This window comes from Dipodomys merriami, unplaced genomic scaffold (assembly GCF_024711535.1).
Source record: "Dipodomys merriami isolate MVZ:Mamm:240054 unplaced genomic scaffold, mDipMer1.0.p SCAF_74, whole genome shotgun sequence".
NCBI lineage: Eukaryota > Metazoa > Chordata > Mammalia > Rodentia > Heteromyidae > Dipodomys > Dipodomys merriami.
In genome coordinates, this window is record NW_027206335.1 from 6602896 (window position 1) to 6674984 (window position 72089).

The following is a 72089-nucleotide window of genomic DNA, read 5'->3' on the forward strand; positions in this document are numbered from 1 at the left end:
ACTCACTCTAACCCTTACCCTAATCCTAACCCTAACCAGAACCCTAAGCACCACCCTCATCCTCAGCTTAACCCTAATTCTAACCCTATAAATAACACTCACACTAACCCTCACCCTAACCATAAACCTCAACCTCTTCCTAGCCCTCACTCTAACCCTAATCCTAACCCTAACCCTCACCCTAACCCTCCCCATAACCCTAACCCTAACCCTCACCCTAACCCTAACACTCACCCTCAACCTCAGTCTAACCCTAAGCCTATCCCTAACCCTAACACTAACCCTCAAACTCACCCTAACCCTAAACCTAATCCTAATCCTAACCCTAACTCTAACCCTCACCCTAAACCTCAACCTAACCATAACCCTCACACTCACCCTAAATATCACCCAAACCCTAAACCTCAGCCTAACCCTAACATTAATCCTAAACCTAATTCTCACCCTCAGCCTCATCCTAACCCTAACTCTAACACTAAACCTCACCCTGACACTTATCCTAACCCTAACCCTATAACTACACCTCATCCTAGCCCTAAAGCAAAGGCTAACCCTCACCCTCACCATAACCTTAACGATAACCCTAATGCTTACTATAATCCTAACCTAAACACTAACCCTCACCCTAACCATAACCCTCACCCTAACCCTAACCCTCACCCTAACCATAACTCTCACCTTAAACCTAACCCTCAACCTAACACTTACCTTCACCCTAACACTAACTCTAACCCTAACACTAACCCTCACACTAAACCTAACCATCACACTAACCCTAAACTTCACCCTAACACTAACCCTGAACCTCACCCTCTTCCTAGCCAGCACCCTAATCCTAACCCTCATCCTCACCCTAAACCTCACACTAACCCTAACACTAATCCTCAATCTACCCCTCACCTTCACCCTAAAGCGAACACTAACCCTCACCCTAAACCTAAACCTAACCCTTACCATAACCCTCACCCTCAGCCTAACCCTCAACTTTACCCTTACCGTCACCCCCAAGCTAACCCGCACCCTCACCCTAACCCTAACTCTAACCCTAACCCCAACACAAACCTCACCCTAACCCTAACCCTAAACTTAAACCTCACCCTCAGCCTAACTGTAAGCCTAATCCTATACCTAAACCTAACACACACACTCACCCTCACTCTAACCCAAATCCTATCCCTAACACTAACCCTAACCCTAACCCTCCCCCTAACTCTAACTGTAACCCTAAACCTAAATATAACCCTTATCCTAACCCTCAACCTAAACCTCACCCTAACCCTAACTTTAACCCTAAAGCTCAATCTCACCCTAAGTCTAACTCTAACCTTAACCCAAACCCTAAACCTCACCCTAACACTAATCCTAACCCTAACCCACACCCTCACCCTCAGCCTAATCCTAAGCCTATCCCTAACCCTAACCCTCACACTCACCCTAACCCTAACTGTAATCCTAAACCTCACCCTCACCCTAAACCTCACCCTAACACTAACCCTAACCCTCAACCTCACCCGCACCATAACCGTCACCCTGACCCAAAACCTCACCCTAAGATTTACCCTCACCATAACACTAACCCGAACGCTAACACTAACCTCACACTAACACTAACCCTCACCCTAATCCTAACACTCACCCTCAAACTCAGCCTAACCCTAAGCCTATCCCTAAACCTAACCCTAACCCTCACACTCACCCTAACACTAACACTAATCCTACTCCTAAACCTGATCCTAACCCTCACCCTCAACCTAACCCTCAACTTAAGCCTAACCCTAACATTAATCCTAACCCTAACCCTCACCCTCAGCCTCACCCTAACCCTAACTCTACCACTACACCTCACCCAAACACTAACCCTAAATCTAACCCTAAAACTCACCCTCAACCTAACCCTAATCCTAACACTACCCCTCATCCAAACACGAACCCTAACACTCACCCTCATGCTCGGCCTAAGCCTAAGCCTAAGCCTAATCCTAACCCTAACCCCAATCCTCACCCTAACCCTAACTGTAACCCTAAAACTCACCCTCACCCTAAACCTCACCCTAACACTAACCCTAACCCTCACCCGCACCATAACCGTAACCTTAAACCGAACCCTAAAAATAACCCTAACCCTAATCCTAACGCTCACCCTAACCATAAACTTCACCCTGACCCAAACCCTCACCCTAAGATTTACCCTCACCATAACACTAACCCTAACGCTAACACTAACCTCACACTAACACTAACCATAAATCTAACCCTAAACCTCAACCTCACCCTAACCCTAACCCTAACCCTAACCCTAACCCTAAACCTCAACCTAACCATAACCCTCACACTCACCCTAAACATCACCCAAACCCTAAACCTCAGCCTAACACTAACCCCAACCCTTACCCTCAACCTAGACTTCACCATAACCCTAACTTTAACCATCACCCTAACCCTAATCGTCACCCCCACCATCACCCTCAGCCTAACTGTAACCCTAACCCTAACCCTCACCCTTATCGTACCGCTCACCCTCACCCTAACCCTAACCTTTACCCTTACCATTACCCTCACGCTAACCCCCACACTAACCCTAACCCTAATACTCACCCTCACTGTAACCGTAACCCTAATCCTAAACCTAACAATAACCCTAACCGTAACCCTCACACTAACCATAACATGCACCTTAACCCTAACCCTCACCCTAACACATACCCTCACCCTAACACTAAACCTAACCGTAGCATTAATCCTCACACTAACCTTAACCCTCACCCTAATGCTAAACCGCACCCTCACCCTAACCATAACCCTAATCCTCTCTCTCACCCTAGCCCTCACCCTAACCTTAATCCTAACACTAACCCACATCCTAACACTCCCATCTAACACTTACCCTAAACCTCACCCAAAATCTAATCCTCACCCTCAGTCTAACCCGAAGCCTAACCCTAAACCTAACTCTAACACACACACTCAACCTCACCTTAACACTAATCCTATCCCTAATCCTCACCCTCACCCTCAGTGTAACCCTAAGCCTAACCCTAACCTTAACCCTAACCCGCACACTCACCCTAACCCTTACCCTAATCCTAATCCTAAACCTAAACCTCACCCTAAACCTAACCCTAAACCTCACCCTCATCCTAGCCCTCACCCTAACCCTAATCCTTGTCCTAACCCTCATCCTAACCCTCCCCAAAACCTTAACCCTAACCCTCACCCTAACCCTAACACTCACCCTTACCCTCACTCTAACCCTGACCCTTACACTCACCCGAAACCTAACACTAACTGGAACCCTAACACTCACCCTCAGCTTCACCCTAACCCTAACTCTAACCGTAAACCTCACCCTCACCCTAACCATAACCCTAACCATAACCCTCACCCTAACCCTAACCCTAACCCTCACCCTCACCGTAACCCAAACCCTCGTCCTAACCCTCATCCTAAAGCTATGCTTAACCCTAAACCTTAACCTAACACTAACCCTAGTTCTCACCCTCACCCTATCCCTCACCCTAACACAAATCTTAACCCTAATCCTCATCCTAACCCTCACCCTAACCCTAAAACTAACCCTCATCCTTAACCTAACCCAAACCTTCAACCTAACAACAACCCTAATGATCACCATAACCCTAACCCTAAACCTGACCCTAACCCTGAACTTAATCGAACCCTAACTCTTACCCTAACCCAAAACCTAAACCTAACCCTAACCCTAACAATCACCATAACCCTAACCCTAATCCTAACACTCACCTTAACCATCACCCTAACACTAAACCAAACCCTAACCCTAACCCTAACCTTCACCCTCAACCTCACCCTTAGCCTAACTATTAGCCTAAACATAAACCTAACCCTAACACACACACGCACCCTCACCCTAACCCAAATCCTAAACCTAACCCTCACCATCACCCTAACTCTAACCGCAAACCTCACCTTCATCCTAACCCACATTCTAACCCTAACCCAAACCCTAAACCTCACCCTAACCCTAACCCTATACCTCACCCTCACCGTAACCCAAACCCTAAACCTAAACCTAACAATCACCCTAACCGTAATCCTAACACTCACCCTAACCATAACACTCACCCTAACCCAAAGCCTCACCCTAAAACTTACCATCACACTAATACTAACCCTAACCCTAACACTAACCCTCAAACTAACCATAACCATAAACCTAGCCCTAAACCTCAACCTCGCCCTATCTCTAACACTAACCCTAACCATAACCCTAACCCTAGCCCTCCCCCTAAACCTATATCTAACCCTAAACCTCAACCTCACACTAACCCTAAACCTAACCCTAAACCCCACCCTAACTCTAACCCTAACCCTCACCCGCACCCTCACCCTCACCGTAACTCTAACCGTAACCCTAACAATAACACTAACCCTAACCCAAACCATCACCCTAACCCTAATACTCATCCCCACCCTCACCCACAGCCTAACCCTAAGCCTAAGACTAGCCCTCACCCTAACCATCACACTCACCCACACCCTAACCCTAATACTAAACCTAACCCAATCCCTAAACCTCAACCTAACCCTCACCATCCCATAACCCTAACACTAACAATAACCATAAACCTCCCCCTAACCCTCCCCCTAAACCTAACTCTATCCCTAAACCTCACCCTCACCCTAACCCTAACCCTAAACCAACCCCTAAACCTCAAACTCACCCTACCCCTCACCCTAACCCTAATCCTAAAACTAAACCTCATCCGAACCCTCACCCTCACCCTAACCCTAACCCTCATCCTCACTCTAAACCTCACACTAACCCTAACCCTAATCCTCAACCTAATCCTCACCCTAACCCTAACCCTAACCCTAACCCTAACACTAAATCAAACCCTAACCCTCACCCTTATCTTAACCCTCACCATTAGCCTAAACCTCACCTTTACCCTTACCATCATCCTCACCCTAACCCTCACCCTAACCCTAAAGCTCATCCTAACCTTCACACTAACCGTAAACCTAACCATCACTCTAAACCTAACCCTCACCCTCAAACTCACGCTCAGCCTAACCCTAAGCCGAAGCTTAACCCTTACCCTAACCCTCACCCTCACCCTAGCCCTCACCTTAACCCTAATCCTAATCCTAACCCTCAGCCTACCCCCAACCCTAACCATCACGATAAACCTAATCTTCACCCCCACCCTCACACTCAGCCTAAACCTGAGCCTACACCTAATACTAACCCTAACCCTCACCCTCACCCTCACACTCACCCTACTCCTAACACTAACCCTAACCATAACCCTAAACCTCAACCTAACCCTCACCGTAACCTTAACCCTAAAATTAACCCTAACCCTAACCCTCGACCTAACCCTCCAACTAACCCTAAATCTAACCTAAACCTCACCCTCACCCTAACCCTAATCCTAACCTTAACCCTAAACCTCAACCTAACACTAACCCTAACCCTCACCCTCACCGTAACTCTAACCCTAACACTAACAGTAACACTAACCCTAACGCAAACAATCACACTAACCCTAATCCTCACCCCCACCCTCACCCTCAGCCTAACCCTAAGCCTAAGCCTAGCCGTCACCCTAATGGTCACTCTCACCCTCACCCTAACCCTAATACTAAACCTAACCCTATCCCTAAACCTCAACCGATCACTCATCATCCCCTAACCCTAACACTAACAATAACCGTAAACCTCCCGCTAACCCTCCCCCTAACACTAACTCTAAACCTAAACCTCATTCTCACCCTAACCCTAACCCTAAACCTCACGCTAAACCTCACCCTAACCCTAACCCTAACCCTCACCCTCAATCTCACCGTAACTGTAAACCTATCCCTAAAAATAACACTAACCCTAACCCTAACCCTAACATTAACCATAACCCTTACCTTCAGCCTCAATTTAAGTGCAAACTTAACCCTAATCATAACACTAACAATAACCCTAATCCTAATCCTAACCTTAATGCTAAACCCCACCCTCACGCTCAGCCTAACACTAAGCCTAAACCTAACCCGAACCCTAACTGTAAACCTAACCCTAAACCTAACCCTAACCCTAAACCCAACCCTAAACCTAACCCTAATCATTTGCCTCACCCTCACCCTAACCAAAACCCTAACCCTCACCCTCACCCTAACCCTAACACTGACCCTCAGACTCACACTCAAACTAACCCTAACCCTAATCTTAACCCTCATCCTAACCCTCACCCTAGTCCTCACCCTAACACTAATCCTAACCCTAACACTAATCCTAACCCTAAACCTCATCCTAAACCTCACCCTAACCTTAACCCTAACCTGCACCCTAACCCTAACTCTAAACCTCACCCTCATGCTTGGCCTAAGCCTAAGCCTAAGCCTAAGCATAACGCTAACCCAAACCCTCACACTAACACTAACCCTAACACTAACCCTAACTCTAACCGTAAAACTCACTCTCACCCTAACCCTAACTCTAACACTTACCCTAAACCTAAACCTCATACTAACCCTAACCCTAACCCTCACCCTCACCATAACCGTAACCCTAAACCTAACAATAACCCTAACCCTAACCCTAACACTCAACCTAACCATAACCCTCACCCTGACCCTAACCCTCACCCTAACACTTACCCTCAGCCTAACACTAAACCGAAACCTAACACTAACCCTCACACTAACCCTAATCATGACCCTAACCCTAAACCTCACCCTAAACCTAAACCTAACCCTCACCCTCACCCTAGCCCTCACCCTACCCCTAACCCTCATCCTCACCCTAAACCTCACACTAACCCTAACACTAATCCTCAATCTATCACCCACACCCTTCCCATAACCCTAACCCTCACCCTCACCCTGAACCTCACCCCACTGTAACCCTCAACCTCAGCCTAACCCTCACGTTTACACTTACCAGCACCCCCACGCTAATCCTTACCCTAAACTTAACCCTTACCCTAAATCTCACCCTAACCCTAATGACAACACAAAAACTCATCCTCACCCTAACCCTAACCTTAACCCTAACCCTCATCCTCAAACTAAACCTGAAACTAACCCTAACCCTAAACCTCAATTTAACCCTCATCCTAACCCTAATCGTAACCCTTACCCTAACACTAAACCTAACCCTAACACTCACCCTTATCTTAACCCTAACCCTCAGCCTAAACCTCACCTTTACCCTTACCATCATGCTCACCCTAAACCTTCTCCTAACCCTAAACCTCATCCAAACCCTCACCCTAACCATAAACCTAACCGTCACCCTAACACTAACCATCACCCTCACACTAGCACTCACCCTAACACTAATCCTAACCCTAACCATCATCCTAACCCTAAACGTAAACCTCACCGTCTCCCTCACCCTAACCCCAATCCTAACCCCACCCTCAACCTAATCCTAACCCTCACACTCACCGAAACCCTAACCCTAAAGCTAAACCTAACCCTCACCCTCAACCTCACCCTCAGCCTAACGCTAAGCCTAACCCTAAACCAAACCCTAAAACACACACTCACCCTCACCCTAACCGTAATCCTAACCCTAACCCTAACCCTAAACCTCCCATTAACTCTCACCGTAAGCCTATACCTAACATTAACCCTAACCCTAACCCTCAACCTAACCCTCACCCTAACCCTAACTCTAACCCTAAACCTCACCCTCACTCTAAACCTCACCCTAACCCTAACCCTAAACCTCACCCTCACTCGCACTATAACCATAACCTTAAACCGAACCCTAACAATAATCCTATCACCAATCCTAACCCTCACACTAACCATAACCCTCACCCTGACCCAAACCCTCACCCTTAGATGTATCCTCACTGTAACACTAACCCTAATGCTAACACTAACCCTCACACTAACACTAACCCTAAATCTAACCCTAAACCTCAACCTCACCCTAATCCTAACCCTAACCCTAACCCTAAACCTCACCCTAACCCTAACCCTCACCCTCACCCTCACCGAAACCGTAACACTATCCCAAACCCTAACAATAAACATAACCCTAACCCTAACACTCACCCTAACCATAACCCTCACCCTAAACCTAATGCTCACCCTAACACTTACCCTCACCTTAACACTAAACCTAACACTAACACTAACCCGCACACTAACCCTAAATATCACCCTAACCCTAAACCTCAACCTAACACTAACCCCAACCCTCACCCTCACCCAAGCCTTCACCCTAATCCTAACCCTCATCCTCACCCTAAACCTCACACTAACCCTAACACTAATCCTCAATCTAACACTCAACCTCACCCTAAAGCTAACACTAACCCTCACCCTAACCCTAACCCTCACCCTTACCGTAACCCTCAGCCTCAGCCTAACCCTCAACTTTACCATTACTGTCACCCCCACGCTAACACACACCCTAACCCTAACCCTCACCATAACCCGAATTGTACCCCTAAACCACACCCTCATCATAAACCTAACTCTAACCCTAACCCTAACACTAAACCTCACCCTTACCCTAACCCTAACCCTCACCATCACCGTAACCGTAACCCTAACCCTAAACCTAACAATAACCCTAACCCTAACCCTAACCCGCACACTAACCATAACCCGCACCCTAATGCTAACCCTAACCCTAACACTAACCCTCACACTAACACTAAAACTCACGCTAATCCTAAACCTCACCCTAACCCTAACCAAAACACTAATCCTCACCCTCACCCTAGCCCTCACCCTAACCCTAATTCTAACCATCACCCTGACCCTAACCCTAACCTTCATCCTCACACTAAATCTCACACTAACCATAACCCTTATCCTCAATCTAACCCTCACCCTAACCCTAACCTTAACCTTTACCCTAACCCTAAACTTAACCCTAAACCTCACCCTTATCTTAAACCTGACCCTCGGCCTAAACCTCACCTTTACCCTTACCATCATCCTCACCCTAACCCTAAACCTCATCCTAACACTCACCCTAATTGTAAACCGAAACATCACCCTAACCCTAACCCTCACCCTCAAGCTCATGCTCAGCCTAAACCTAAGCCTAAGCCAAAACCTTACGCTAACCCTCACCCTCACCCTAGCCCTCACCCTAAACCTAATCCTAATCCTAACCCTCATCTTAACCCTCACCCTAGACCTAATGCTAACCATCACCCTAAACCTAATCTTCACCCATACCCTCACCCTCAGCCTAACCATAAGGCTAAGCCTATCCCTAAACTTAACCCTCACACTCACCCTCACGCTCATCTTAATCCTAACCCTAACCAAAAACCTAAACCTCAACCTAACCCTCACCGTATCCTTAACCCTAAAACTAAGCCTAAGCCTAACCCTAGACCTAACCCTCCAACTAACCCTGAATCTAACCCTAAACCTCACCCTCACACTAACACTAATCCTAACACTAACCCTAAACCTCACCCTAACCCTAACCCTCACCTTCACCCTCACCCTCACCCTCACCATAACTCTAACCCTAACCCTAACAATAACACTAATCCTAACCCGAAACCTAACCCTAACCCTCACCCTAACCCAAACCCTAAACCTAAACCTTAATCTAAAAGTAACCCTAACCCTCAACCTCACGCTAGCCCTCACCCTAACCCTAATCCTCAACCTTACACTCACACTAACCCTAAACTTAACCCTCACCCTAGCCCTAAACATAATCGAACCCTATCTCTCACCCTAACCCTAACCCTAACCCTAAACCTTAATCTAACACTAACCCTAACCCTGATCCTCACCCTCACCCTCAGCCTAACCCTAAGCCAAACCCTAACCCTAGACCTAATGCTCACACTCACCCTAAACCTTACCCTAAACCTAATCCTAACCCTAACACTAACCCTCACCCTCAACCTAACCCTCACCCTAACCCTAAAACTAACACTAACCCTAACCCTAACCCTCAACCTCAGCCTCATCCTACCCCTAACTCTAACCGTAAATGTCACCCTCACCCGAACACTAACCCTACCCCTAAACCTAAACCTCACCCTAAACCTCACGCTAACCCTAAACCTCATCCTCAGCCTAGCCCTCAACCTAACACTAATCCTAACCCGAACCCTCATCCTAACCCACACCCTAACACTAACCATAACCCTCATGCTCACCCTAACCTTAATCCGAACCCTCACCGTAACCCTTACCTTCACCCTCAACCTAACCGTAAACTTAACCCGAACACTAACTCTCACCCTTACCATAATCCTAACCCTCAAGCTAACCCTAACCCTAAACCTCATTCTCACTCTAGCCTCACCCAACCCTAATCCTAACCCTATCCCTTTTCCTAAACCTCCCCCTAACCCTTATCCTAACCCTGACCCTAACACTAACCCTCAGCCTCAAACTCACTCTCAGCCTAACCCTAAGCCTAACCCTAAACCAAACCTAACAACACACTCACCCTCACCCTAAACCTCACACTAACCCTAACCCTCATCCTAACCCACCCCATAACCCTAACCCTAACACTAACAATAAACCACACACTCACCCTCAGCATAATCCTAAGCCTAAGCCTAACCCTAACCCTCACACTCACCCTAAACCTAACCCTAAACCTCACCCTAACACTAACCCTCACCCTCAACCTCAGCCTTACCCTAAGCCTTACCCTAACCCTAACCCTAATCCTCACCCTCACCTTAACCTTAATCCTACTACTAACCCAAATCCTAACCCTCAACCTAAACCTCACCTTGAGCCTAAGCCTATCATTAATACTAACCCTAACCCTCACCCTCAGCATCACCCAAACACTAACTCTAACACTAAACCTCACCCTGACTGTAAACCTAAAACTTACCCTCACCCTAGCCCTCACCCTAACCCTAATCCTAACACTAAACCTCATCCTAACCCTCCCCCTAACCCTTACCTTTACCTCACCCTAACACTAACCCTTACCCTCAACCTCACCCTCAGCCTAACCCTAAGCCTAATCCTAAACCTAACTGTAGCACACAAATTCACCCTCACCCTAACCCTAATCCGAAGCCTAAACCTCATCCTCACCCTCACCCTCAGTGTAACCCTAAGCCTAAACCTAACCCTAACCCTAACCCTCACACTCACCCTAACCCTAACCCTAAACCTCACCCTAACCCTAACCCTAAACCTCACCCTCACCCTAGTCCTCACCCTAACACTAATCCTAACCGTAACCCTCATACTAACCCTGCGCCTAACCTTAACACTAACTCTCACCATAACCCTAACCCTCATTCTCACCCTCACACTAACTCTAATCCTAACCCTAACCCTAAACCTCACCCTAACCCAAACCCTAACCCTCACCCTCGCCTTCCCCTCACCATAACTCTAACCCTAACCCTAACAAGAACACTAATCCTAACCCTAATCCTAACCCTAACTGTAATCCTAACACTCACCCTCTTGCTAACCGTAATCCTAACCCTAACCCTCACCGCAACCCTAATCCTAACCCTAACCTTAAACCTCACCCTAACCCTAATCCTCACCCTCACCCTCACCATAACTCTAACCCTAACCCTAACAATAACACTAATCTTAAACCGAAACCTAACCCTAACCCTAAGAGTAATCCTAACACTCACCCTCAAGCTAACCCTAATCCTAAACCAAATCCTCACCCTAACCCTAATCATCACCCTCACCATAACCCTAACCCTCAACCTAACCCTCACCCTAACCGTAACCCTAACCCTAAACTTTAATCTAACACTAACCCTAACCCTCAAGCTCACCCTATCCCTCACTCTAACCCTAATCCTAAACCTAATCCTCATCCTTACCCTCACCCTAACCCTAAAATTAACCCTCACCCTAGCCCTAACCCTAAGCCTAATCCTCAACTTAACCCTAAACCTCATGCTCAACATAACCCTAACCCTAACACTCACCCTAACCCTAAACATAACCGAACCCTAACTCTCACTCTCACCCTAACACTAACAATCACCCTAACTCTAACCATCACCCTAACCCTAACCCTAATCCTAAACCTAAACCTAAACCTCACCCTAACCCTAACCCTCATTCTCACCCTCACCCTCCCCATAAATCTAACCCTAACCCTAACAATAACACTTTTCCTAACCTGAAACCTAACCCTAACCCTAACCCTAACCCTAATCCTAACACTCATCCTCAGGCTAACCCTAATCCTAAACCTAACCCTCACCCTAAAAGTAATCATCACCCTGACCGTAACCCTAACCCTCAAACTTACCATCACCCTCACCCTAACCCTAAACCTTAATCTAACACTAACCCTAACCCTCACCCTCACCCTAGGTTTCACCCTAACCCTAATCCTAACCCTAATCCTCATCCTTACCTTCACCCTCACCCTAACCTTAACCCTCACCCTAGCCCTAAACCTAAGCCTAATCCTCAACATAATCCTAAACCTCATGCTCACCTTAACCCTAACCATAACCCTCACCCTAATGCTAATTATAACCGAACCCTAAATTTCACCCTAACCCTAACCCTAACGCTAAACCTTAATCTAACACTAACCCTAACCCTCACCCTCAACCTCAGCCTAACCCTAAGCCAAACCCTAATGCTCACACTCACCCTAATGCTCACACTCACCCTAACCCTTACCCTAAACCTAATACTAACCCTAAACCTAACCCTCACCCTCAATCCTAACCCTCACCCTAACCCTAAATCTTACACTAACCCTAACCCTAACCCTCAACCTCAGCCTCATCCTACCCCTAACTCTAAACATAAACGTCACCCTCACCCTAACACTAACCCTATCTCTAACCCTAAACCTCACCCTAACCCTAACCCTAACCCTAAAACTCACCCTCACACTAGCCCTCACCCTAACACTAATCCTAACCCTAACCCTCATCCTAACCCTCACCCTAACACTAACCGTAACCCTCAAGCTCACCCTAACACTAATCCGAACCCTCACCCCCAACCTAACCCTAACCTTCACCCTTACCTTAACCCTCAACCTAACCCTAAACTTAACCCGAACACTAACTCTCACCCTTAACATAATCCTAACCCTCAAGCTAACACTAACCCTAAACCTCATTCTCACCCTAGTCATACCCAACCCTAATCCTAACCCTATCCCTTTTCCTAAACCTCCCCCAACCCTTACCCTTACCCTCACCCTAACACTAACCCAGAGCCTCACCCTCACCCTCAGCCTAAACCAAAGCCTAAGCCTAACCCTAACCCTAACCCTAACTTCACCCTCAGCCTAACCTTAAGCCTAACCCTAAACTTAACCCTACACACACACTCACCCTCATCCTAAATCTCACACTAACCCTAACCCTGATCCTAACCCTCCCAATAACGCTAACCATAACCCACACACTAACCCACACCTTCACCCTCAGCATAATCCTAATCCTAACCCTAACCCTAACACTAAACCTCACACTCACCCTAACCCTACCACTAAACCTCACCCTTACCCTAACCCTCAAACTCAACCTCAGCCTAATCCTAAGCATATACCTAAACCTAACCTTAACCCTCACCCTCACCCTAACCCTAAACCTACTCCTAACCCTAATCCTAACCCTCACCCTCAACCTAAACCTCAGCTTAAGGATAAGCCTAACATTAATCCTAACCCTAACCCTCGCCCTCAGCCTCACCCTAACACTAACACTAACACTAAACCTCACCCTGAACCTAAACCTAAACCTCACCCTCACCCTAGCCCTCACCCTAACCCTAATCCTAACACTAACCCTCATCCTAACCCTCCCCCTAAGTCTTGCACAAACCCTCACCCTAAACCTAACCCTCACCCTCAACCTCACCCTCAGCCTAACCCTAAGCCTAACCCTAAACCTAAGTATAACACACACACTCACCCTCACCCTAACCCTAATCCTAACCCTAAACCTCACCCTCACCCTCACCCTCAGTTTAACCGTAAGCCTAAGCCTAACCCTAACCCTAACCTTCACACTCACCCTAACCCTTACCCTAATCCTAAACCTAACCCTAACCCTCACCCTCAGCCTCAGCTTAACCTAACTCTAACCCTAAACCTCACCCTCACCCTAACCCTAACCCAAAACCTAACCTTAAACCTCACCCTAACCCTAACCCTAAACCTCACCCTCACCCTAGCCCTAAACCTCACCCGCACCCTAGCCCTCACCCTAACCCTAACCCTCACCCTAACCCTAACCCTCATCCTTACACTCACCATAACCCTGAACCTTACCCTAACCCTAAACCTAACACTAACTGTCGCCCTAACACTCATCGTCAGCTTCACACTAACCCTAACACTAACCCTAAACCTCATCCTCATCCTAACCCTTACCCTAAACCTAACACTAAACCTCACCCTAACCCTAACCCTCACCCTCACCGTAACCCTAACCCTCATCCTAACCCTCACCCTAACCCTAACTATAACCCTAAAACTTACCCTAACATTAAACCTAGTTCTCAGCCTCACCCTAACACTAATCGTAACCTTAATCCTCATCCTAACCCTCACCCTAACCCTAAAACTAACCCTCATCCTTCTCCTAACCCAAACCCTCAACCTAACCCTAAACCTAATGCTCACCATAAGCCTAACCCTAATCCTAACACTCATCCTAACCCTCACCCTAACACTAAACCAAACCCTCGCCCTCACTCTCACACTAACACTAATCCTAACCCTAACCCTCACACTCAACCTCACACTTAGCCTTACCCTTAGCCTAAACCTAACCCTAACTCTAACACACACACTCACCCTCTCCTTATCCCTAATCCAAACCCTAACCATCACCCTCACCCTAACTCTAACGGTAAACCTCACCTTCATCCTAACCCTCACTCTAACCCTAACCCCAACCCTAAACCTCACCCTAACTCCAACCCTAAACCTCACCCTCACCGTAACCAAAACCCAAACCTAACCCTAACAATAACCCTAATTCTAATCCTAACACTCACCCTAGCCATAACTCTCACCCCAACCCAAAACCTCACCCTAAAACTTACCCTCACCCGAAAACTAACCCTAACCCTAACACTAACCCTAACCATTACCCTAACCATAAACCTCAACCTAACCCTCACCCTCACCCTAACTCTAACACTAATCCTATCCCAAACCTCCCCCTAACCTTCCCCCAAACCCTATATCTAACCCAAAACCTCACCCTCACACTAACCCTAACCCTAAACCTCATCCTAACCCTAACCCTAACCCTCACCCACACCCTCAACCTCACCATAACTCTAACCGTAACCCTAACTATAACACTAACTCTAATCCAAACCATCACCCTAACCCTAATCCTCACCCCTCCCTCACCCTCAGCCTAACCCTAAGCCTAATCCTAGCCCTCACCCTAACCATCACACTCACCCTCACACTAAATCTAATACTAAACTTTACCTATCCCTAAACCTCAACCTAACCCTCCCCCTTCCCCTAAACCTAACACTAACAATAACCCTGAACCTCCCCCTAACCCTCAACCTAACACTAACTCTAACCCTACACCTCACCCTCACCCTAACCCTAACCCTAAACCTCACGCTAAACCTCACCCTAACCCTAACCCTCACCCTCACCCTCAATCTCACCGTAACTGTAAACCTAACCCTAAAAATAACACTAACCCTAACCATAACCCTCACCTTCAGCCTTGATGTCAGGGCAAACTTAAACCTAACATAACACTAACAATAACCCTAAACCTGATCCTCAACCCCATCTTCATCCTCAGCCTAACCCTAAGCCTAACCCTAACCCTAAACCCAACCCTAAACCTAACCCTAATCCTCAGCCTCACCCTCACTTTAACGAAAACCCTAACCCTAACCCTCACCCTAACCCTTAGCCTAACCCTAAATCACCCTCAACCTAACCCTAATCCTAAACCTAAACCTATCCCTAAAGCTAACCATTACCCTAACCCTCAACCTAGTCCTCACCCTAACACTAATCCTAACCCTAAACCTCATCCTAAACCTCACCATAACCCTAACTCTCACCCTCACCCTCATGCTTGGCCTAAGCCTAAGCCTAAGCGTAACTCTAACACAAACCCTCACCCTAACACTAACCCTAACACTAACCCTAACTCTAACCGTAAACCTCACTCTCACCCTAACCCTAACTCTAACACTTACCCTAAACCTAAACCTCATACTAACCTTAACCCTAACCCTCACCCTCACCCTCACCGTAACCGTAACCCTAACCCTAACCCTAACAATAACCTAACCCGAACCCTAACACTCAACCTAAAAATAACCCTCACCCTAAACCTAAACCTCACCCTAACACTTACCCTCACCCTCACCGTAACCCTAACCCTAACACTAACCCTCACACTAACCCTAATCATCACCATAACCCTAAACCTCACCCTAAACCTAAACCTAAACCTCACCCTCACCCTAGCCCTCACCCTAATCCTAACCCTCATCTTCACCTTAAACCTCACACTAACCCTAAATCTAATCCTCAATCTAACCCTCACACACATCCTTCCCCTAACCCTAACCCTCACCCTAACCCTCACCCTCACCCCAATGTAACCTTCACCCTCAGACTAACCCTCACGTTTACCCATACCATCACCCCCACGCTAACCCTTACCCTAACCCTAACACTCACCCTAACCATCACCCTAACCCTAATGCCACCCCAAAACCGCACCCTCACCCTAACCCTAACCCTAATCCTCATCCTCACCCTAAACCTTACACTAATCCTAACCCTAAACCTAAATTTAACCCTCATCATAAACCTAATCTTAACCCTTACCCTAACCTTTAACCTAACCCTCACCCTAACACTCACCCTAACACTAACTCTTACACTAACCTTAAACGTGACCCTAACACACACCCTTATGTTAAAACTCACCCTCAGCCTAAAAATCACCTTTACCCTTACCATCATCCTCACCCTAAAACTCCCCCAACCCTAAATGTCATCCTAACCCTCACCCTAACCGTAAACCTAACCATCACCCTAACCCTAAACCTCCATGTCAAACTCATGCTCAGACTAAACCTAAGCCTAAGCCTAAACCTTACCCTAAACCTCACCCTCACCCTAGCCCTCACCCTAACCCTAATCCTAAACCTAACCCTCATCCTAACCCTCACCCTAACACTAATCCTAATCTTCACACTCACCCTCACCCTAACCCTAATTCTAACCCTAACCCTCAACCTAATCCTAACCATCAACCTCACCGTAAACCTTACCCTAACCCTCAAACTAACCCTAAACTTAACCCGAACCCTAACTCTCACCCTAAACCTAACCCTAACGCTCAGCCTAACACTAACTATAAACTTCATCCTCACCCGAACCCTAACCCTAACCATAAACCCCACCCTAACCCTAAAACTAACCCTCACTCGCATCCTCACCCTCACAGTAAATCTAACTCTAACCCTAACAATAATACTAACCCTAACACTAACCCTAACCCTAACCATAACCATAAACATAACACTCACACTCAGCCTCACCCTCACTGCAAACTTAACCCTAACCATAACACTAACAATAACCCTAACCCTAAACCTAACCCTAATCATAACACTAATCCTCATCCACACCCTCATCCTCAGCTTAACACTAAGCCTAGCCCTAACCCTAACCCTAACCCTAACACTAACCCTAACCCTAAACCTAATCCTAAACCTAACCCTAAACCTAACCCTCAGCCTCACCCTCACCCTAACCCAAAAGCTAACCCTAACCCTCACACTAATTCTAAGCCTAACCCAAACCCTAAACCTAACTCTCACACTCACCCTCACCCTAACCCTAACCCTGAACTTAACCCTCAGCCTAGCCTTTACCGTTGCCCTAATCCTAACCCTAATCCTCATCCCACAACCTACCACTAACCCTAAACCTAACCCAAACCCTAACCTGATCCCTAACCCTCACCCTCATTCTCGGCCTAAGCCTAAGCCTAAACCTAACACTAACCCTCACCCTGACCCTAACACTAACACTAAACCTAAATCTAACCCTAAACCTCATCATCACCCTAACCCTAAATCTAACCCTAACCTTAACACTAAACCTCACGCTAACCCTAACCCTAACCCTCACCATCACCATAACTATAACCCTAATCCTAAACCTAACAATAACCCTAACCCTAACCTTAACTCTCACCCTAACCATAAACCTCACCCTACCCGTGACCCTCACCCTAACACTTACCCTCACCCTAACACTAACCCTAACACTAACACTAACCCTCACACTAACCCTAACCCTCACCCTAATCCTAAACCTCACCCTAAACATAACACTTACGCTAGACTTCACCCTGACCCTCATCCTAAGCCTCACCCTAACCCTAACCCTAACCATGACCCTAAACCTAATCCTCAACCGCACCCTCACCCTCAGCCTAACACTAAGCCTAAGCCTGACCCTAACCCAAACCCTCACACTCACCCTCAACCTCACCCTAATCATAACCCTAATCCTAATTATAACCCTAAAGCTCAACCTAAAACTCAACCTAACCTTAATGCTAAAAATAACCCTAACTGTAACCTTCGACCTAACCCTGCTAAAAATAACCCTAACCCTAACCCTGGACCTAACCCTCCAACTAACCCTAAATCTAACCCTAAACCTTACACTCACCCTAATCCTAACCCTAATCCTAAACCTCACCCTAACCCTGACCCTAACACTCACCCTCACCCTCACCATAACTCTAATCCTAACAATAACACTAATCCTCACCCTAAACCTAACCCTAAACCTAAACCTAACCCTAACCCTAAACCTAACCCTAATCCTAACAAACCCCCTCACCCTAACTCTAATCCTAAACCTAACCCTAAACCTAACCCAAACACTCACCTTCACCGTAACCCTAACAGTCAAGCTAACCCTCACCCTAACCCTAAAGCTAAACCTAAACTTTAATCTAACCCTAACCCTAACCATCACCATCACCCTAGCCCTCACCCTAACCCTAACCCTAACCCTAAACCTCAACCTAACCCTAACCCTCAAGCTAACCCTAACCATCACGCTCACCGTAACCCTAACCCTAACACTGACCCTAACCCTAAACTTAACCGAACCCTAACACTCACCCTAACCCTAACCCTAACTCACCCTAACCCTAACCCTCACCCTTAGCCTAACCCTAAGCCTAACCCTAACACTAACCCTAACGCTGACAATCACCCTAACCCTTACCCTAAACCTAATCCTAACCCTAATCTTAACCCTCAACCTCAGCTTCACCCTAACCCTAAACATAAGCCTGAACCTCACCCTCACCCTAGCCCTCACCCTCACCCTAGCCCTCACCCTAACCCTAATCCTAACTTTCACACAAACACTAACCCTAACCCTCACCATCACCCTCACCCTAACCCTCATCCGAACCCTAACCCTCAACCTAACCCTAACCCTCACCCTCACCGTAACCCTTACACTAACCCTCAACCTAAACCTAAACTTAAACCCTAACTCTCACCCTAACCCTTAACCTAACCCTTATCCTAACCCTAAACCTAAACCTCAACCACACCCTAGATCTCACCCTAACCCTAATCCTTACCCTAACCCTCTTCTTAACCCTCCCCCTAACCCTTACCCTAACCTTCACAGTAACCCTAACCCTCACCCGCAACCTCAACCTCAGCCTAACCCTAAGCCTAACCCTAAACCTAACCCTAACAAACACAAGCACCCTCAAACTAACCCTAATCCTAACCCAAACCGTCCCCGTAACTCTAACCCTAACCATAACTCTAACCCTAACCTTCAACCTCACCCTCACCCTAAACCTAACTCTAACCCTAAACCTCACCCTCACCCTAAACCTAACACTAACCCTGACCTAAACCCTAAACCTCAACCCAACCCTAACCCTAAACCTCACCCTCACCCTCACCCTCACTGTAAATTTAACCCTAACCCTAACCCTAACAATAACCCTAACCCTAATCCTAACCCTCAACCTAAACATAACCCTAACCCTAAGAATAACCCTAACCATAACACTCATCCTCACCCCACCTCACCCTCAGCCTAACCCTACCCCTAACCCTAACCCTCACTGTAACCCTAACACTAACCCTAAACCTAACACTAACCTTAACGCTAAACCTAACCCTAAAACTAACCCTAATCCTCAGTCTCGCCCTGACCCTAACCCAAACCCTAACCACAACCCTCATCCTAACTCTAAGCCTAACCCTAACCCTAAACCTAAACCTCAACATAATCCTAACCCTAACCATAACCCTAATCCTAATACTAATACTAAACGTAACCCTAAACCTAACCCTAATACTCATCCTCACCCTCACCCTAACCCAAACCCTAACCCTAACCCTCATCCTAACTCTAAGCCTAACCCTAACCCTAATCCTAACCCTCACACGCACCCTCAACCTAACCCTAATCCTAAACAAAACCCTATCCCTTACCCTAACGCTCACCCTAATCCTCAGCCTAACACTCAAGCTAATGCTCAGCCTAAGCCTAAGCCTAAGCCTAAACCTAACCCTAACCTTCAGCCTAACCATAACTCTAACACTAACCCTAAACCTAAAACTCATCCTAACCCTAACCCTAACCCTCACCCTGACCGTAACCTTAACCCTATCCCTAACCCTCACAATAAACCTAACCCTAACCTAACCCTCACCCTAACCATAAACCTTACCCTAACCCTAACCCTCACCCTAACACTTACCCTCACCCTAACACTAACCCTAACCCTCACACTAACCCTAAAAATCGCCCTAACACTAAACCTCACACTAACACTAACCTTAACTCTCAAACTCACCATAGCCCTCACCCTAAACCTAACCCTCATCCTCACCCTAAACCTCACACTAAACCTAACACTAATCCTCAATATAACCCTCACCCTCACCCTAAAGCTAACACTAACCCTCACCCTAACCCTAACCCTCACCCTTACAGTAACCCTCACCCTCAGCCTAACCCTCATCTTTACCCTTACCGTCACACCTACGCTAACCCGCACACTAAATCTAACCCTCATCCTAAACCTAACTGTACCCCTATACCTCACCCTCACCCTAACCCTAACTCTAACCCTAACCCTAACAATAAACCTCACCCTAACACTAACTCTAACACTCACCCTAACCTGAACCGGAACCCTAACCCTAAACCTAACAATAACCCTAACCAGAACCCTAAACCTCAACCTAACCAGAACCCTCGCCCTAAATCTAACCCTCACCCTAACAATAAACCTTATCCTAACACTAACCCTAACCCTAACACTAAGCCTCACACTAACCCTTACCCTCACCTTAATCGTAAACCTCACCCTAACACTAACCCTAATCCTAACCCTCACCCTCACCCTAGACCTCAACCTAACCCTAATTCTAACCCTCACCCTCATACTAACCCTAACCCTCATCCTCAACCTAAACCTCACACTAACCCTAACCCTAATCCTCAATCTAAACCTCACCCTAACCCTAAACCAAACCCTAATCCTCACCCTTAACTTAACTCTCACCCTTAGCCTAAACCTCACCTTTACCCTTAACATCATCCTGACCCTAAAACTCATACTAACCCTCACTCTAAACGTAAACCTAACTATCACCCTAAACCTAACCCTCCCCTGCCCCCTAGCCCTCACCCTAACCCTAATCCTAATACTAACCCTCATCCTAACCCTCAGACTAACCCTAACCCTAACCATCACCCTAAACCTAATCATCACCCCCACCCTCACCCTCAGCCTAACCCTAAGCCTAAGCCTAAGCCTAACCCTAACCCTCACACTCATCCTCACCCTCACCGTAATCCTAACCCTAACCCTAACCCTAACCCTAAACCTCAACCTAACCCTCACCCTAACCTTAATCCTAAAACTAAACATAACCCTCACCCTCGACCCAACCCTCCAACTAACCCTAAACCTAACCCTAAACCTCACACTCACCCTAATCCTAACCCGAATCCTAAACCTCACCCTAAACCTAACCCTAACACTCACCCTCTCCCTCACCATAACTCTAATCCTAACCATAACAATAACACTAATCCTAACCCTAAACCTAACCCTAACCCTAAACCTAACCCTAATCCTAAAACTCCCCCTCACCCTAACACTAATCCTAAACCTAACCCTCATCCTAAGCCTAACCCTGACCCTCACCCTAACCCTAACCCTCAAGCTAACCCTCACCCTAACCCTAACCCTAAACTTTAATCTAACACTAACCCTAACCATCAACATCACCCTAGCCCTCACCCTAACGCTAATGCTAAACCTAATCCTCATCCTTACTCTCATCCTAACCCTAAACATAACCCTCACCCTCACCCTAACCCTAACCATAACCCTCAACCTAACCCTAACCCTCATGCCTACCGTAACGCTAACCCTAACACTGACCCTAACCCTAAACTTAACCGAACCCTAACTCTCACCCTAACCCTAACCCTAACTCACCCTAACCCTAACCCTCACCCTAAACCTAACCCTTAGCCTAACTCTAAGCCTAACCCTAACCCTAACCATAACGCTCACACTCACCCTAACCCTTAACCAAAACCTAATCCTAACCCTAACCTTAACCCTCAACCTCAGCTTCACCCTAAACCTAAACCTAACCCTAAACCTCACCCTAACCCTAACCCTCACCCTAACCCTAATCCTAACCCTAACTCTCATCCTAACCTTCACCCAAACACTAAACCTAACCTTCACCCTCACCCTCACCCTAACCCTCATCTGAAACCTAACCCTCAACCTAACCCTAACCCTCAACCTCACCGTAACCCTTACCCTAACCCTCAACCTAAACCTAAACTTAAAACGAACCCTAACTCTCACCCTAACCCTAAACCTAACCCTCATCCTAACCCTAAACCTAAACCTCACTCACACCCTGGATCTCACCCTAACCCTAAACCTAATCCTAACACTCATCCTAACCCTCCCCCAACCCTTACCCTAACCCTCACAGTAACCCTAACCCTCACCATCAACCTCACCCTCAGCCTAACCCTAATCCTAACCCTAAACCTAACCCTAACAAACACAAGCACCCTCAACCTAACCCTAATCCTAACCCTTTCCCTAACCCAAACCTCCCCGTAAATCTCACCCTAACGCTAACCCTAACCCTAACTCTAAACGTAACACTCAACCTAACCCTCACCCTAAACCTAACTCTGACGCTAAACCTCACCCTCACCCTAAACTTAACTCTAACCCTAACCTAAACCCTAAACCCCAACCTAACCCTACCCCTAACCCTCACCCTCACCCTCAGGGCAACTTTAACCCTAAACCTAACCCTAACAATAACCATAACCCTAATCCTAACCTTCACCCTAAACATAACCCTAAACCTAAGCCTAACCCTAAACATAACACTAATCCTCACCCCCACCTCACCCTCAGCCTAACCCTAACCCTAACCCTAACCCTCAGCGTAACCCTAACCATAACCCTAAAACTAACACTAACCCTAAAGCCAAACCTAACCCTAAAACTAACCCTAATCCTCAGCCTCACCCTGACCCTAACCCAAACCCTAACCATAACCCTCACCCTAACTCTAAGGCTAAACCTAACCCTAACCCTAACCCTCACCGTAACCCTAACCCTAATCATAACCCTAACCCTAACACTAACCCTAAACCTAACCTTAAACCGAAACCTAATACTCAGCCTCACCCTCACCCTATCCCAAACCTTAACCTTAAACCTCATCCTAACTCTAAGCCTAACCCTAACCCTAATCCTAATTCTCACACTCACCCTCCCCCTAACCCTAACCCTAAACCAAGCCCTATCCCTTACCCTAACCCTCACACTAACCCTCAGCCTAGCTCTCACCCTTACACTTATCCTAATCCTAAACCTCATCCTAACAGTCACCCTAAACCTATCCCTAACCCTAACCCTCACCCTAACACTCAAGTTCATGCTCAGCCTAAAATTAAGCCTAAGCCTAAGCCTAAACCTAACCCTAACCCTCAGCCTAACCCTAATTTAACACTAACCCTAATCCTAACCCTCATCCTAAACCTAACCCTAACCCTCACCCTCACCGTAACCTTAACCCTTTCCCTAACCCTAACAATAAACCTAACCCTAACCTAACCCTCACCCAAACCATAACCCTCACCCTAACCCTAACCCTCACTCTAACACTTACCCTCACCCTAACACTAACCCTAACCCTCTCACTAAACCTCACACTAAGCCTAAAAATCACCCTAAACCTAAACCTCACCCTAACACTAACCTTAACCCTCCAACTCTCCATAACCCTAACCCTAACCCTCACCCTCATCCTCACCCTAAACCTCACACTAAACCTAACACTAATCCTCAATATAACCCTCAACCTCACCCTAAAAATAACACTAAACCTCACCCTAACCCTAAAACTCACCATTACCATAACCCTCATCCTCAGCCTAACCCTCATCTTTACCCTTACCATCACCCCCACACTAACCCTAACCCTCATCCTAAACCTAACTGTACCCCTATACCTCACCCTCACCCTAACCTTAACTCTAACCCTAACCCTAACACTAAACTTCACCTTAACCCTAACACTAACCCTCACCCTCACCTGAACCGTAACCCTTATCCTAAACCTAACAATAACCCTAACCAGAACCCTAACCCTCAACCTAAGCATAACACTCACCCTAACTCTAATCCTCACCCTAACACTAACCCTCATCCTAACACTAACCCTAACCCTAAAACTAACCCTCACACTAAACCTAACCCTCAGCCTAATCATAAACCTCACCCTAACCATAACCCTAATCCTAACCCTCACCCTCACCCTAGACCTCACCCTAACCCTAATTCTAACCCTCACCCTCACACTAACCCTAACCCTCAACCTCACCCTAAACCTCACACTAACCCTAACCCTAATCCTCAATCTAAACCTCACCCTAACCCTAAACCTAACCCTAACCCTCACCCTTAACTTAACCCTCACCCTCAGCCTAAACCTCACCTTTACCCTTAACATCATCCTCACCCAAAACCTCACCCTAACCCTAAACCTCATCCTAACCTCATCCTAAACGTAAACCTAACCATCACCCTAAACCTAACCCTCACCCTCACCCTAGCCCTCACCATAACCCTAATTTTAATTCTAACCCTCATCATAACCCTCACACTAACCCTAACCCTAACCATCACCCTAAACCTAATCCTCACCCCCACCCTCACCCTCAGCCTAAACCTAAGCCTAAGCCTAACCCTAACCCTAACCCTCACACTCACCTTCACCCTCACCCTTATCCTAACCCTAACCCTAACCACAACCCTAAACCTCAACCTAACCTTCACCCTATCCCTAAGCCTAAAATTAACCTTAACCCTAACCCTCGAACTAACCCTCCAACTAACACTAAATCTAACCCTAAACCTCAAGCTCACCCTAACTCTAATTGTAACCCTATCGCTAAAGCTCACCCTAACCCTAACCCTCACCCTCACCCTCACCCTCACCATAACTCTAACCCTAAACCTAACAATAACACTAATCCTAACCCTAAACCTAACCCTCACCCTAACCCTAACCCTAATCCTATCACTAAACCTCATGCTAACCCTAATACTAAACTTAACCCTCACCCTAACCCTAATCCTCACCCTCACCGTAACCCGAATACTGAACCTAACCCTCACCCTAACCATAAACCAAACACGAAACCTTAATATAACACTAACCCTAACCCTCAACCTCACCGTAGCCCTCACCCTAAGCCTAATCATAACCCTAATCCTCATCCTTACCCTCACCCTAACCCTAAAATTAACCCTCACCCATACCCTAATGTTAACCCTAATTCTCAACCTAACCCTAAACCTCAAGTTCACCGTAACCCTGACCCTAACCCTCACCTTAACCCTAAACATAACCAAACCCTAACTCTCACTCTAACCCTAAGGCTCACACTCACCCTAACCCTTACCCTAAACCTAATCCTAACCCTAAGCCTAACCCTTACCCTCAACCTAACCCTAAATCTAACACTAATTCTAACCCTAACCCTCAATCTCAGCCTCACCCTAACCCTAACTCTAAATCTAAACTTCACCTTCACCCTAACCCTAACCCTAACCCTAACCCTAACCCTAACCCTAACCCTAAACCTAACCCTAACCCTAACCCTAACCCTAACCCTAAACCTTACCCTCACCCTAGCCCTCACCCAACCCTAATCCTAACCATAACCCTCTTCCTAAACCTCCCCCTAACCCTTACCCTAACCCTAACCCTTAACATCAACCTCACCCACAGCCTAACCCTAAGCCTAACCCTAAACCTAACCTTAACACACACACTCACCCTCAACCTAACCTTAATCCTAACCCTAACACTCATCCTAACCCTCCGCATAACCCTAAACCTCACCCTAACCCTAACCCACCCTCACCCTCAGCCTAATCCTAAGCCTGACCCTAACCCTAACACTCACACTCACACTAACCCTAACCCTAAAACTCACCCTAAACATAACCCTCAACCTCAACCTCAGCCTAACCCTAAGCCTATCCCTAACCCTAACACTAACCCTCACACTCACCCTAACTCTAAACCTAATCCTACTCCTAACCTTAACTCTAACCCTCACCCTCAACCTAACCCTCACCTTAAGCCTAACCCTAACATTAATCCTAAACCTAACTCTCACCCTCAGACTCATCCTAAACCTAACTCTAACACTAAAACTCACCCTGACGCTAACCCTAACGCTAACCATATAACTAAACCTCATCCTTGCCGTAACCTTAACCCTCACCCTCACCCTCACCAGAACCTTAACCCTAAACCTAATGCTAACAATAATCCTAACCCTAACCCTAACCCTCACCCTAACCATAATCCACACCCTAACGCTAACCCTCACCCTAACACTTAACCTCACCCGAAACCTAACCCTCACCCTAAAACTATCCCTAACCCTAACACTAACCCTCACTCTAACGCTAACCCTCACCCTAACCCTAACTCTAAACCCCTAAACCTCACCCTCACCCTAACCTTAACTCTAACCCTAACCCTAACACTATCCCTCACCATAACCCTAACCCTAACCATCACCCTAAATCTAATCCTCAAACCAACCCTCACCCTCAGCCTAACCCTAAGCCTAAGCATAACCCTAAACCTAAACCTCACACTCACCCTCACCCTAACCTTAATCCTAACCCTAAACCTAACCCTAACCCCAAACCTCAACCTAAACCTGACCCTAACCTTAAACCTAAAACTAACCCTAACCCTAACCCTCATCCTAACCCTCAACCTAACCCTAACCCTAACCCTAAACCTCACCCTAACACTAACCCTAATCCTCACCCTAATCCTAGCCCTTACCCTAACCCTAATTCTAACCCTCACCCTCACCCTAATCCTAAACTTCATCCTAACCGTAAACCTCACACTAACCCTAAACCTCATCCTAATCCTCACCCTAACCATAAACCTAACCATCACCCTAACCCAAACCCTCACCCTCACCCTAGCCCTCACCCAAACCCTAATTTTAATGCTAACTATCAGACTAAATTCAACCTAACCCTAACCCTAACCATCAACCTAAACGTTTTCTAACCCCCACCCTCACCCTCAGCCTAACCCTAAGCCTAAGCCTAAGCCTAACCCTAACCCTCACAATCACCCTCACCCTCACCCTAATCCTAACCCGAATGCTAACCATAACCCTAAAGCTCAACCTAACACTCACCCTATCCTTAACCCTAAAACTAACCCTTACCCAAACCCTCGACCTAACCCTCCAACTAACCCTAAATCTAACCCTAATCCTCACCCTCACCGTAACCCTAATCCTAACCCTAACCCTAAACCTCACCCTAATCCTAATCCTAACCCTCACCCTCACCATAACTCTAACCATAACCCTAAAAATAACACTAACCCTAACCCTAAACATAACCCTAAATCTAACCCTAAACCTAACACACACACTCATGCTAACCCAAATCCTAACCCTAACCCTCACCCTAACCCTAATCTTCACTCTCACTGTAACCCTAACCCTCAACCTAACCCTCACCCTAACCTTAACCCTAACCCTAAACCTTAATCTAACACTAACCCTAACCCTCACCACACCCTAGGCCTCACACTAACCCTAATCCTAACCCTAATCCTCATCCTTACCCTCACCCTAACCCTAACCTTAACCCTCACCCAAACCCTAACACTAACCCTAACTCTAAACCTAACCCTAAACCTCAAGCTCACAGTAACCATAACCCTAAACCTTAACCTAACCCTAAACATAACCGAACACGAATTATCACCCTTACCCTAAACCTAACCCTAAACCTCACCCTAACCCTAACCCTCAACCTCACCCTCACCCTCAGCCTAACACTAAGCCTAACCCTAACCCGAACACTCAAACTCACCCTAAACCTTACCCTAAACCCAATCCTTACCCTAAGCCTAACCCTCACTCTCAACCTAACCCTAAATCTAACACTAACCCTAACACTAACCCTAAAACTCACCCTAACTCTAACCCTAAACCTCACCCTCACCCCCACCCTCACCCTAACCCTAATCTGAACCCTAACCCTCAACCTAACCCTAACCCTCACCCTCACCATAGCCGTTACCCTAAACCTCAACCTATCCCTAAACTTAAACCGAACCCTAACTCTCACCCTTACCCTAACCATAACCCTCACCCTAACCCTAAATCTAAACCTCACCCTCACCCTCAACTTCACCCTCAGCCTAACCCTAAGCCTAACCCTAAACCTAACCCTAACACACACACTCACCCTAACCCTAACCCTAATCCTAACCCTAACCCTCATACTAACCCTCCCCATAACCCTAACCCTCACCCTAACCCTAAACATAACCAAATCCGAACTCTCACCCTAACCCTAACCCTCACCCTAACCCTAACCCTCAACCTCACCCTCACCCTCACCCTAACACTAAGCCTAACCCTAACCCTAACACTCAAACTCACCCTAACCCTTACCCTAAACCTAATCCTTATGCTAAGCGTAACCCTCACTCTCAGCCTAACCCTAAATCTAACACTAACCCTAACCCTAACCCTTAACCCCACCCTAACCCTAACCCTAAACCTCAACCTCATCCTAGCCCTCACCCTAACCCTAATCCTAACCTTAACACTCAACCTAACCCTCACCCTAACACTAAACCTAACCCTCACCCACAACCTCACCCTAACCCTAATCTGAACCCTAACCCTCAACTTAACCCTAACCTTCACAGTCACCATAGCCCTGACCCTACCCTCAACCTAACCCTAAACCTAAACCTCACCCTCACCCTAGCCCTCATCCGCAACTTCACCCTCAGCCTAACCCTAAGCCTAACCCTAAACCTAACCCTAACACACACACTCACCCTCACCCTAACCCTAATCCTAACCCTAACCCTCATCCTAACCCTTCCCATAACCCTAACCCTCACCCTAACCTTAAACCACACCCTCACCCTCAGCCTAATACTAAGCCGAAAACTAACCCTAACCCACTCACTCATCCTAACCCTAACCCTAAATCTCATCCTACCCTAACCCTCACCCTCAACCTCAGCCTAACACTAAGCCTAACCCTAACCATAATACGCACCCACACACTCACCCTAACAAAAACTATAATACTACTCCTAACTCTAACTCTAACCCTCACCCTCAAACTAACCCTCACCTTAAGCCTAACCCTAACATTAATCCTAACCCTAACCCTCACCCTCAGCCTCACCCTAACCCTAACTCTAAAACTAAACCTCACCCTGACCGTAACCCGAACCCTAACCCTATCCCTAAACCTGATCCTAGCCCTAACCCTAACCCTCACCCTCACCCTCACCATAAATGTAACTCTAACCCTAATGCTAACAATAATCCTAACCCTAACCTAACCCTCACTCTAAACATAACCCTCACCCTAACCTTAACCCTCACCCTAACACTTACCCTCACCCTAACACTAACCCCCACCCTAACACTTACCCTCACCCTAACACTAACCCTAACCCTAACAGTAACCATAACCATCACCCTAACCCAAAACAGCACCCTGTCCCTATCCCTCTCCCTAACCCTAACCCTAATCCTCACCCTAAACTTCACACCAACCCTAACACTAAACCACTATCTAACCCTCACCTTCACCCTAACCCTCAACCTAACCCTCACCCTAACCCTAAACCTCACCCTTGCCCAAACCCTCACCCTCATCCTATCCCTCATCTTTACCCTTACCGTCACCCCCACCCTAACCCTCACTCTAACGCTAACACTCACTCTTTCACTACCCCTCACCCTAACCCTAACTCTACCCCTAAACCTCACCCTAAACCTAAACCTAACTCTAAACCTAACCCTAACACTATCCCTCACTGTTACCCTAACCCTAACCATCACCCTAACCCTAATCCTCACCCCCACACTCACCCTCAACCCAACCCTAATCCTAACCCTAAACCTAACCCAACACTCAACCTCAACTTAACCCTGACCCTAACCTTAAACCTAAAACTAACCCTAACCCTAACCCTCGACCTAACCCTCCAACTAAACCTAAATTTAACCCTAATCCTCACCCTCACCCTAACCCTAATCCTAACCCTAACACTAAACCTCACCCTAACCCTAACCCTAACTGTCAACCTAACCCTCACCCTCACCATAAATCTAAAGCTAACCCTAAACCTAACCCTCACCCTAACCCTAACCCTAACCCTAAACCTTACCCTAACACTAACCCTAATCCTCACCCTCACCCTAGCCCTAACCCTAACCCTAATCGTAACCCTAATCCTCATGGTAACCCTCACACTAACACTGAACCTAACCCTCATCCTTACCCTAAGGCTAAACCTCAACCGAACCCTAAGCCTCACCCTCCCCCTCATCCTCAGCCTAACCCTAAGCATAAACCTAACCCTCACACTCATGCTAACCCTTACTCTAATCCTAATTCTAACCCTAAACCTAATCCTCACCCTCACGCTAACCCTCACCCTAAACCTAACTCTAACACTAACCCTAAACCTAACTCTCAAACTTAGCCTCAGCCTTACCCTAACTCTAACCCTAAACCTCACCCTCACACTAATCCTAACCCTAACACTAACCTTAACCCTAACCCTAAACCTCACCCTCACCCTAGTCCTGATCTTAAACCTAATCCTGACCCTCATCCTAACCCTCACCCTAACACTAACCCTAACCCTCACACTCATTCTCACCCTAACCCTCATCCTAACCCTCTCCATAACCCTTACCCTAAAGCTCAACCTAACCCTAACCCTCACCCTCAACCTCACGTTTAGCATAACCCTTAGCATAAACCTAAACCTAACCCTAACACACTCACTCATCCTCACCCTAACCCTAATCCTAACCCTAAACCTAACCTTAACCCTCACACTCACCATAACCCTAACACTAATCATAATCCTAACCCTAACCCTAACCCTCACCGTGACCCTAAGCCTCACCCTAAACCTAACCCAAAACCTAACCCTAACCCTAACCCTAACCCTCACCCTCAGCCGCACCCTAACACTAACTCTAACCCTAAACCTCACCATCACAATAACCCTAACCCTAACTTTAACCCTCAACCTCACATTCACCCTAGCCTTTACCCTAACCCTAATCCGAAACCTAACCCTCATCCTAACCCTCTGCCTAACGCTAACCCTCACCCTCAACCTCACCCTCAGCCTAACCCTAAGTCTAACCCTAAACCTAAACCTAACACACACACTCACCCTCACTCTAACCCTAATCCTATCCCCAACCCAAACCCTAAAATTCCCGCTAACTCTCACCCTAACGGTAATCCTAACACTAACCCTTACCATAACCCTCAACCTAAACCTCACCCTAACCCTAACTAACCCTAAACCTCACCATCAGACTAACCCTAACTCTAACCCTAACCCAAACCCTAAACCTCACCCTAACACTAATCCTAACCCTAACCGACACCTTTAATCTCAGCCTAATCTAAGCCTAACCCTAACCCTAACCCTCACACTCACCCTAACCCTAACCCTAAACCTCACCCTAACACAACCCTCACCCTCAGCCTCAGCCTAACCCTAAGACTATCCCTAACCCTAACCCTAACTCTCACACTCACCATAACACTAACCCTAATCCTGCTCCTAAACCTAACCCTAATCCTCACCCTCAACCTAACCCTCACCTTAAGCCTAAACCTAACATTAATCCTAACCCTAACCCTCACCCTCATCCTCACCCTAACCCTAACTCTAACACTAAACCTCACCCTGACCCTAATCCTAACCCTATCTCTAAACCTCAACCTAGCCCTAAACCTAACCCTCACCCTCACCGTCACCATACTTAATCCTAACCCTAATGCTAACAATAACCCTAACCCTAACCCTAAACCTCACCCTAAACATAACCCTCACCCTAACCCTCACCCTAACACTTACACTCACCCTAACACTAACCCTAAACCTCACCATCTCCCTAGAACTCGCCCTAACCCTAACCCTCACAATCACCCTAAACTTCAAACTAACCCTAACACTCATCCTCAATCTAACCCTCACTCTCACCCTAACACTATCCCTAACCCTCACCCTAAACCTAACACTCACCCTTACCGTAACCCTCACGCTCAGCCTAACCCTCACATTTACCCTTACCGTCACCCCCACCCTAAGCCTCACTCTAACCCTAACCCTCACCCTAAGCCTACCTCTACCCGTAAACCTCACCCTCAACCTAACCCTAAATCTAACCCTAACCCTAACACTAACCCTCACCCTAACCCTAACCCTAACCATCACCCTAACCCTAATACTCACCCCCACCCTCACCCTCAGCCTAACCCTAAGCCTAAGACTAACCCTAACCCTAAACCTCATACTCAGCCTCACCCTAACACTAATCCTAACCCTAAACTTAACCCTAACCCTAAACCTCAACCTAACCCTAACCTTAACTTTAAACCTAACACTAACCCTAACCCTAACCCTCGAACTAACCCTCCAAATAGACCTAAATCTAACCTAAACCTCACCCTCACCCTAACCCAAACCCTAACCTTAACCTTAAAACTCATCCTAACCCTAACCCTAACCCTCACCCTCACCATAAATCTAAACCTAACCCTAACAATAACACTAATCCTAACTCTAAACCTAACCCTATCCCTAAACCTGACCCTAATGTTAACACTCAACCTCACCCTAACCCTAATCCTAAACCTAACCCTCACCCTAAGCCTAACTCTAACCCTAACCCTAACACTAACCATCACCCTAACCCTAATCTTCACCCCCACCCTCACCCTCAGCCTAACCCGAAGCCTAAGCCTAACCCTAACCCTAAACCTCACCCTCACCCTCACTCTTACCCTAACTCTAAACCTAACCCTAACCCTAACCCTAAACCTCAACCTAACCCTCAACCTAACCTTAACCCTAACACTTACCGTAACTCTAACCCTCGACCTAAGCCTCCAACTAAACCTAAATCTAACCATAATCCTCACCCTCACCCTAACCCTAATCCTAACCATAACCCTAAACCTCACCCTAACCCTAACACTCACCCTCACCCTCACCCTCACCATAACTCTAACCCCAACCCTTACAATAACAGTAATCCTAACCCTAAACCCAAACCTAACCATAACCCTAACCCTAATGCTAACACTCAACCACACCCTAACCCTAAAACTAACCCTAATCTTCATCCTCACCCTAACCGTCATCCTCAATGTAACCCTAACGCTCATCCTAACCCTCACCCTAATTCTAACCCTAACCCTAAACCTTACCCTAACACTAACCCTAATCCTCACCTTTACCCTAGCCCGAACCCTAACCCTAATCGTAAACCTAATCTTCATCCTAACCTTCACCCTAAATCTAAGCCTAAACCTAACCCTGTCCCGAACCCCAACCCTCCCTGGAACCCTAACACTAACCCTAACACTAACACTAACCCTAAACCTAACCCTAAACCTCAGACTCAACCTTACCCTACCCAAACCCTAACCCTAAACCTCATCCTAACTCTAAGCCTAACCAAAACACTAGTCCTAACTCTCACATTCACCCTCACCCTAACCCTAATCCTAAACCTATCCCTATCCCTAACCCTAACCCTCACCCTAACCCTTAGCCTAGCCCTCAACCTTACACTTATCCTAACCCTAACCCTCACCCTAAACTTAATACTCACCGTAATCCTAAACCTCACCCTAACACTTACCCTCATCCTAACACTAACCCTAACCCTAACCTTAACTCTCACACTAACCCTAAACATCACCCTAACCCTAAACCTCACCCTAACATTAACCCTAACCCTCACCCTCACCCTAGTCTTCAGCGTAACCCAAACCCTCATCCTCACCTTAAATCTCACACTAACCCTAATACTAATCATCAATCGAAACCTCAACCTCACCCTAACGCTAACACTAACCCTCACCCAAACCCTAACACTCACCCATAGCGTAACCCTCAGAATCAGCCTAACCCTGAACTTTTCCTTTACCTTCACCCCCACGCTAACCGGCAACCTAACGCTAACCCTCAACCTAACCCTAAATGTACCCCTAAACCTCATGCTTTCCCTAACCCTAACCCTAATTCTAACCCTAACCCTAACACTAAACCTCACTCTAACCCTAATCCTAACCCTCACCCTCACTCTAACCATAACCCTCACCCTAACCCTAACCCTCACCCTAACACTTACCCTCACCCTAACACTAACCGAACACTAACACTAACCCTCACACTAACCCTAACCCTGAACCTAATCCTAAACCTCACCTAAACTCTAACACTAACCCTCATCCTCACCCTAAACCTCACACTAACCCTAACCCTAATCCTCAATCTAACACTCACTCTAACCCTAACTCTAACCCTAACCCTAACCCTAAACTTAACCCTAAACCTCACCCTTATCTTAACCCTCAACCTCAGCCTAAACCTCATCTTTACCCTTACCATCATCATCAACCTAACACTCACCCTAACGCCAAACCTCATCCTAACCCTCACCCTAACCTTAAACCTAACCGTCAACCTAACCCTAACCCTAACCCTCAACCTCACTCTCAGCCTAAACCTAAGCCTTAGCCTAACCCTTACCTTAACCCTCATCCTCACCCTAGCCCTCAACCTAATCCTAATCCTAATCCTACCCCTCACCCTAATCCTCATCCTAGCCCTAACTCTAACCATCACCCTAAACCTAATTTTCACCCCCAACCTTACCCTCAGCCTAACCCTAAGCCTAAGCCTAAGCCTAACCCTAACCCTCAACCTCACCCTCACTCTCACCCTAATCCTAACACTAACCCTAACCATAACCGTAAACCTCAACCTAACCCTCACTCTAACCTTAACCCTAAAACTAACCCTAACCCTAACCGTCGACCTAACCCTCCAACTAACCCTAAATCTAACCCTAAACCAAACCTTCACCCTATCCCTAATCCTAACCCTAACCCTAAACCTCACCCTAACCCTAACACTAACCCTCACCCTCACCCTCACTCTCACCCTCACCATAACTCTAACCCTAACCCTAACAATAACACTAATCCTAAACCTAAACCTAACCTTAACCCTAACACTAACTGTAATCCTAACACTCACCCTCATGCTAACCCTAATCCTAACCCTCACCCTAACCCTAATCCTCACCTTCACTGTAACACTAACCCTCAACGTAACCCTCAACCTAAACCTAACCCTAACCCTAAACCTTAACCTAACACTAAAACTAACCCTTACCCTCAACCTAGCCCTCACCCTAACCCTAATGCTAAAACTAATCCTCATCCTTACCCTCACCCTAACCCTAACCTTAACCCTGACCCTAACCCTAACCCTAACCCTAACCCTAACTCTCAACCAAACCCTAAAACTCATGCTCACCGTAACTCTAACCCTCACCCTAACCCTAAACATAACCGAACCCTAACTCGCATCCTAACCCTAACCCTAACCCTCCACCTAACCCTAACCCTCACCCACACCCTCACCCTCAGCCTGACCCTAGAGTAACCGTAAACCGCACACTCACCCTAAACCTTACCCTAATCCTAACCCTAACCCTAACTCTAGCCCTCACCCTCAGCCTCACCCTAACACTAACCCTAACCTAACCCTCAACCTAACCCTCACCCTAACCCTAACTCTAACCCTAAACCTCACGCTCACCTTAAACCTCACCCTAACCCTACGCCTAACCCTCACCCTCACTGTAACCTTAACCTTAAACCGAAACCTAAAAATAACCCTAACCCTAACCCTAACCCTCACCCTAACCATAACCCTCTTCCTAACCCAAACCCTCAACCTAACAAACGCTCACCCTAACACTTACCCTCACCCTAACACTAACATTAACCCTAACACTAACTCTCACCCTAACACTAACCCTAAATCTAACCCTAAATCTCTAGCTCACCCTAACCCTAACCCTAACCCTAACCGTAAACCCCACCCTAACCCTAAACCTATCACAAACCCTAACTCTAAACTTAAAACTCACTATCACCCTAGCTCTTATTCTAACCCTAACCATAAACCTAAACCTCATCCTAACACTAACCCTAACCATCACCCTCACCCTCACCGTAACCGTAACCCTAAACCTAACCCTAACAATAACCATAACCCTAAACCTAACCCTCAGCCGAACCATAAACTTCACCCTAATGATAACCCTCACCCTAACACTTACCCAAATCCTAACACTAACCCTATCCCTAACATTAAACCTCACACTAACCCTAACCATCACCCTAACCCCAAACCTCACGCTAACCCTACCGCTAACACTAACCCTCACCCTGGCCTTCACCCTAACCGTAACCCTCATCCCCACCCTAACCCTCACCCTCACCCTCACCCTCAGACTAACCCTAATGCTAATCCTAATCCTAACCCTAACCCTCAAGCTCACCCTAACCCTCACCCTTAACCTAACCTTAACTTAACACTAACCCTAACCCTAACCCTCACTCTAACCCTAACCCTAAACCTAACACTAACCCTAACCCTAATCCTCACCCTCATCCTCACCCTAAACCTAAATCTAACCCTAAACCTCACGCTCACCTTAACACTATCCCTAACCCTAACCATAAACCTCACTCTAACCCTAACAGTAAACCTCACCCTCAACCTAGCCCTTGCCCTAACCCTAATCCTAACCCTAACCCTCATCCTAACCCTCCCCCAACCCTTACCCTAACCCTCACCCTAACCCTAACCCTCACCCTCAAGGTCATCCTCAGCCTAACCCTAGCCTAACACTAGACCTAACGCTAACACACACACTCACACTCACCCTAACCCAAATCCTATCCCAAACCCTCACCCTAACCCTTACTCTAACCCTAAACCTCCCCTCACCCTAAACCTAACTCTAACCCTAACCCCAAACCTAAAACTCAACCTAACCCTAACCCTAACCCTCACCCTCAAACTCACCCTAACCGTAACCCTAAACCTAAACCTAACAATAACTCTAACCCTAACCCTAAACTTCACCCTACACATAACGCTCACCCGAACCCATACCCTCACCCTAACACTTACCCTCACCCTAACACTAAGCCTAACACTAACACTAACCCTCACACTAACCCTAACCCTAACCCTAAACCTAAACTTCACCCTCACCCTCACCCTCACCATAACTCTAACCCTAACCCTAAAAATAAAACATCCTAAAACGAACCATCACCCTAACCCTAATCCTCACACCCACCCTCACCCTCAGCCTAACCCTAACCCTAAGCCTAACCCTCACCCTAACCCTCATACTCACCCTCACCCTAACCCTAATCCTAAACCTAACCCTATCCCTAAACCTCAACCTAACCTTCACCCTCACCCTAACCCTAATACTAACCCTAAACCGAAACCTAACCCTAACCCTCCCCCTAATCCTAACTCTGACTCTAAACCTCACCCTCACCCTAACCCTAACCCTAACCCTAAACCTCACAGTAGACCTCATCCTAACCCTAAACCTCACCCTTACCCTCAACCTCACTGTAACTCTAACCCTAACAATAACAATAACACTAACCATATCACTAACCCTAATCTTAACCCTAACCATAACCCTCACCCTCAGACATAACCTCACCGCAAACTTAACCCTAACCCTAACCCTAAACCTAACCGGAATCCTCAACCACACCCTTAACCTCAGCCTAACCCTAACTCTAACCCTAAACGTAATCCTAACCCTCACTGTAAACCTAACCCTAACCCTAAACCTAACCCTCACCCTAACCCTAAGCCTAACCCCAACTCTAACCCTTACTCTCACACTCACAATAACCCTAATCCTAAACCTAACCCTTTCCCTAAACCTAACCCTCACCCTAACCCTCATCCTAGTCCTCAACCTAACCCTAATTCTAACACTAAAACTCATCCTAACACTCACCCTAAGGCTAAACCTAAACCTCACCCTAACCCTAAACCTAACCCTCACTCTCATGCTCGGCCTAAGCCTAAGTCTAAGCCTAACCCTAACCCTCACTCTCACCCTAACCCTAACACTAACCCTAACTCTAACCATAAACCTCACTCTCAACCTGACCAAAACTCTAACCCTAACCCTAAACTTAAACCTCATCCTAACCCTAAACCTAACCCTCAACCTAACCATAACCCAAACCCTAACTTAACCCTCACCCTAACATTTACCCTCACCCTAACACTAACCCTAACCCTAACACTAACCCTCACACTAACCCTAACCATCACCCTAACCCTTAACCTCACCCTAAATATAAACCTAACCCTCACCCTCACCCTAGCCCTAACACTCATTCTCACGCTAAACCTCACACTAACCATAAAACAAATCCTCAATCTAACCCTCACCCACACCCTTCCCCTAACCTTAAACTCACCCTAACCCTAACCCTCAACCCACCATAACCCTCACCTTCAGCCTAACCCTCATGTTTACCCTTATCATCACCCCCACCCTAACCCTCAGCCTAACACTAATCCTAAACTTAACCCTCATCCTAACCCTAAACCTAACCCTAAACCTGACCCTCACCCTAACACTAACCCTCACCCTCAACCTCACCCTCAGCCTAACACAAAGCTTAACCCTAAACCTAACCCTAACACACAAACTCACCCTCACCCTAAACCTAACCCTAACCCTAACCTTAACCCTAACCCTCCCCCTAACTCTCCCCCTAACCCTAACCCTAACACTAAACCTAACCCAAACCCTCAACCTAACCCTCACCCTAAACCTAACACTAACCCTAAACATCACCCTCACCCTAAACCTCACCCTAACCCTAGCCCTCACCTTCACCCTCACAGTAACCATAACCTTAAACTGAACCCTAACAATAACCCTAACCCTAATCCTAACCCTCACCCTAACCATAACCCTCACGCTAACGCAAACCCTCACCCTAACACTTACCCACACCCTAACACTAACACTAACCCTAACACTAACCATCACCCTAACACTAACCCTAAATCTAACCCTAAACCTCTCCCTCAACCTAACCCTACCCCTAACCCTAACCGTAAACCCCACCATAAACCTAACCCTATCACAAACACTAACTCTAACCCTAAACATCACTATCACCCTAATCCTAATTCTAACCATAACTCTAAACCTAAACCTCATCTTAACCCTAATCCTAACCTTCACCCTCACCCTCACTGAAACCTTAACCCTAACCCTAACCCTAACAATAAACCTAACCCTAACCCTCACCCCAGCCATAACACTCACCCTAACCCTAACCTCAACCTAACACTTACCCTATCCCTAACACTAACCCTAACCCTAACACTAAACCTCACACTAACCCTAACCATTACACTAACCCCAAAACTCACGTTAAGACTATCCCTAACCCTCACCCTCACCCTAGCCTTCACCCTAACCCTAACCTTCATCCTCAACCTAACCCTCACCCTCACCCTTACCCTCACCCTCAGCCTAACCCTAACACTAATCCTAATCCTAAGCCTAACCCTCACCCTAACCTTAAGCCTCACCATAACCCTAACCCTAAACCTAACACTAACCCTAAACCTAACGCTCACCCTATCCCTAACCCTAAACCTAACACTAACCCTAACAATAACCCTCAACCTCAGCCTCACCCTAACCCTAAATCTAACCCTAAACCTCACCCTCAAACTAGCCCTTGCCCTAACCCTAATTCTAACCCTAACCCTCATCCTAACCCTTCCCCTATCCCTCATCCTAACCCTAATCCTCACCCTAACCCTAACCCTCACCTTTAACTTCACCCTCTGCCTAACCCTAAGCCTAACCCTAGACCTAAATCTAACCATAACCGTAACACTAACCCTATCCCACACCCTAACCCTAACTTTAACCCTAAACATCACACTCAGCCTAACCCTAACTCTAACACTAACCCAAACCCTAAACCTCAACCTAACCCTAAGCCTAACCCTCAACCTAACCCTCACCGTAATTGTAATCTTAAACCTAAACCTACCAATAACCCTATTCCTAACCCTAACCCTCACACTAAACATAATTCTCACCCTAACCCATACCCGCACCCTAACACTTACTCTCACGCTAACACTAACCCTAACACTAGCACTAACACTCACACTAAACCTAACCCTAACCCTATACCTCAACATAACCCTCAACCTCAACCTAACCCTAACACTAACCCTAAACCTAACCCACACCCTAAACCTCCCCCTAACCCTATATCTAAACCTCATCCTCACCCTAACCCTAAATCTCACCCTAACTCTAACACTTACCCTAACTCTAACCCTCACCCTAACACTTACCCTAACCCTAACACTAACCCTCACACTAACCCTAACCATCACCCTAACCCCAATCCTCAAGCTAATCCTATCCCTCACACTCACCCTCACCCTAGCCCTCACCCAAACCCTAAACCTCATCCTAATCCTAACCCTCATCCTCACCCTCACCCTCAGCCTAACCCTAACCCAAATCCTAAACCTAACATTAACCCTCCCTCACACTAACGTTAACGCTCACCCTAACCCTCACCCTAACCCTAACCCTAAACCTAACCCTAATCCTCAGCCTCAGCCTCACCATAACCCAAACCCTAACCCTAACCCACACCTTAACTCTAAGCCTAACCCTAAGCCTAACCCTAACCCTCACACTCACCCTCAACCTCACCCTAATCCTAAAACTAACCCTGCCCATAACCCTAGCCCTTTCCCTAACACTCACCCTAGTCCTCATCCTTACCCTAATCCTAACCCTAAACCTCATCCTAACCCTCACCCTAACCATAAGTATAACTCTAAACCTAACCCTAATCCTCAACCTCAGCCTAACCCTAACCCTAAATCTAACCCTAAACCTCACCCTCACCCTAACCCAAACCCTAAACCTCACCCTAATCCTAACCCTAAACCTCACCCTCACCCTAGCCCTCACCCTAAACCTAATCCTAACCCTAAACCTCTTCCTAGCCCTCACCCTAACACTAACCCTAAACCTCACCCTCACCCTAACCATAATTCTAACCCTATCCCTCAACTTAAACCTAACCGTCACCCTCACCTTAACCCTTATTCTAACCCTCACCCTAACCCTAAACTTAACCCGAACCCTAACTCTCACCCTAACCCTAACATTAACCCTCACCCTAACCCTAACCTTCAACCTTAACGTAACCATCACCCTCAGCCAAACCCTCACGTTTACCCTTAACGTCACCCCTACCCTTACTCTCACCCTAAAACAAACACTCACCCTAACCCTCACCCTAAAACTAACCCTACACCTAAACCTCACCCTCACCCTAACCATAACTCTAACACGAACCCTAACACTAAACCTCAACCTAAACCTAACCCTAACCTTCAAACTAACCCTAACCCTCACCCTCACCCAAACCCTCAACCTAAACCTAAGGCTAACAATAACGCTAAGCTTAACCCTCACACTCACCCTAACCCTAACCCTAATCCTAATCCTAACCCTAACTCGAACCCTCACCCTCACCCTCAGCCTCACCCTAACCCTAATTCTAACCCTAAACCTCATCTTTACCCTAACCCTAATCCTAACCCTCACCCTAACCGTAACCAAAACCCTAAACCTAAACCTAACCCTAACCCTCCCCCTAACTCTCAACCTAACCCTAACACTAATCCTAACCCTAAACCTCACTGTAACCCCAAATCTAACACTAACCCTCATCCTAACCCTCACCCTAACCCTAACTCCACCATAAACCTCTCCCTCACCCTAACAAAAACTCTAACCCTAACTCTAACACTAAACCTCACCCTAACACTAACCGTCACCCTAACCCTCATCATCAGTCTAAACCTCACACTAACCCTAACCCTAATCCTCAATCTAACCCTCACCCAAACCCTAACCCTAACCCTTACCCTAACCCTAAACCTAACCCTAACGCTCACCCTTAACTTAACCCTCATCCTCAGCCTAAATCTCACCATTATCCTTACCATCATCCTCACCCTAAACCTCCCCCAAGCCTAAACCTCATTCTAACTCTAACCGTAAACGTAAACCTAACCATCACCCTAACCCTAACCCTCTCCCTCAACCTCACACTCAGCCTAACCCTAAGACTAAGCCTTACACTTACCCTAAACCTCACCCTCACCCTAGCACTCACCCTCACCCTAACCCCAACCCTAACCCTCATCCTAACCCTAACCCTAACCCTCACCCACACCCTCACACTAACCCTAATACTAACCCTAACCATCAACCTAACCCTAAACCTCACCCTCACTGTAATCCTTACCCTAATGCTCATCCTAAACCTAAACTTAACCTGAACCCTAACTCTCAACCTAAACCTAACCCTAACCCTCACCCTAACACTAACCCTAAAACTCACCCTCAACCTAGACCTCAACCTAACCCTAATCCTAATCTTAACTCTCATCCTAACCCTCACCCTAACCCTAACCCTAGCCCTCACCCTAATCCTAACCCTCACCCTCAACCTCACCTTCAGCCTAACCCTAAGCCTAACCCTAAACCTAACCCTAACACACACACTCACCCTTATCCTAACCCTAATCGTAACCTTAACCCTAACCCTAACCCTCACCCTAACTCTCACCCTAACCCAAACGTTAACACTAACCTTAACCCAAACCCTCAACCTAACCCTCACCCTAACCCTAAATCTAACCCTAAAACTCACCCTCAGACTAAACCTCACCCTAACCTTAACCATAACCATCACCCTCACCCTCAGCCTACACCTAAGCCTAACCCTAGACCTAAGCCTAAAAAACACACTGACCCTCACCCTAACCCTAACCCTAATCCTATCCCTAACCCTAACACTAACCCTTACCCTCCCCCTAACTCTCACCCTCACCCTAACCCTAACCGTCAACCTAACCCTAACTCTAGCCCTAAACCTCACCCTCACCCTCACCGTAACCGTAACTCTAAACCTAAACCTAACAATAACCCAAACCCTAACGCAACCCTTAACCTAACCATAACCGTCACCCTAACACATAACCTCTCCCGAACATTTACCCTCACCCTCACACTAACCCTGACCCTACCACTAACCCTCACACTAACCCTAACCATCACCCTAACCCTAAACCTCACCCTAAAGCTAAACCTAACCTTCACCCTTACCCTAGCACTCACTCTAACCCTAACCCTCAACCTATCCCTAAACCTCACATTAACCCTTACACCAAGCCTCAATCTAACCCTCACCCACACCCTTTCCCTAACCCTAACCCTCACCCTAACCCTAACAATCACCGCACCGTAACCCTCACCTTCAGCCTAACCCTCACGTATACCCTTACCATCACTCCCACCCTAATACTTACCCTTACCCTAACACTCATCTTAACCCTCAACCTAACTCTAACTCCACCCTAAACCTCAACCTCACCCTAACCCTAACCCTCCCCGTAACTGTAACCCTAAACTTAACCCTAACAATAATCCTAAACCTAACCCTAACCCCTCAACCTAACCATAAACCTCACCGTAACCCTAACCCTCACCCTAACCCTCATCCTCACTCTTAACCTCACACTAACCCTAACCCTAATCCTCAATCTAACCCTCACCCTAACCCTAACCCTAGCACTTACTCTAACCCTAAATCTAACCCTAACGCTCACCCTTATCTTAACCCTCACCCTCAGCCTAAACCTCGACATTACTCTTACCATCATCCTCACCCTAAACCTTCCCCTAACCCTGAACCTCATTCTAACTCTAACACTAACCGTAAACCTATCACCCTAAACCTAACCCTAACCCTCAACCTCACACTCAGCCTAACACTAAGACTAAGCCTTACACTTACCCTAACCCTCAACCTCACCCTAGCCCTCACCCTAACCCTCATCTTGACCCTCACCCTAATCCTAACCCTATCCCTCACCCTAACCCTAAACCTCACCCTCACTGTAACCCTTACCCTAACGCTCACCCTAAACCTAAACTTAACCAGAACCCTAACGCTCACCCTAAACAAAACCCTAACCCTGAAACCAAACCTAAACCTAAACCTTACCCTCACCCTAGCCCTCACCCTAACCCTAATCCTAACCTTAAACCTCATCCTAACCCTCCCCCTAACCCTAACCCTCACCCTCAACCTCACCCTCATCCTCACCCTCACTGTAAACCTAATCTTAAACCGAAGCCTATCAATAACTCTAAACCTAATCCTAACCCTCACCTTAACCATAACCCTCACCCTACCCCAAACCCTCACCATAACCCTTACCCTCACCCTAAAACTAACCATAACACTAACACTAACCCTCACCCTAACACTAACCCTAAATGTAACACTAAACCTCACCCTCAACCTAACACTAACCCTATCCCTAACTGTAAACCCCACCCTAACCCTAATCCTAACCCTTACCTGCACCCTCACCCTCACCGTAACTCTAAAATTAAACCTAACAATAACACTAATCCTAACCAGAACCATCACCCTAACTCTAACCTTCACCCTCATGCTCGGCCTAAGCCTAAGCCTAAACCTAACCCTAACCCTCACCCTAAACTTAACCCTATCACAAACCCTAACTCTAACCCTAAACCTCACTGTCACCCTAACCCTAATTATATCCTTAACCCTAAACCTAAACCTCATCCTAACCCTAAACGTAACCCCCACCCTTACCGAAACCGGAACACTAACCCTAACACTAACAATAACCTTAACCATAACCCTAAGACTCACCCTAACCATAACCCTCACCCTAACCCTAACCCTCACCCTAACACTTAGCCTAACCCTAACAATAACCCTAACCCTAACACTAAACCTCACACTAACCCTAACCATTACCCTAACCCTAAATGTCACGCTAACCCTATACCTAAACCTCACCCAACCCTAGCCCTCACCCTAAACCTAACCCTCATCCTCACCCTAAACCTCACCCTCACCCTCACCCTAACCATAACTCTAACCCTCAACCTAACCGTCACCCTAACCCTAACCCTAAACCTAACACTAAACCTAACCCTAACCCTCACCCTCAGCCTCACCCTAAACCTAACTCTAACCCTAAATTTCACCCTCATCCTAATCCTAAACCTATCCATAAACCTCACCCTAACTTTAACCCTAAACCTCACCCTCACCCTAGCGCTTGCCCTAACACTAATCCTAACCCTAACCCTCATCCTAACCCTCCCCCTAACCCTAAACCTAACCCTAACCATCACCCTCACCCTCAGCCTAAATCTAAGCCTAAGCCTAGACCAAACACACTCACCCTCACCCTAATGCCAAAACTAATCCTATCCCTAACCCTAACACTTACCCTTACTCTCCCCTTAACTCTCACCCTAACCCTAACTCTAACCGTCACCCTAACCCTAACTCTAACCCTAAAACTCACCCTCACCCTAACCCTAACTCTACCCCTAAGCCAAACCCTAAACCTCAAGCTAACCCTAACCTTAACCCTCACCTTCACCCTCACCGTAACCGAAACCCTAAACCTAAACCTAACAATAACCCTAACCCTAACCCTAAGCCTCACCCGAACCATAACCATCACCATAACCCAGAAACTCACGTAACACTTACCCTCACCCTAACACTAACACTAACACTAACACTAACCCTCACACTGACCCTAACCCAAACCCTAACCCTAAACCTCAACCAAACCCTCACCCTCAACCTAAACCTAACACTACCCCTAACCCTAATCCTCACCTTAACCCTCCCCCTAACCCTATATCTAAATCTCACCCTCACCCTCACCCTAACACTAACCCTAACCCTAACCCTCATCCTAAATCTAAGCCTAACCCTAACCCTAATCGTAATCCTCACCCTCACCCTCACCCTAACCCTAATCCTGAACCTAACCCTAACTCTAAACCTAACCCTCACCCTAACCCTCAGCCTAACCCTCACCATTAAACTTATCCTAACCCTAAACCTCAACCTAACTCTATACCTAACCCTAACCCTCACCGGAACCCTCACCCTCACCCTCACCCTCATGCTCGGCCTAAGGCTAAGCCTAACCTTAACCCTAACCCTCACCCTAACCCTAACTCTAACCCTAACCCTAAACCTAAACCTCATCCTAACCATAACCCTATACCTCACGCTCACACTCACAGTAACCATAACCCTACCCCTAAACCTAACAATAAACCTAACCCTAACCCTAACCCTCACCCTAACCATAACCCTCACCCTAACCTTAACTCTCACCCTAACACTTACCCTCACCCTAAAACTAACACTAGGAACCCTCACACTCACCCTAGCTTTCACCCTAACCCTAACACTCATCCTCACCCTAAACCTCACACTAACCCTGACACGAATCCTCAATCTAACCCTAACCCTCACCCTAACGCTAACAATAACCCTCACCGTAACCCTAACCTTCACCATTACCGGAAACATCACCCTCAACCTAACCCTGACCTTTAACCTTACCGTCACCCCCATGGAAACCTGCACCCTAACCCTGACCCTCATCCTAACCCTAACTGTCCCCTGAACCTCACCCTCACCATAACCCTAAGTCTAACCCTAACCCTAACACTAAACCTCACCCTAACCCTCACCTTAACCCTAAAACTCATCCTAACCCTCATCCTAACTGTAAACCTAACCATCAACCTAACCCTAACCCTCACCCTCAACCTCACGCTCAGCCTAATCCTAAGCCTAAGCCTAACCCTTACCTTAACTCACACCCTCACCCTAGACCTCACCCTAAATCTAATCCTAATCCTAACCGTCTCCCTAACCCTAAACCTCAACCTAATCCTCACCCCCACTGTCACCCTCAGCCTAAACCTAAGCCTAAGCCTAACCCTAACCCTAAACCTCAAACTCACCCTGACCCTCACCCTAATCCTAACCCTAACCCTAAACCTAACCCTAATGCTAATACTCACCCTCAAGCTAACCCTAATCCTAAACCTAACCCTCACCCTAACCGTAATCCTCACCCTCATTGTAACCCTAACCCTCAACCTAATCCTCACCCTAACCCTAAACCTAACCCTAAACCTCAATCTAACACTAAAACTAACCCTCAGCCTCAGCATAGCCCTCACACTAACCCTAATACTAACCCTAATCTCATCCTTACCCTCACCCTAACCCTAACCTTAACCCTCACCCTAACCCTAACTCTAGCCCTAACTCTCAACCTAACCCTAACCCTCATGATCACCGGAAACCTAACCCTAACTCTCACCCTAACCTTAACCCTCACACTTACACTAAACCTAACCCTCACCCCCACCCTCACTCTCAGTCTAACCCTAAGCCTAACCCTAACCCTAACCATATCGCTCACACTCACCCTAACCCGTACCCTAAACCTAATCCTAACCCTAAATCTAACCCTCACACTCAACCTACCCCTCACCCTAACCCTAAATCTAACACTAACACTAAACATAACCCTCAAACTCAGCCGCACACTAACCCTAACTTTAAGCCTAAACCTCACCCTCACCTTAACCTTAACACTAACCCTAACCCTAAACCTCAACCTAATCCTAACCCTAAACCTCACCCTCACCCTAGCCCTCACCCTAACCCTAATCCTAACATTAACCCTCATCCTAACCCTCAACCTAACATTAAACCTAACCTTAACCCTAACCCTAATACGAACCCTAACCCTCAACCTAACCCTATCCCTCACCCTCACTGTACCCCTTACCCTAACCCTCAACCTAACCCTAAACTTAACCCGAACCCTAATTCTCACCCTTACCCTAACCCTAACCCTCACTCCAAGCCTAACCCTAAAGCTCACCCTCACCCTAGCCCTCACCCAACCCTAATCCTAACCCTAACCCTCTTCCTAAACCTCCCACTAACCCTTAACCTAAACCTCATCCTAACCCTAACCCTAACCCTCAAACTCACGCTCAACCTAACCCTAAGCCTAACCCTAAACCTAACCCTAACACACACACTCACTCTCACCCTAACCCTAATCCTAACCCTAACCCTCATCCTAACCCTCCCCATAACACTAACCGTCATCCTAATCCTAACCCACACCCTCACCCTCAGCCTAATCCTAAGCCTAACCCTAACCCTTACCCTCACACTCACCCTAAACCTAACCCTATACCTCACCCTAACCCTAACCCTAACCCTCAACCTCAGCCTAAACCTAAGCCTATCGCTAACCCTAACCCTAACTCTCACACTCACCCTAACGCTAACCCTAATCCTACTCCTAACCCTAACCCTAACCCTCACCCTCAACCTAACCCTGACCTTAAGCCTAACCCTAACATTAATCCTAAACCTAACCCTGACCCTCAGCCTCACCCTAACCCTAACTTTAACACTAAACCTCACCATAACACTAACCCTAAATCTAACCCTAACCCTCACACTCAACCTAACCCTAACCCTAATCGTAACCGTAAACCCCACCCTAACCCTAACTCTAACCCTCACCTGCACCCTCACCCTCACCGTAACTCTAACCATAACCCTAACAATAACACTAATCCTAACCAGAACCATCACCCTAACTCTAACCCTCACCCTCATGCTCGGCCTAAGCCTAAGCCAAAGCCTAATCCTAACCCTCACCCTCACCCTCACCGTAACCCTAACCCTAATCCTAACAATAACCTTAACCATAACCCTAACCCTCACCATAAACATAAACCTCACCCTAACCCTAACCATCACCCTAACACTTACCCTAACCCTAACAATAATCCTAACCCTAAACCTCAACCTCAGCCTCACCCTAACCCTAACGCTGAACCTAAACCTCACCATCACCCTAACCCTAACCCTAACCCTAATAATAAACCTCACCCTAACCCTAAACCTAAACCTCAGCCTCACCCGAGACCTTACCCTAACCCTAATCCTAACCGTAATCCTCTTACTAACCCTCCCCCTAACCCTAACCCTAACCCTCTCCCTAACCCTGAACCTCACCCTCACCCTCAGTCTAAACCTAAGCCTAACCCTACACCTAAAACTAACACACACACTCACCCTCAACCTAATCCTAATCCTATCCCTAACCCTAACCTTAACCCTCCCCCTAACTGTCACCCTAACCCAAACCCTAAACCTAAGCCTAACTATAACCCTAAACCTCACCCTCACCCAAACCCTAACTATAACCCTAACCCCAACCTAAACATAACTCTAACCCTAACCCTCACCCTCACCGTAACCTTAACCCTAAACCTAACCCTAACCATAATCCTAACTCTATTCCTAACCCTCACACTTACCATAACACTCACCCTCACCCATATCCTAAACCTAACACTTACCCTCATCCTAACACTAACCCTAACCCTAAAACTAACCCTCACACTAACCCTAACCCTAACCCTAACTCTAAACCTCAACCTAACCCTCACCCTCAACCTAACCCTAACACTAACCCTAATCCTAACACGTACCCTAACCCTCCCCCTAACTGTATAGCAAAACCTCACCCTCACCCTAAGCATAAGCCTCACCTTTACCCTTAGCATAATCCTCACCCTAATCTCACCCTAGCCCTAAACCTCATTCTAACCCTCACCCTAACCATAAAACTAACCCTCACCCTAACCCTCACACTCACCCTCAACCTAACCCTAATACTAAAGGTAACCATATCCCTCAACCTCAACCTAACCTTCAACCTCACACTAACCCAAACACTAACCTTAACCCTAAACCTCACACTAACCCTCCCCCTAACCCTAACTAACCCTAAACCTCACCATCACCCTAACACTAACCCTAACCATAAACCACACAATAACCCTAACCCTAAACCTCACCCTCAACCTCACCGTAGCTCTAACCCTAACCATAACAATAACACTATCCCTAACCCTAACCCTAAGAATAATGCTCACCCTCAGACTCACCCTCACTGTAAACTTAAACCTAAAAATAACCCTGAAGATAACCCTAACCCTAAGCCTAACCCTAAACCTAACCCTAAACCTAACCTTAACCCTCACCGTAACCCAAACCCTAACACAAACCCTAAACATAAACCTAACCTTAATCCTCAGCCTCATCCTCACCCTAACCCAAACCCTAACCCTAACTCTAAGCCTAACCCTAACCCTAACACTAACTCTCACACTCACCCTCATTCTAACCCTAATCCTAAAGCTAAACCTATCCCTATACCTAGGCCTAAACCTAACCCTCACCCTAGCCCTCACCCTTACCCTAATCCTAACCCTAAACATCAACCAAACCCTCGCCCTAACACTAACATTAACACTCAACCTAACCCGAAGCCTTACCCTAACACTAACCCCAACTCTAACCCTAAATCTCACCCTCATCCTAAACCTAACTCTAAACCTAACCCTAAACCTAAACGTCATTCTAAACCTAAGCCTAACCCTCACCCTCAGTGTAACTGTAACCTAACCCTAACCCTAACCCTAACAATAACCCTACCCTAACCCTAACCCTAACCCTCACCCTGACCCTAAACTTAACCGAACCCTAACTCTCACCCTAACCCTAACCTAACCCTCCCACTTACCCTAACCCAAACCCTCACACTCACCCTCAGCCTAACTTAAGCCTAACCCTAACCCCAACCCTAACCCTCGTACTCACCCTAACACTTACCCTAATCCTAATCCAAACCCTAAGCCTAACCTTCATTCTCAACCTAACCCTCACCCTAACCCTAACTCTAACACTTACCCTAACCATAACCCTCAACCTCAGTCTCAACCTAACCCTCAATCTAACCCTAAACCTCAACCTCACCATAACCCTAACCCTAACACTAAACCTAAACCTCACCCTAAACCTAATCCTAAACCTCACCCTCAGCCTAGCCCTCACCCTAACCCTAACCCTAATCCCAACCCTAACACTCATCCTATCCCTCACCCTAACACTAACCCTAACCCTCACCCTCACCCTCACCCTAATCCTAACCCTAAACCTCAACCTAACAATAACTCTCACCCTCACCGTAACCCTTACCCTAACCCTCACCCTAACCCTAAACTTAACCGAACCCTAACTCTCACCCTAACCCTAACCCTAACCCTCACCCTAACACTAAACATCACCCTTAGCCTAACCCTCACATTTACCCTTACCATCACCCCCACCCTAACACTCACCCTAACCCTAACACTCAAACTAACCCTCAACCTAACCCTAACTCTAACCCTAAACCTCACCCTCACCCTAACCCTAACTCTAACACTAACCCTAACCCTAACTTTAACACTTAACCTCACCCTCACCCTCAGCTAAAAACTAAGGCTAACCCTAAACTTCACACTCATCCTAACCCTAACCCTAATCCTAATCCTAACCCTAAACCTAACCCTCACCCTCTCCCTCAGCCTCAACCTAACCCTAATTCTAACCCTAAACCTCAACCTCACCCTTACCCAAAGGCTAACCCTAACCCTAACCCTAACCCTCCCCCTAACTTTCAACCTAACCCTAACCCTAACACTAACCCTAACCCTCAAACTCAACCTAACCCTCACCCTAAACCTAACTCTAACCCTAAATTTCACACTCACCGTAACCCTCACTCTAACCCTAACCCAAAGTCTAAACCTCACCCTAACACTAACCCTAAACCTCAACCTCAAACTAGCCCTCACCCAAACCCTAATCCTACCCCTAACCCTCATCCTAACCCTCACCCTAACACTAACCCTAAACTTCACCCTCACCCTAACCCTAATCCTAACACTAACCCTCCACCTAACCCTAACCCTCACCCTCACCATAAGCCTTACCTATCTCTCGACCTAACCCTAAACTTAACCCGAACCCTAAATCTCAAACCAACCGTAACCCTAACCCTCACCCTAACCCTAACCCTCACCCTTACCGTAACCCTCACCCTCACCTTTAACCTTACCGACACCCTCACCATAAACCTAACCCTAACCCTAAACCTCAACCTAACCCTAACCCTCAACCTCACAATCAAAATCACCATAATTCTACCCCTAACACTAACAACAATAACACATACCCTAAACCTAACCCTAACCGTAACCATAACCATAACACTCACCCTCACCCTCACCCTCACCCTCAGCCTAAACCTAAGCCTAACCCTAACTCTAACCCTCACCAGAATCCTACGCTAACCCTAAACCTATCCCTAACCCTAACCCTAAACCTAACCCTAATCCTCAGCCTCACCCTCACCCTAACCCAAACCCTAACCCTAACACTCAGCCTTAACCTAAGCCTAAACTTAACCCTAAACCTCACAGTCACACTCAGCCTAACCCTAATCCTAAACCTAACCCTATCCCTAACCCTAACCTTCACCCTAACATTCACCCTAACATTTACCCTCAACCTAACCCTAACCCTCACCCTAACCATAACCCTCACCGTAACCCTAACCCTCACCCTACCAGTTACCGTCACCCTAACACTAACCCTAACCCTAACACTAACCCTAACCCTCACCCTCACCCTAGCCCTCACCCTAACCCTAATTCTAACCCTCCCCCTCCCCCTAAACCTGACCCTCATCCTCACCCTAAACCTCACACTAACCCTAACACTAATCCTCAATCTAACCCTCATCCTATCCCTAACCCTAACCCTTACACCAACCCTAAACCTAACCCTAACGCTCACCCTTATCTTAACCCTCACCCTCACCATAAACCTCACATTAACCCTTACCATCATCCTCACCCTAACCTCACCCTAACCCTAAACCTCATCCCAACCCTCACCCTAACCGTAAACCTAACCATCACGCTAACCCTAACCCTCACCCTCAACCTCACCCTCAGCCTAACCCTAAGCCTAAGCTGAAACCTAACCCTAACCCTCACACTCATCCTCACCCTCACCCTAACCCTAACACTAAACATAACCCTAACTCTAAACCTCAACCTAACCCTCACCTTAACCTAAACCCTAACCCTAACCCTAACCCTAACCCTCGACCTAACACTCCCCCTAACCCTAAATCTAACTGTAAACCTCACCCTCACCGTAATCCTAATCCTAACCTTGACCCTAAACCTCACCCTAACCCTCACCCTAACCAACACCCTCACCCTCACCCTCAACCTCACCCTCACTGTTACTCTAAACATAACCCTAAAAATAACAGTAATCCTAAACCTAAACCTAACCCTAAACCTAACCCTAACCTTAATCCTAACACTCACCATCAACTTAACCCTAATACTAACCCTAAACCTCACCCTAACCCTAACACTCACATCACCGTAACCCTAACTCTCATCCTAACCCTCACCCTAACCCTAACCCTAAACCTAAACCACATCCTAACACTAACCCGAACCCGAACACTCACCCTAGCCCTCACCCTAACCCTAATCCTCACCTAACCCTCACACTAAGCCTAACCTTAACCCTCACCTTAACCCTAATTTTAACCCTAATCCTCACCCTAACCCTCAACTTAACCCGAACCCTAAGTCTCAACCTAACACTAAACCTGACCCTCAACCTAACCCTAACACTCACCCTCACCCTCACCCTCAGTCTAAACCTAGACTAACCCTAATCCTAAACCTAACCCTCACACTCTCCCTAACCCTTACCCTAATCCTAATCCTAACCATAAGCCTAACCCTCACCCTCACCCTAAACCTCACCCTAAACTTAACCCTAAACCTCACCCTAACCATAACCCTAAACCACACCCTCAGCCTAACCCTAAACCTAACCCTAACATACACACGAACCCTCACCCTAACCCTAATCCTAAATCTAACCCCAACCCTAAACCTAACCCTCCCCCTAACTCTCACTGTAAACCTAACCCTCACACTAAACCTAACCCTCAACCTAAACATGACCCTAACCCTAACCCTAACCCTAAACCTCCCGCTCACCCTAATCCTAACTCTAACCCTAACCCAAACCCTAAACCTCACCATGACCCTAACCCTAATCCTAAACCTCACCCTAACCCTAAACCTAACCCTCACCCTCAGCCTAAACCTAACCCTCACCATAACCCTAACCCTAACCCTAATCCTAACACTAACCCTAAACCTAAAACTAACCCTAATCTTAACCCTAAATGTAACCCTAATCCTCAGCCTCACCCTCACCCTAACCCACACCCTAACCCTAACCCTCATCCTAACTCTAAGCCTAATACTAACCCTAACCATAACTCTTACACTCACACTCACCCTAACCCTATTCCTAAACCTAACCCTATCCCTATCCCTAGCCCTCACCCTAAACCTCACCCTTACCCTAATCCTAATACTAAACCTCATCCTAAATCTCACCCCAACCCTAACTCTAAACCTCACCATAACCTGAAGCCTAACCCTCACCCTCATGCTCGGCCTAAGCCTAAGCCTAAGCCTAACCCTAACATTAACCCTCACCCTAAACCTAACCCTAACACTAACCCTAACTCTAATCCTAAATCTCACCCTCATCCGAAACCTAACTCTAAATCTAACCCTAAACCTAAACCTCATCCTAACCCTAACCCTAACCCTCATTCGTACTATACCTGTAACCCTAACCCTAACCCTAACAACACGCTAACCCTAACCCTCACTCTAAGCCTAAACTTAACCGAACCCTAACTCTTACCCTAACCATAACCCTAACTTTCACCATTACCCTAACCCTCACCCTCACCCTCACCCTCAGCCTAAACCTAAGCCTAACCCTAACCCTAACCCTAACCCTCACAGTCACCCTAACACTTACCATAATCCTAATCCTAACCCTAAGCATAACCCTCACCCTTAACCTATCCCTAATTCTCACTGTAACCCTAAACCTAACCCTAACCCTAACCCAAAACCTAACCCTAATCCTCAGCCACACCGTCAACCTAACCCAAACCCTAACTCTAACCCTCACCCTAACCCTAAGCCTAACCCTAACCCTAACCCTAATGCTCACACTTACCCTCACCCTAAACCTAAACCTAAAACTAACCCTAACCCTAACCCTAAACCTCACCCTAAGCCTCACCCTAATCCTCACCCCAACCCTAATCCTAAACCTACAACTCATCCTAACCCTAACCCTAAACCTCACCCAAACCCTAAACTTAACCGAACCCTAAGTCTCACCCTAACCCTAAACTTAACCCTCAACCTTACCCTAACCCTCACCCTCACTCTCAACCTCACCCTAAATCTAAGCCTAAACCTACCCCTACCCCTACCCCTAACCCTCACACTCACCCTAACCCTTACCGTAATCCTAATCCTAACCCTAAGCCTAACCCTGACCCTCTAACTAACCCTCACCCTAACCTTAACTCTAACACTAACCCAAACACTAAACCTCAAACTCAGTCTCAACCTAACCCTAAATCTAACCCTAAAACTCACCCTCATCCTAACCCTAACCCTAACCCTAACCCTAAACCTCACCCTAACCCTAAACCTAAATCTCACCCTCACCCTAGCCCTCACCCTAACCTTAATACTAATCCTAACCCTCATTCTAACCCTCACCCCAACACTAACCCCAACCCTCACCCTTACCCTTACCCTAATCCGAACCCTACACCTCAACCTAACCCTAACTCTCACCCTCACCCTAACCCTTACTCTAACCCTCACCCTAACCCAAACTTAACCCAAACCCTAAATCTCACCCTAACCTTAACCCTAAACCTAACCCTCACACTTAGCCTAACCCTTACCGTCACCCCATCCTAAACCTCACCCTAAACCTAACACTCAACCTAACACTCACCCTAACTTTAACTCTACCCCTAAACCTAACCCTCACACTAACCCTAACTCTAACACTAACCCTAACACTAAACCACACCCTAACCCTAACCATAACCCTCAAACTAAACCTAACACTCACCTCACCCTCACTCTCAGCCTATACCTAAGGCTAACTCTCACCCTCACACTCCCCCTATCCCTAACCCTAATCCTAATCCTAACCCTAACCCTAACACACACCCTCAACTTAACCCTCAGCCTAACCATAACTCTAACACTAACACTAAGCCAAACCCTCACCCTAACACTCACCCTAACCCTACCTCTAACCCTAAACCTCAAACTCACACTGACCCTAACCCTAACCCTAAACCTGAACTTCACCCTTGCCCTCACCCTAACCCTAACCCTAACCCTAACCTTCATCCTAACCCTCACACTAACCCTAACCCTAACCCTCACCCTAACCCTAACCCTACCCCTCAACCTAACACTCAGCCTAACCCTAAGCCTAACCCTAAACCTAACCCTAAACCACACACTCACCCTCACCCTAACCCTAATCCTAACCATAACCATAACACTTAACCTCACCCTAACCATAAACCTAAAACTTACCCTAACCCTAACCCTCAACCTAACCCTCACCTGAACCCTAACTCTAACCCTAAACCTCACACTCACCCTAAACCTAAATCTAACCCTAACCGTAAACCTCCCTTAAATCTAACCCTCATCTTCACCCTCATCGTACCCCTAACCCTAAACCTAACAATAACCATAAAACTAACCCTAAACCTCACCCTAACCATAACCCTCACCCTAACACTAACCCTCACGCTAAAACTTACCCTAACCTTCAGCCTCATCCTATCCCCCACCCTAAACTTAATTCTAACCCTAACACTCACCCTAAACCTAACCCTCATCTTCACACTAAAACCTCACACTAACCCTAACCCAAATGCTCAATCTATCCCTCACCCTCACCCTAACACTAACCCTGATCCATACACTCACCCTAACCCTAACCCTATCCATCACCCTAACCCTAACCCTCACCCTCACCCTCACCCTCAACCTAAACTTAAGCCTAAGAAGAACCCTAACCCTATCCCTAACCCTAACCCTAACACTGACCCTAAACCTAAACCTAACCCTTAACTTAACCCTACTCCTCAGCCTCACGCTCAACCTAACCCAAACCCTAACCCTAAACCTCACCCTAAATCTAAGCCAAAACCTAACCCTAACCCTAACCCTCACAGTCACCCTAACACTTACACTAATCCTAATCCAAAACCCTAAGCATAATCCTCACCCTTAACCTAACCCTAATCCTCACTGTAACCCTAAACCTAACCCTAACTCTAACCCAAAACCTAACCCTAATCCTCAGCCGCACCCTCACCCTAACCCAAACCCTAACCCTAACCCTCAGCCAAAACCTAAGCCTGACCCTAACCCTAACCCTAACGCTCACACTCACCCTCACCCTAAACCTAATCCTAAACCTAACCCTATCCCTAACCCTAACCCTCACCCTAAGCCTCACCCTAGCCCTCACCCCAACCCAAATCCTAAACCTAAACCTCATCCTAAACCTAACCCTAACCCTCACCCTAAAATTAAACTTACCTGAACCCTAACTCTCACCCTAACCCTAACCCTAACCCTCACCCTCACCCTCACCCTCAGCCTAAATCTAAGCCTAAACCTAACCCTAACCCTAACCCTCACTCTCACCCTAACACTTACCATAATCCTAATCCTAACCCTAAGCCTAACCCTCACCCTCTACCTAACCCTCACCCTAACCCTAACTCTAATACTAACCCAAACCCTAACCCTCAACCTCAGTCTCAACTTAATGCTAAATCTAACCCTAAAACTCACCCTCATCCTAACCCTAAACCTAACCCTAACCCTAAACCTCAACCTAACCCTAAACCTAAACCTCACCCTCACACTAGCCCTCACCCTTACCCTAATACTAATCCTAATCCTCATTCTCACCCTCACCTAACACTAACCCCAACCCTCACCCTTACCCTAACCCTAATCTTAACCCAAAACCTCAACCTAAACCTAACTCTCACCCTCACCCTAACCCTTACCCTAACCCTCACCCTAACCCTAAACTTAACCCGAACCCTAAATCTCACCCTAACCCTAACCCTAACGCTCACCCTTAGCTTAACCCTCAAGTTTACCCTTACCATCACCCCCACCCTAAACCTCACCCTAAACCTAACAACCTAAGACTCAGCCTAACCCTAACTTTAACCTTAAACATCACCCTCACCCTAACCCTAACTCTAACACTAACCCTAACATTAAACCACATCCTAACCCTAACCCTACCCGCAAACAAACCTAACACTCACCCTCACCCTCACACTCAGCCTAAACCTAAGGCTATCTCTAACCCTCACACTCCCCGTCTCCCTAAACCTAATCCTAATCCTAACCCTAACCCTAACACACAACCTCACGCTAACCCTCAACCTAACCCTAACTCTAACACTAACACTAAGCCAAACCCTCACCCTAACACTCACCCTAACCCTATCTCTAACCCTAAACCTCAAACTCACATTGACCCTAACTCTAACCCTTGCCCTCACCCTAACCCTAACCCTAAAACTCACCTTCACCCTAGCCCTCACCCTAACCCTAATCCTAAACCTAACCTTCTTCCTAACCCTCACACTAACCCTAACACTAACCCTCACCCGAACCCTAACATTCCCCCTCAACCTAACCCGCAGCCTAACCCTTAGCCTAACCCTAAACATAACCCTAACCCACACACTCACCCTCAACCTAACCCTAATCCTAACCATATCCCTAACACTTAACCTCACCCTAACCCTAAACCTAAAACTAACCCTCATCCTAACTCTCACCTGAACCCTAACTCTAACCCTACACCTCACACTCACCCTAACCCTAAATCTAACCCTAAACTTAACCCTAAACCTCCCCTAAATCTAACCCTCAAACTCACCCTCACCGTACCCCTAACCCTAAACCTCACAATAACCCTAAAACTAACCCTAAACCTCACTCTAACCATAACCCCCAACCTAACACTAACCCTCACGCTAACACTTACCCTCATACTAACACTAACCCTAACTCTAACACTAACCCTCACAGTAACCCTAACTCTCACCCTAACCCTAAACCTCACCTTAACCCTAACCCTAACCCTCAGCCTCACCCTAGCCCCACCCCAATCTTAATTCTAACCGTAACCCACACCATAACCGTAACACTCATCCTCACCCTAAACCTCACACTAACCCTAACCCTAATCCTCAATCTATCCCTCACGCTCACCCTAACACTCACCCTAACCCTAACCCTCATCCAAACACTCACCCTAACCCTAACCCTATCCATCTCCCTAACCCTAAACCTCACCCTCACCCTCACCCTCAGCCTAAACCTAAGCCTAAGCCTAACCCTAACCCTAACACTCACCCTCACCCTAGCCATCACCCTAAACCTAATCCTAACCCTAACCATCATTATAACCCTCACCCTAACCCTAATCCTAACCATCACCCAAAACCTATTCCTAAACCCTAAGATCACCCTCAGCCTAACCCTAAGCCTAAGCCTATCCCTAGCCATAACCCTCACCCTCAGCCTCACCCTCACTGCAAACAACCCAAAACATAACACTAAAAATAACCCTAATTTAAACCCTAACCCTAACCCTAATCCTCACCCCACCCTCAACCTCAGGCAAACCCTAACCCTATCCCTAACCCTCTCAATGAAAGCCTAACCCTAACCCTAACCCTAAACCTAAACCTAAACCTCACCCTAACCTTAAACCTAATCCTAATGCTCATCCTCACCCTCACCCTAACCCAAAACCTAAACTTAACCCTCACCCTAAACCTAAGCCTAAACCTAACCCTAACCCTAACCCTCACCCTCACCCTCACCTTCACCCTAAACTTAATCCTAACACTAACCCTATCCCTAACCCTAACGCTCACCCTAACCCTCACCCTAGCCCTAAGCCTAACCTTAATGCTAACACTAACCCTCACCCTAACCCTCACCCTAACCCTAACCCTAACCCTCACCCTAACCCTAACCTTAACCCTCAACGTCATTCTCAGCCTAAGCCTAAGCCGAAGCCTAATCCAAACCCTAAACCTCACCGTAACCCTAATTGTAACACTAAGGCTAACTCTAAACCTAAACCTCACTCTCACCCTAACCCTAACTCTAACCCAAACATTAAACCTAAACCTCATCCTAACCCAAAACATAACCCTCACTCTCACCCTCACCATAATTGTAACTCTAACCCTAACCCTAAAAATAACCCGAACCCTAACCCTCACCCGAACCATAACCCTCACCCTAACCCAAACCCTCACCCTAACAAATACCCTCAACCTAACACTAACAGTAACCCTAACACTAACCCTCACACTAACCCTAATACTAACCCGATACCTCAACCTAACCCAACACTCACACTAACCCTAACACTAACCCTAAACTTAACCCTCACCCTAACCATCCCCCAAAACTATATCTAACCCTAAACCTCACCCTCAACTTAACACTAAAACTAAACCTAACACTAAACCCCACCATAACCCTAACCGAAACCCTCACCAATACTCTCACCCTCACCATAACTCTAACCATAACCTTAACAATAACACTAACCCTAACCCTAAACCTAACCCTAACCATAAGCCCAACCCTAATCCTAACACTCACCCTCACCCTAACCCTAATCCTCACCCTAAACCTCACCCTAACACTAACCCTCACCCTCACCCAAACCCTAGCACTCACCCTAAACCTAACCCTAAGCCTAATCCTCATCCTAACCCTCACCCTAACCCTAACCCTAACCCGCACCCACAGCCTCCCCCTTCTCCTCACCATAACTCTAACCCTAACCCTAACAATAACACTAACCCAAACCCGAATCATCAACCTAGCCTTAATTCTCACCCCCACCCTCACCCTCAGCCTAACCCTAAGCCTAAGCCTAACCCTCACACTAACCCTCATACTCACACTCACCCTAACCCTAATCCTAAACCTAACCCTATCCCTAAAGCTCAACCTAACCCTCAACCTCTCCCTAACCATAACACTAAACCTAACGCTGACCCTCACCCTAAACCTCACCCTCACCCTAACCCTAACCCTTACCCTAAAACTCACTCTAAACTTCACCCTAACCAAAACCCTCACCCTCACCCTCAACCTCACCGTAACTCTAACCCTAACCCTAACATTAACACTAACCCTAACACGAACACTAAACCTGACCCTAACCATAACCCTCACCCTCAGCCTCACCCTCACCGCAAACTTAACCCTAATCATAACACTAACAATAAACCAAACCCTACCCCTAACCCAAAACCTAATCCGCACCCCCACCCTCACCCTCACCCTCAGCCTAACCCTAGGCCTAAGCCTAACGCTAACCCTAACCCTCACCATAATCCTAACCTTAACCCTAAACCTAACCCTAACCCTAACCCTAAACCTAACCCTAATCCTCAGCCTCACCCTCACCCTTACACAAACCCTAACCCTAACCCTCACCCTAACCCTAAGCCTACACCTAACCCTAACCCTAACCCTAACATTTACCCTCACCCTAACACTAACCCTAACTGTCACACTAACCCTCACAGTAACCCTAACTCTCACCCTAACCCTAAACCTCACCCTAAACCTAACCCTCATCTTCACTCTAAACCTCACACTAACCCTAACCCTAATCCTCAATCTATCCCTCACCCTCACCCTAACTCTCACCCTAACCCTAACCCTCATCCAAACACTCACCCTAACCCAAACCCTATCCATCACCCTAACCCTAAACCTCACCCTCACACTCACCCTCAGCCAAAACCTAAGCCTAAGCCTAACCCTAACCCTAATACTCACCCTCACCCTAGCCCTTCCCTAAACCTAATCCTAACCCTAACCCTCATCATAACCCTCACCCTAACCCTAATCCTAACCATCACCCAAAACCTATTCCTAACCCCCCAAGATCACCCTCAGCCTAACCCTAAGTCTAAGCCTAACCCTAGCCCTAACCCTCACCCTCAGCCTCACCCTCAATGCAAACTCAACCCAAAAAATAACACTAAAAATAACCCTAATTTAAACCCTAACCTAACCCTAATCCTCACCCCCACCCTCACCCTCAGCCTAACCCTAAGCGTAACCCTAGGCCTAACCCTAACCTTCACTGTAACCCTAACCCTAATCCTAATCCTAAACCTAACCTTAAACCTAACCCCAGTCCTCAGCCTCAACCTCACCCTAACCCAAACCCCAACCCTAGCCCTCACCCTAACCCTAAAACTCACCCTCCCGCTCACAGTAACCGTAACACTAAACCTAACCCTAACAATAGCCCTAAACCTAATATTAACCCTCATCCTAACCATAATCCTCACCCTAACCCAAACCCTCACCCTAACAATTACCCTCACCCTAACACTAACACTAACCCTAACACTAACACTCACACTAACCCTAACCCTATCCTTAAACCTAAACCTCAACCTAACCCTCAACCTCACGCTAACCCTAACACTAACCCTATCCCTAACCCTCACCTTAACCCTCTCCCTAACCCTATATCTAACCCTAAACCTCACACTCACCATAACCCTAACCCTAAGCCTAAACCCCATCCTAACCCTAACCCTAACCCTCAACCACACCCTCACCCTCACTGTAACTCTAACCCTAACCCTAACAATAACACTAACCCTAAACCGAACCATCACCCTAACCCTAATCCTCACCCCCACCCTCAATCTCAGCCTAACCCTAACCGTAACCCTCACCCTAACACTTACCCTCACCCTAACACTAATCCTCAATCTAACCCTCACCCACACCCTTCCCCTAACTCTAACCCTGACGCTAACCCTAATTCTACCCCTAAACCTCACCCTCACCCTAACCCTAACTGTAACCCTAAACCTAACACTAAACCTCACCCTCACCCTAAACCTAACCCTCACCCTAAACCTAAACCTCACCCTCACCCTCACCCTCAGCCTAAACCTAAGGCTAACACTGACCCTAACCCTAACCCTCACACTCACCCTAACCCTAACCCTAATCCTAATCCTAACCCTAAACCTAACCCTCACCCTAACCCTAACCCTAATCCTAACCCTAACCCTAACCCTCAACCTCAGCTTCACACTAACCCTAATTCTAACACTAAACCTCACCCACATCCTAAAATAACACTAACCCTAACCCTAACCCTCCCCCTAACTCTCAACCTAACCCTAACACTAACACTAACCCTAACCCTAAATCTCAACCTAACCCTCACCCTAACCCTAAATCTATCCCTAAAACTCACCCTCTCCCTAACCCTCACTATAACCCAAACTGAAACCCTAATCCTCACCCTGACCCTAAACTAACCCTCACCCTCACCCTCACAGTAACCGAAACCTAAACCTAACACTGACCCTCTCCCTAACCCTCATCCTAACCCTCTCCCTAACCCTATATTTAACCTTAAAACTCACCCTCACCCTAACCCTTACCCTAACCCTAAACCACACCCTAACCCTAAACCTAACCCTCATCCACACTCTCACCATCACTGTAACTCTAACCCTAACCCTAACAATAACACTAACCCTAACCCGAACAATCACCCTAACCCTAATGCTCACGGCCACCCTCACCCTCAGCCTAACCCTAAACCTAACCCTAACACTATCCCTAATCCTCACCCCCACCCTCACCCTCAGCCTAACCCTAAGTCTAAGCCTAACCCTCACCCTCACCCTAACCCTAACCCTCACCCAAACCCTAATCCTCAACCTAACCATCACCCTAACCCTAACTCTACCCTGTAACCTCACACTCACCATCAGCCTAAACTTAAGGCTAAGCCTAAGCCTAATCCTAACACTCTCACTCACCCTTACCATAACCCTAATCCTAACCCTAACTCTAACTCACACCCTCACCTTAACCCTTACCCTAACCCTAACACTAACCCTAAACCTAACCCTCACCCTCAGCCTTACCCGAATCCTACTTCTAAAACTAAACCTCACCCACATCTTAACGCTAACACTAACCCTAACCCTAACCCTAAACCTCCCCCTAACTCTCAACCTAACGCTAACACTAACACTAACCCTAACCCTAAAACTCAACCTAACCCTCAACCTCACCCTAACCCTAACACTAACCCTATCCCTAACCCTCACATTAACCCTCTACCTAACCCTATATCTAACCCGGAACCTCATACTCACCCTAACCCTAACCTTAAACCCCACCTTAACCCTAACACTAACCCTCACCCTCACCCTCAAACTCACTGTAACTATAACCTTAACCCTAACAATAACACTAACCCTAACCCGAACCATCACCCTAAACCTAATGCTCACCCCCACCCTCACACTCACCCTAACCCTAAACTTAACCATAACACTAACCCTAATTCTCACCCCCACCCTCACCCTCACCCTAACCCTAAGCCTAAGGCTAACCCACACCCTCACGCTCACCATAACCCTAGTCCTAAACCTAACCCTATCCCTAAACCTCAAACTAACCCTCACCCTCACCCTCACCCTAACACTAACCCTAACCCTAAACCTCACCTTAACTCTGCCCATAAACCTAACCCTAACCCTAACCCTAACCCTCAACCTAACCCTAGCCCTAACCCTAAACCTAACCCTAAGCCTAACCATAAACTTAACAGTAATGCTCACCCTCACCCTCACCCTAACCCAAACCCTTAACCTAACCCTCACACTCACCTTCAGCCTAACCCTAAGCCTAACCCTAACCCTATCCCTAACTCTCATCGTAACCCTCACTCTAACCCTAAGCCTAACCCTCAATCTAACCCTAACCCTAACCCTAAAGCTAACACTAGTCCTCACCCTCACCCTAACACTAAGCCTCACCCTCACACTAACCCAAACCCTAACCGTAAACCTCACCATAACCCTAAGCCTAATGGTAACCCTAACACTAACCCTCACCCTCACCCTCACACTAACCCTAATCCTAACCTAACCCTATCACTAAACCTAACCCTCACCCTAACCCTCAGGCTAGCCCTCACCCTAACCCTAATCCTAACCCTAAACCTCATAGTAACACTCACCCTAACCCTAACACTAACCCTCACCCTAACACTAACCCTAACCCTCACCCTCATGCTCGGCCAAAGCTTAAGCCTAAGCCTAACCCTAAACCGCACCCTCACCCTAACCCTAACATTAACCCTAATTCTAGCTGTAAACCTCACTCTCACCCTAACTCTAACTCTCACCCTAACCCTAAAGCTAAACCTCATCCTAACCCTAACCTAACAATCAGCATCACCCTCACTGTAACCATAACCCTACCCCTAAACATAACAATAACCCTAAACCTAACCCTAAACCTCAAACTATCCATAACCCTCACCCTAACCGTAACCCTCGACCTAACACTTGCCCTCACCCTAACACAAAACCTAATCCTAACACTAAACCTCACACTAAATCTAACCATCACCCTAACCCTAAACCTCACCCTAGCCCTAACACTAACCCTCACCCTCACCCTACCCCTCACCCTAAACCTAACCCTCATCCTCACCCTAAACCTCACACTAACCGTAACACTAATACTCAATCTAACCCTCACCCACATCCTTCCCATAACCCTAACCCTCACCATATCCCTAACCCCCACCCGACCGTAACCATTACACTCAGCCTAACACTCAAGTTTACCCTTACTGTCAACCCCACCCTAACTCTTACCATGACCCTAATGCTCACCTAACCCTCACCCTAACCCTAACTCTACCCCTAAACCTCACCCTCACCCTAAACTTACCCTAACTCGAAATCTAAACCTAACATTAAACCTCAAACTAACTCTAACCCTAACCCTCACACTAACCCTCACTATAAACGTAACCCTAACCCTAACCCTAACAATAACCCTAACCCTAACCCTCACCCTAACCATAACCCTCAACCTAACACTTACTCTCACCCTAACCCTAACCCTAACCCTAACACTAACCCTTACACTAACCCTAACCCTCAGCCTAATCCTAAACCTCACCCTAACCCTAACTCTAACACTAACCCTCACCCTCACCCTAGCCCTCAACCTAAGCCTAATTCTAACCCTCACCCTCAACCTAACTCTATCCCAATTCCTCACCCTAAAACTCACATTAACCCTAACCCTAATCCTTCATTTAACCCTCACCCTAACCCTAACCCTAACCCTAACCCTAAACCTATCCGTAACACTCAACCTTATTTTAAACCTCACCCTCAGCCTAAACCTACCCTTTACCCTTACTATTATCCTTACCCTAACCCTAAACCTCATCCTAACAGTCACTCTAACTGTAAACGTAACCATCAAAATAAACCTAACCCTCACCCTCACACTAGCGCTCACCCTAAACCATCCTAATCCTAACCCTCACCCTAACACTAACCCTAACCCTAAGCCATAACCTCAACCTAACCCTCACTCTAACCCTAACCCTAACACTAACCCTAACCATAAACCACAAGCTAACACTCCCCCTAACCCAAATCTAACCCTAAACCTCAACCTCACCCTAATTCTAATCCTACCCCTAACCCTAAACCTCACCCTAAACCTAACCCTAACCCTCACCTTCACCCTCACCCTCACCCTCACTTTAAAGCTAACACAAACCCTAACAATAACACTAATCCTAACCCTAAACCTAACCATAACCCTAACCCTAACCCTAACCCTAATCCTAACACTCACCCTCACCCTCAGCCTAACCATAAGCCTAAGGCTAACCCTAACCCTCACACTTACCCGCACCCTAACCCTAATCCTAACCCTAACCATAACCCTAAATCTTAACCTCAACCCAAGCCTCACCCTAACCCTAACCCTCACCCTCAACCACACCCTCACCGTAACTGTAACTCTAAACCTAACCCTAACAAAAACCCTAAACCTAATCCTAACCCTCAACCATAAACCTCAGCTAAACCAAACCCTCACGCTAACACTTACCCTCACCCTAACACTAACCCTAACCCTAACACTAATCCTCACACTAACTCTAACCCTAACCCTAAACCTCAACCTAAACCTCACTCTCACCCTAACAATAATCCTAACCCTAACCCTAAAACTCACCCTAACCCTAAACCTAACCCTCCCCCTCCCCTTCCCCCTCACCCTCACCATAACTCTAACCCTAACCCTAACAATAACAGTAATCCTAAACCTAAAAATAACCCTAACCTTAACCCTAACACTAATCCTAACACTCACCTTCTTGCTAACCATAATCCTAACCCTAACCCTCAACCTAACCCTAATCCTCACCCTCACCATAACCCGAACCCTCAAACTAACCCTCCCCATATCCCTAAACCTAACCATAAACATTAATCAAACACTAACCCTAACCTTCAGCCTCAAAATTGCCATCACCCTAAACCTAATCCAAGCCCTAATGCTCATCCTTACCCTCACCCTAACCCAAAACCTAACCCTAAATCTCAACCTAACCCCAAAACCTCAAGCTCACCGTAACCCTAACCCTAACCCTCACCATAACCCTAAACATAACTGAAACCTAACTCTCACCCTAACCCTAACGCTAACCCTCACGTAACCCTAAACCTAAACCTCACCCTAACCCTAACCCTCACCCTCAACACAGCCTAACCATAAGCCTATCCATAACCCTAACCCTAACCCTCACACTTACCCTAAACCTGACCCTAATCCTACTCCTAACCCTAACTCTAACCCTCACCCTCAACCTAACCCTCACCTTAAGCATAAACCTAACATTAATCCTAAATCTAACCATCAACCTCAGCCTCACCCCAACCCTAACTCTAAACCTAACCCAAACCATAAACCTCACCCTAACACTAAACTTTACCCTAACCCACACCCTCACCCTCAGGCTAATCCTAAGCCTAACCCTAAACCTCATCCTCACTCTCACCCTAACCCTAATCCTAACCCTAACCCTCATCCTAACCCTCCCCCTAACCCTTACCCTAAACCTTACCCTAACCCTAACCCTCAACTTCAACCTCATCCTTAGCCACACCCTTAAACTAAACCTAAACCTAACCTAACACACTCACTCAACCTCACCTTAACCCTAATCCTAATCCTAACCCTCACCCTCACCCTTACTGTAACCCTAAGCCTAACCCTAACCAGAACCATAACCCTCACACTCACCCTAACCCTTACCATAATCCTAATCCTAACCCTAACCCTAAGCCTCACACTCAGCCTCAGCTTAACCCTAAATCTAATCCTATACCTCACACTCACCCTAACCCTAACCCTAAACCTAACCCTAAACCTCACCCTAACCCTAACCATAAACCTCAACCTCTTCCTAGCCCTCACTCTAACACTAATCCTAACTCTAACCCTAAAATTCAACCTAACACTAATCTTAACCCTAAACCTATTCCTAATCCTAACTCTAACCCTAACCCTCACCCTAACCCTAACCCTCACCCTCAACCTCAGCCTAACCTTAAGCCTATCCCTAACCCTAAACCTAACCCTCACACTCACCCAAAGCCTAACCCTAATCCTACTCCTAACCCTAACTCTACCCTCACCCTCAACCTAACCCTCACCTTAAGCCTAACCCTAGCATTAATTCTAAACCTAACTCTCACCCTCTGTCTCATCCTAACCCTAACTCTAACACTAAACCTCACCCTGACCCTAACCATAACCATATAACTAAACCTCATCCTAGTCCTAAACCTAAGCCTCACCCTCACCCTCATCATAACCGTAACCCTAACCTTAATGCTAAAAATAATCCTAACCCTCACCCTAACCATAACACTCACCTTAACACTAATCCTCACCCTAACACTTACCTTCACCCTAACACTAACTCTAACCCTAACACTAATCCTCACACTAACCCTCACCATCACCCTAACACTAATCCTCAATCTAACCCTCACCCTAACCCTAAAGCTAACACTAACCCTCACCCTAACTCTAACCCTAACCCTTACCATAACCATCGCCCTCAGCCTAACCCTCAAATTTACCCTTACCATCACCCCCAAGCTAACCCGCACCCTAACCCTAACTGTACCCCTAAACCTCACCCTCACCTTAACCCTAACTCTAACCCTAACCCTAACACTAAACCTCACCCTAACCCTAACCCTAACCTTAAACCTCACCCTCACACACACCCTAGCCCTTACTCTAACTCTAATCCTAACCCTAACCCTCATCCTAAACCTCCCGCTAACACTAACTGTCAACATCAACTTCACCCTCACCCTAACCCTAAACCTAAACCTAACACACACACTCACCCTCACTCTAACCCAAATCCTATCCTTAACACTAACCCTAAACCTAACCCTCCCCCTAACTCTCACTATAACCCTAAACCTAAAACTAACCCTTACCCTGACTCTCAACCTAAACCTCACCCTAACCCTAACTCTAAACCTAAACCTCAACCTCACCCTAACCCTAACCCAAACCCTAAACCTCAACCTAACACTAATCTTAACACTAACCCACACCCTCACCCTCAGGCTAATCCTAAGAATAACCGTAACCCTAAACTTCACCCTAACCCTAAACCTCACCCTCAACCTCAGCCTAACCCTAAGCCTATCCCTAATCCTAACCCTAACCCTCACACTCACCCTAACACTAACCCTAATCCTACTCCTAACCCTAACCCTAACCCTCATCCTCAACCTAACCCCCACCTTAAGGCTAACCCTAACCCTAAATCTAACACTAAACCTCACCCTAACCCTCACCCTAACCCTAACCCTAAACCTCATCCTAGCCCTAACCCTAACCCTCACACTCACCCTCACCATAACCTTAACCCTAACCCTAATGCTAACAATAACCATAACCCTAACCCTAACCCTCACACTAACCGTAACCCTAAACCTAACCCTAACCCTCACCCTAACACTTACCCTCACCCTAACACTAACCCTAACGCTAACAGTAAACCTCACACTAACCCTAAACATCACCCTAACCATAAACCTCACCCTAACACTAACCCTAAACCTCACCCTTTCCCTAGACCTCGCCCTAACCCTAACCCTCATCCTCACCCTAAAATTCACACTAACCCTAACCCTAAACCTCAACCTAACCCTGTAACTAACCTTAACCCTAACACTTGCCCTAATCCTAACCCTAGACCTAACCCTCCAACTAAACTTAAATCTAACCATAAACCTCAACCTCACCCTAACACTAACCCTAACCCTAACTCTAACCCTAATCCTCACCTTCACCATCACTCTCAACATAACTCTAACCCTAACCCTAACAATAACAGTAATCCTAACCCTAAACCTAACCCTAACCCTAACCCTAACCCTAATGCTAACACTCAACCTCAACCTAACCCTAATCCTAACCCTAAACCTCACCCTAACCCTAACCCTCACCCTCACCATAAGCCTGACCCTCATCCTAACCATCACCCTAACCGTAACCCTAACCCTAAGCATTACCCTATCACTAACCCTAATCCTCACCTTCACCCCAGCCCTCACCCTAACCCTAATCGTAAACCTAATCCTAACTCTAACCCTAAATCTTATCCTCACCCTAACCCTAACTCTAACCCTAATCCTAACCCTAACAATAACCCTAACCCTCACCCTAACCATAATCCTCACCCTAACCCTAAACCTCACACTAACACTTACCCTCACCTACCACTAACCCTAACCCTAACACTAACCCTCACACTAAGCCTAACCCTAAACTCACCCTAACGCTAACCCTAAACCTAACCCTCAACTTAACCCTAACCCTCACGCTCAATGTAACCCTAACCCTAACCCTGACCCTCACCCTAACCATAACCCTCACCCTCACCTTAACCCTCACCCTAACACTTACCCTCACCCTAACACTAACCCTAATACTAATCCTAACCCTATCACTAACACTCATCCTCACAGTAACAGTAACCCAAACCATAATCCTAACAAAAACCCTAACCTTCACACTAACAATCACCCTAAACATTACCCTCACCCTAAACCTAACCCTCACCCTAACAATTACCCTCACCTTAACACTAACCGTAACCCGAACACTAAGCCTCACACTAACCCTACCCTTCACCCTAACCCTAACCCTCACCCTAACACTTACCCTCACCCTAACACTAACCCTAATACTAATCCTAACCCTAACCCTAACACTCACCCTCACAGTAACAGTAACCCAAACCATAATCCTAACAAATTTCCTAACCATAACCCTAACCCTCACCCTAACCATTACCCTCACCCTAAACCTAACATTCACCCTAACAGTTACCCTCACCTTAACACTAACTGCAAACCGAACACTAAGCCTCACACTAACCCTAACCATCACCCTAACCCTAAACCTCAACCTAACCCTATCCCTATCCCTAAAGTCTTTACAGAAGCTGTGGCTCAAGCAGGAGATTGCTTCCTTAGTAAGATTATGGTTCTTGCTGAGTTCAAATCCCAATCCTTTGATTTGAAGGGTTTTTTTTTTTTGTTAATCAAAGAATGTGCTTGTATTTGTTTCTTCTTTTGATTTTTTTCTTTTGCTTGTATAAGAAGGGATAAATATTTGCTTAACACTATGTTCAACCTCTAGCCCTTATGCTATGCCAATGGCTAGAGAATATGGTAAAGGAAAC